General features: G+C 38.1%; 4 protein-coding genes across 7 annotated transcripts; 2 read left to right on the top strand and 2 right to left on the bottom strand.

Annotated features, from left to right (window-relative positions):
- Positions 1-3,898: 3,898 nt before the first annotated feature.
- On the top strand, positions 3,899-11,776 carry dnaja3a (DnaJ heat shock protein family (Hsp40) member A3a). The gene is made up of 11 exons (XM_046866786.1): positions 3,899-4,320; positions 5,165-5,301; positions 7,562-7,645; positions 7,736-7,942; positions 8,312-8,464; positions 8,558-8,705; positions 9,080-9,144; positions 9,824-9,952; positions 10,040-10,155; positions 10,343-10,440; positions 10,909-11,776. The coding sequence occupies exons 1-11, from the start codon at positions 4,104-4,106 to the stop codon at positions 10,929-10,931; spliced, it is 1,377 nt and encodes a 458-aa protein (XP_046722742.1). The 5' UTR covers positions 3,899-4,103; the 3' UTR covers positions 10,932-11,776.
- Positions 11,777-13,921: 2,145 nt separating this feature from the next.
- On the bottom strand, positions 13,922-25,251 carry hmox2b (heme oxygenase 2b). Of its 2 annotated transcripts, none has more exons than XM_046865914.1 (6): positions 25,095-25,251; positions 22,180-22,354; positions 19,853-19,970; positions 19,147-19,638; positions 16,032-16,152; positions 13,922-15,939 (listed from the first exon to the last, which is right to left on the bottom strand). In XM_046865914.1, the coding sequence occupies exons 2-6, from the start codon at positions 22,266-22,268 to the stop codon at positions 15,812-15,814; spliced, it is 948 nt and encodes a 315-aa protein (XP_046721870.1). In that variant the 5' UTR covers positions 22,269-22,354; positions 25,095-25,251; the 3' UTR covers positions 13,922-15,811. The 2 variants fall into 2 exon arrangements, with proteins under 2 accessions (XP_046721870.1, XP_046721871.1); XM_046865915.1 differs by having other exon boundaries at positions 22,180-22,375; positions 25,095-25,233.
- A 1,655-nt stretch (positions 25,252-26,906) lies between these two features.
- Positions 26,907-45,071, bottom strand: cfap70 (cilia and flagella associated protein 70). 3 transcript variants are annotated; one of them, XM_046865908.1, is made up of 26 exons: positions 44,856-45,071; positions 43,888-44,071; positions 42,938-43,036; positions 42,671-42,756; positions 41,962-42,144; positions 39,526-39,708; positions 39,330-39,424; positions 38,505-38,625; positions 38,291-38,428; positions 37,930-38,076; positions 36,098-36,163; positions 35,922-36,013; positions 35,737-35,797; positions 34,656-34,850; positions 33,801-33,932; positions 33,494-33,619; positions 33,266-33,399; positions 32,554-32,669; positions 31,108-31,248; positions 30,670-30,845; positions 28,583-28,735; positions 27,939-28,100; positions 27,727-27,816; positions 27,461-27,562; positions 27,225-27,272; positions 26,907-27,067 (listed from the first exon to the last, which is right to left on the bottom strand). In XM_046865908.1, exons 1-26 carry the CDS (start codon positions 44,922-44,924, stop codon positions 26,990-26,992), a joined length of 3,177 nt encoding a protein of 1,058 aa, XP_046721864.1. In that variant the 5' UTR covers positions 44,925-45,071; the 3' UTR covers positions 26,907-26,989. The 3 variants fall into 3 exon arrangements, with proteins under 3 accessions (XP_046721864.1, XP_046721865.1, XP_046721868.1); XM_046865909.1 differs by having other exon boundaries at positions 33,266-33,396; XM_046865912.1 differs by having other exon boundaries at positions 38,517-38,625.
- A 99-nt stretch (positions 45,072-45,170) lies between these two features.
- On the top strand, positions 45,171-54,128 carry LOC124396695. The gene is made up of 10 exons (XM_046865913.1): positions 45,171-45,315; positions 45,385-45,483; positions 45,586-45,644; positions 48,499-49,015; positions 49,109-49,162; positions 49,327-49,405; positions 50,672-50,804; positions 51,126-51,224; positions 51,551-51,738; positions 53,081-54,128. The coding sequence occupies exons 2-10, from the start codon at positions 45,386-45,388 to the stop codon at positions 53,228-53,230; spliced, it is 1,377 nt and encodes a 458-aa protein (XP_046721869.1). The 5' UTR covers positions 45,171-45,315; position 45,385; the 3' UTR covers positions 53,231-54,128.
- The last annotated feature ends 17,961 nt before the right edge of the window (positions 54,129-72,089 follow it).

Genomic DNA, 72,089 nt, shown 5'->3' with positions numbered 1-72,089 from the left:
TCTTCAGTACCAGGAGATATTGATGACAATGTGATGCAGTCCGTCACAAACCTGAGGCTTGGAAGACGTTGGACCTTTCAACAGGACAATGATCCCAAGCATACCTCCAAGTCCACTAGAGCATGGTTGCAGATTAAAGGCTGGAACATTTTGAAGTGGCCATCGCAGTCACCAGACTTAAATCCGATTGAGAACCTCTGGTGGGACTTAAAGAAAGCAGTTGCAGTGCGCAAGCCTAAGAATGTGACTGAACTGGAGGCTTTTGCCCATGATGAATGGGCGAAGATACCCGTAGATCGCTGCAAGACACTTGTGTCAAGCTATGCTTCACGTTTAAAAGCTGTTATAACTGTAAAAGGATGTTGTACTAAGTACTAAGATTGAATGTCACTTGGGGGTTGAATAAAACTGATAATGATGTGAGCTCAGAAAAGACATTTGTGGTTATTTCATTATAAATGTTATGTTATATTTGTCTGACCTACACGTGCCTCTTTGATTTAATTGTAAGCAGGATGACTGAATGATCATAATCAATGTCAAACCGACCAAAACAATCAATTTCAGTGGGGGTTGAATAATTTTGAACACAACTGTAGGTAATATTGCAATGTATAAAATTTTGTTATTACACAGTTGTTATTGCACAAAACTTTAAGTTATTGTCATTGCACAGTTAAAATCACAATAACAGTGTATATTATGGTGACTGCTTCCCTGGGAGCAACTCTGATTGTACAGTGTAATAGCAGCAGGGAGAAAAGACCTTTGGTACAGAGGCTTCACTGCCTCCTGTCAAGTAACATTGTCAGTGTTCTCTCCCATACGAAAATCTTTCACACCCATCTCATTAGCAGAGCCATCATAATAGCTGCTAATAGCTCACACCCATCAAACCTCCACTTCAGGCTCCTGCCTACAGGGAGAAGGTACTGGAGCATCCAGGCTCACTCCACAAGGCTTTCAAACAGCTTCATCCATCAGGCTGTAAAGATGTTGAACTCCACTACATTGTCTACAGACATATATAGTGTGACTTCCATAACATAAAACATAAAACAAACTTGATGTTCCACAACATTACACATTATTATAAACAAATAATAACGTGTCGAATAACAGAAATAAAGCACTTTTTGCGGTAGTAAGGGAAACTCCATTTTGCTACTTATCATTATTATTAAACAGCATTGTTTTTATTTTATTTAGATGCCTTATTGTCTTGATAGTAAATTGAAAAGAACTCTGAACCATATGACTTTCCTTTCTCAGAATCAAAGTCAGTGAACTAGGCCAAAGTTGGTCCCTTTGATTTGGATCGCTATGCTATATATGAGATAAGAAAAACAAAGGAGGGAAAATAGCATATAAAAAAGCTTCACATTTCTGTGTACAGTTTGCTGAATATCTATATTAGGCATTACACTCTATTGTACACTAAAATGAACTAGAGCTTTAAAAATAAGTAATGGAGAGTGTGTTAGAGAAGTGAAGAAAAGAGTGCAGGCAGGGTGGAGTGGGTGGAGAAGAGTGGCAGGAGTGATTTGTGATAGTAGGGTATCTGCAAGAGTGAAAGGGAAAGTTTATAGGACTGTGGTGTGACCTGCGATGTTGAATGGTTTAGAGACAGTGGCATTGAGTAAAAGACAGGAGGTGGAGCTGGAGGTAGCAGAGCTGAAGATGTTGAGGTTTTTGTTGGGAGTGACGACGATGGACAGGGTTAGAAACAAGTTTATTAGAGGGACAACAAATGTAGGACGTTTTGGAGACAAGGTGAGGGAGGTGAGATTAAGATGGTTTAGACATGTGCAGAGGAGGTACAGGGGGTATATCGGTAGGAAATTCCTGAGGATGGAGCCACCAGGAGGGAGGAAAAGAGGAGGTTGGGGTGAAAGAGGCAGAAGTAGAGGACAGGGGGTGGTATGGAGACGGGTGATCCACTGTGGTGACCCCTAATGGGAGCAGCCAAAAGAAGAAAAAGAAGAAAAAGAAGATCTGTTTCTTTAACCAATCAGATTTCAAATTCGTACCACAAGCAAAAAATGTAGTAATTTCACTGTACAGTTTTTGAGAAAAATAAAGGAAATTCACTCCAAACCTCAGTGCATTTTGTTGCAACCTCAGTGCAATTATGTTCTATATTCAAACACTCATAAAACATTTTATTTTATAGGTTTGCTCAATCTGTCAAATAATTCTTATTAAATTGAATGTGAAACATGATTGAAAAAGCACTCGAGATTGTAGTGAATTTGCCTTTACTTTTCTCAAAAACTGTACAGTAAAATGAAGAAGTTAAAATCAATAACAGACATTGATTAAAGATTGAGCAAACCTATAAAAGAAAATGTTTTATGAGTGTTTGATTATGGTGATTTAAATGCACTGATGTTTATGTTTCTTAAAAACTGTACAGTAAAAAGACCTGAAAATTAATTCAGTGATAGTCAGGGTCACTCTGAGTAAAGATCAATTGAAAGAATTAGCAAACATAAACATAAAGGAACGTAAAATAAAGGTGATTTTGCCTTTACATTTTACTTGTATAGTCTCAAACACTATACAGTAAAGATATATATTCGTTTTTTTGATGAATAATAGTAATACATTATTTTTTATGTCTTGTTATCATCTATTGAATAATATAATAATATAAAATAATATACACACATTATATATGTATATACACGAAATTGTATTATTTGTTCTTTGATTAAAAAATAATTATATATATATATATATATATATATATATATATATATATATATATATATATTTTTTATATATATATATATATATATATATATATATATATATATATTTTTTTTTTATGTCTTTTATTATCTTTTTATAACGGAAACGCCGTTCAGTCTGAAAGTGTGGTTAAGCCAGCAGCAGCTTGAAAATACTCGGTCAAGACCGCCGCGCTTATTTTGGGTTGCGCGTCTAATCGTGCACTTACGGTATGGGTGGTGGGTGCGGTGAAAATAGATGTGAAGACGCTTCAGAACTGCGTTTCCGTTATAAAAAAAAACAAAAAGACATGAAAATATTAATGTATTGCTTTTTTTTTTTTTTTTTTTTTAATGAAAGCTCAAATAATACAATTTCGTGTTTGTAGTTAAAATATATATATATATAATCAAGGCCCACATTCAAACACCCTTAAAACATATTTACTGTAAAACATCAACAATCTGTCAAATAATTCTTATTAAGAGCATCAATGTCTATTATGGTCTTAAATTTCAAGACATTTTACTGTAGAGTTTTTGAGAAAAGTAAAGAAAAATTCAATCCAAACATAAGTGCATTTTTTTTATCATGTCTCATATTCAAACACTCATTAAACATGTTCCTCTATAGATTTGTTCAAAAAATAAAATAAATACGTTTACAATTTGCCTTTGATTTTGCATTTAATTTTGACCAAAAGTGTAATACAGTAAAACGACTTTAATTAATCAAATGAAAGACAAGTGGATGTTTAAATATAGAACATGATAATACTACTACTACTACTACTAATAATAATAATAAAATGAAAGACAAGTGGCTGTTTAAATATAAAACATGATAAAAATTCACTAAAAAAGAATTATTTAAAAGATTGAGCAAACCTATAAAGATATTTTCAAAGTGTTTGAATATGGGCCATTACTATATATATATATATATATATATATATATATATATATATATATATATATATATATATATATATATATACACACACACACCACAATCACGAAATTTTATTTATTGATTTTTTTTTAATGAAAAATAGTAATACATTTTATGTCTTTTTATTATCTTTTTATAACGGAAACGCTGTTCTGAATCGTCTTTACATCTATTTTGACCACTTCCACCACCCATACCGTTAGAGCTTTACCTTGTATTTTCAAGCTGCGTCTGGTTTGACCGCAGTAAGAAGCGACAGTGTATGATAATGAAGTGTCACACAATACTCAAACGATTTGAACATGCTCTATAGTAACAGGTTTTTAAATTGATTTATTACATAGTATTAATAGTCGAGATCCGAAACCACGAGAGCTAACTCTTAGCTAATCGATCGTGCGCATGCGCGGCGTGTGCACATGATCGCGTCAGTAGCGATGGCGACGTCCGCGCGGTGTGCAGCACGCTGGGTGTCTGCCTCAGTGTCCTCTAATGTCCGGACTTATAGCACTTTTGCCTCCAGGCCTAATGGAGCTAATCGAGTTTTGGCTAATGTCTGGAGCGGCGTGTTTTGGTCAGCGGGCAGCAGAGTTGGAGAAGGAACTAATAAAGCGGTGACATTGACGCGTCAGATAGGTGAGCAAAAAGGCCTGGCTAGCAGCATGCTAACAGCTAGCTCCGGTGTAAGAGGTAGAGCAGACATACAGGAGGCAGCGTGTGGAGTTCCGGGTTTATATCACACACACAGTTCGTAGGTTGGTTGAAGTTATTAAAATACTGCTGTGTAATTCACGTAACCCGGTTCACCGGTTTGCTGGATGCCGCTAACCAGTGTCGAGCTGACGGCTTGTTTCAGTGGTGACCTGCAGGTTGATCCTCAGCATTGCATACAAACCTGCCTTTTTATCATCATTCCTTCTTTAACACTGAAACAGACACGATCATTTCATGTTGTTGGTTCAGTTCTGAATCTACAGATGATTGGCACATCCAGCTAATATCACGTTGGGAAGTGGAGATTTAAGGTTCTGCTTTACTGATCGGAAGGTCGGGGGTTCAAGCCCCATTTTCGCCAAACTTCCGTTCGAGCCCTTGAGGAAGGACCTTCTAACCTGACTTTCTAACATCTAACAACGCTGGGATATGTGACGTGGAAATTTCATTGTGCTTTGTGGTACACATGACAAGTAAAACCGTTATCTTTATGTATATTTACATTCTGTATTTTTCATAGCATTTCTAATCATGGGATTTGGCATACACTCTTATCCAGAATGACTTACAAATCTCTCGCTTATACAGCTGAGCAATTGTGTGTTAAGGGACTTGCTCAAGGGCCCAGCTGTGACATCATAGTAGTGCTGGGATATGAACCCATGACCTTCTGATCAAAAGTCCAACATCTCCACTTCCCAGGAGCTAGAAACATTATTCAAACATACTGTAACGTTTGCAATGGTTTAATGGTGTGTGTTTGCAGGAGGAAACCCTCATCATCTTCTCCCCAGGCTGCATTTCCATGTTAGTGCTAGTGCCAGTAAAAAACAGGACTTTTATGATGTTCTCGGGGTTCCACGCACAGCATCGCAGAAAGAGATAAAGAAAGCCTATTACCAAGTAAGACTTCAAATCTCTATCGTTTGTATCTGTAGCATGCAATGATTTCCAGAGACAAATCCATAAAGGCAACATCTTTAAATAGAACTTGTTGCATCTCTACATGGGGCTGTAATTTATTTCTTTTTTGCTGATCTTGTAGTTTTAACTTGAACAAAATCTCTTTACATGTTGTTTGGATTTACTGTGGAGTTCAGGCTTGTCAGTCTACACTGCCTGGACAGTAGATGTCACCATATTCCAGTGAACATAGATCTGTATTGTACATGAGGCCAATAATAATTCTGTAATCAATTTTTACACTGATGGAACACATGGATGTAGTAACTGCAGTAGAAGCAATTATTACCACACGCTTAACCTTACACACACATGAGGTGCGATCTCCACAACAGGGTTATGATTTATTACTAGGTGCTGTAATAAGCATGTACAGACTACAACTATTCATGTGCTATTCAGCTACACATGATTGTGAAAATACTGCAGAAAGAAATTGGTATAAAGACAACATATAACTCAACTACAGTCACAGCACAAATAGACACACGATGGGAAAATAAACACTTGATAAGCTTCATTTATTAATCAACTTTTTGTAAAAATGTGTGCTGCTTGATCAGGATTGAATAACTATAGTAAAACAGTTTTCCTGTCTACAAATAGCCATACAGTAGTTTGTTTCAGTGCAGTAATCAGTATTAATACACCTGATTGTCTCACCAGATTTTTTTTTACATTGTTAGCTACCACAGTTTAATCAGTGACACGTGACTTATGTGTCAAAATAATGAATGTGACCCGTATTCTAGTAGCAACACATTATTCCTAGTAATTAATTGAACACACTACTTTATTCTGTATTATTTAATAAATGACGTTTCAAAGGGAATTATTGAAAATGCATTACATAATAAAATGGGATTTTCTAAATCTAATGCTCTGTAGAGTAAAGAAGTAAAAGTTGGAGGTTTTGAAGTGTGGTGTAGCTGCAGAGTCTGAGAGATACTCCGCACATCTACAATCAGGGCTGGGCGATATGGCCAAAAAAAAAAATTCCTGATTTTTTTTCACAAAAAATCCAATATGCGATTTAAATCAATTTTAAAATCAATCTGCATATGAAAAATAAATGTTAAAAAAAAAGTTTTAACTTTATTAAATAAAGTTTATTTACCCTTCTGGGATTATAACCCACTTTGGGTTAAAGTGCATTCAGAAACAACAAGCCAAAAATACGAGATAGAAGACCCTGCCATTGTAAATTGTGAAAATAGAACGTAATAACATAAAATGAGCAAACCTATAAAGAAAAATGTGTCATGAGTGTTTGAATGTGGAACATGGTTAAAAATGCAGTGATGTTTGGAGGGATTTTGCCTTCACTTTTCTCCAAAACTCCGCAGTAAAATGAGTTGACATTTGAAATAAGAATATAATAGACAGGGAGATTCTAAATAAAAATTATTTGAAAGATTTAGCAAACTTTAAAAAATGTTTTATAAGTGTTTGAATATGGTGAGTTAAGTGCTCTGATTTTTCTGTTTCTTAATGGAGACGCCGTTCTGAAGCGTCTTTACATGTATTTTGGTCGCTCCCACCACCCATACCGCACGTGTACAATTAGAAACGCAACACTAAACAAAGTGCGGCTGCTTAACCGTGTATTTTCAAGATGCGGCTGCTTAACCGCAGTCTTGTGCTGCCGCTGTCTTGTTCATGTCGTAGGGCCCTTCATCTCTCCCACTCGACAGCATGCCTCTGTTTGAGGTGCTGCAGTAAATTGGTGGTACCGCTACCTTTGCTTGCAACAGCCTTCAAACACACTTTGCAGCGGGGTGTTTGTGCTGCATCTGACGCAGCAAAACCGAACCAATTACAGATGACACTGTGCCTTTCTTGTTCTTCTCTGCTCGCTGCCATGGTGTTTGTGTATGTCTATGTCAAATGCGCGGGGGGAGGGCTGAGTTCGTTCGAAACTATGGAAACCCAGAGGGGAGCGTCGGCAGACATTAAAGAGAAACCCGATTTTTATTAAAACAGATCGATGTGAACTACACATTCGAGTTAATCGATAAAATCGATTTATCGCCCAGCCCTATCTACAATATATCCCTCTTTTCAATTCCTGCCTTTAGAGTTTTATTATATGGGAGTTTTGTGTAAACATTCTTACGGAGTGTAAGAGGTAGAAATGATTGTCCTGTCGCAGTCCTGTTTGTTTTGTTTCAACACATTGACATTTTCTTTTTTCTTTCAGCTGGCAAAGAAATATCATCCAGACACAAATAAAGACGACCCACAGGCCAAAGAGAAATTTGCACAGTTGGCTGAAGCCTATGAGGTCTCATTATAAAACACATGTAACAAAGTGCATAAAAGTGTGTTGCTGTGATGAACATATTTACATCTCATGTGCCTGGTCTTATTGCAGGTGCTTGGTGATGAGATGAAGAGGAAGCAGTATGACACATACGGCACAGCAGGGTTCGGTGCAGCTGGCGCAGGAGCAGGTCAGCAGCAGTACTGGAGCAGCGGTGCCAGCATAGACCCTGAGGAACTTTTCCGCAAGATCTTTGGGGAGTTTTCTGGAGCTCGAGGCTTTGGCAATCTCAACGGCATCTACGATCAGCCTCAGGAGGTCAGTATGTTTAAACACAAACTTGAGGAGGAATCATTTATTTCTCCAAGTAATACCACAGCACTGTTGAATCTGATTGGTCAGATATGTACTTGTCTAAGATTCACCACCCTGTTGTTGTTGTTTTGACTAAATCAGTATGGCATCTAATATTTTATAAGCCACATTGGACAGTTTGAATGGTTTGGGAAATGTGAATTTGCTTCTGAAAGTATTGGCAGTGCAAAGATGGTTTCAGCAAGATGTTGGGTTCTAGATCAAAATGAAGATGGATGAGATGACAGATCAGTATTTCAGCTTTCATGTCCTAGTACTTCTATATTCAGAATGAGTTTTTTTGGTAACTGTGTTCATTATGTTTCTCCTCAGTATGTGATGGAGCTGACATTTACACAAGCTGCCAAAGGCGTGAATAAGGAACTCACAGTGAACATTGAGGCCGCCTGCCAGCGCTGTCATGGTAAAGGCCATGAGCCAGGCTCTGAAATCCAGCGCTGCAACCACTGCAACGGCACAGGAATGGTGAGTCGTGCGCATGACGTCGACAAACTGAGCTACAGATAGAAATCCAGAAGTTCAGCCATTAACCTATAGATGGCCTTTGTGTCCTTATAGGAGACTGTGAATAAAGGACCATTTGTGATGGGCTCTACCTGTCGGCGGTGCGGCGGCCGTGGCTCAGTGATCACCTCCCCCTGTGTAGCATGTAAAGGAACGGGTCGGAGCAAGCAGAGACGCACCGTCATGGTTCCGGTTCCTGCTGGTGAGTGGCTCAGCTAAAACCAACGTTCACATGCAGCGACCCCCAACGTTAAATTCAGTTACAAATAAGGGGTTGTTAGTGCCAACATAGATTCCCAGTTTCAATAACATGGCCTGTCCATACAAATAGTAGGTGAAATGTGTTTTCAGGTCCACATTAGTGTAGACAAGGCCGATATTACTTCCACATTCCCAAACTCTCAGTTACATTACAAAATATTTGTAATTGTTAGACTGTGTTCAGCACAGATATTCTACTGGACATGTTGCCAGATTGTGAGATGGAAAAGTTTAGCCAACTGGATTTTATATCTTCATATATTTGTTTGAGATCTGAACTGTGTTTTGAAGCTTGCTGTGTTGTTGGTTGCACAGGTATTGAAGATGGGCAGACAGTCAGAATGCCTGTGGGAAATAAAGAGATCTTTATCACATTTAGGGTGAGTTGTGATGTAGTGTATTTTTTAACTCTCTTCAAATAGCAATGTTTCTTTCTACCCAGAATGAAGAAAAGTTTTTGAAAATCTACTTATGAACCTGGAAAGGATTATTGCAACGATTCTTAAATCCACAGTAAATGAAGATTATGCAGGAATCAGAAAATGTACGAGAATTACTTAAACCTAATAAACTCCTGCTACACCTGAATATTTTCCTAAAAGCACATCCCGAAGTGTTATTTTCCCAGTATCGATTTATAAATGAATTGAAAAACTGCTTGTTACATTTGTATCTATTTATCTGTTATGTTAGCTGCTCTAAGTAATGTTAGAACCGCTTGCCACTTTGTGTCTTACAGCATCACAGATTATAATTTTGATCGGAAAGTCGGGGGTTCAAGCCCCATTTTAGCCAAACTTCCATTCGAGCCCTTGAGCAAGGACCTCTTATAATTACATTTTTTTAAATATTTAATATATAGTTTTTTTTACTAAATATTGTTTTAATATTTTTTTTTACGAATTATCAAATCTGTTCATAATGAATTAGACACATTTGTCACAATTCTTTACATTTTTTTTATTAGCATGATGCTACATGCAGTCATACAAATCTCTTGTTAATGAAATTTGCATCTGTATATGCATTTGTTTAATGTCCAGCTTTACTGGTCCTCAGGTCCAGAAGAGTCCTGTGTTTAGGCGAGATGGTGCTGATATTCACTCAGATGTTCAGATTTCAGTGGCTCAGGCCATCCTGGGAGGCACAGTGCGAGCACAGGGACTCAGTGAGACGGTCAACCTTTCTGTGAGTTAGATACAATATGCTCGCATTTTTGACAGATTTGTTGTTCAGGTGGATTGGAACGATGTCTAACTCTGATATATTTTGTAGATTCCTGCTGGTGTCCAGGCTGATCAGAAGATCAGGCTTTCTGGAAAGGGAATCCCACGAGTCAGTGGCTATGGTTACGGTGACCATTACATCCATATCAAGATTAAAGTTCCCAAGTACGTCCCTGTTGAACTTTGTTTAAATGATGTGTTAATTTGAGTACAGTGTTTAAGCCTATAATAGCTATAAAAAGGGGGTCTGACTAAATTGGGGAAAGGGACAGGGCTGTAGGGGGCAATCACTGTAGAATAGTTAATTGTGAGAAATATCTGATGGAGAATCTCTGATCATGCTGGTCTGTAGGATGCTAACTGATAGACAGCGAGCACTCATTATGAGCTACGCAGAAGACGAGGTGGGTGTGGAGGGAACTGTAAATGGAGTCTCCACCACCACTACAGGTAAATTATACACACACACAGTTTACAGTTTCTAATATATGAAATTTTATCATATACAATAAGTCTCTTTATGTAAAGTTTCTATAACAATGTGTAGTTAATAAAACAAATAAGAAAAGTATACGTTTAAAAAAGAGAATGTATTGGAAGGTAACTTACTATGAGGTGGCCACTTCTCACACATTACCACCCTGGCATTGATTATTTACCTCCAACAGTGTGTCCTCAAGTGTTTCTTTCCTTTTTACATTGTGGATGAATACATTTTTCTGTACTCTAGTCAGGTCTACCCCTACCCTCCACTCTACTCATAATATCTATACAGTTATCTAATTAGAAACACACCTCAAAATAAGATATATAATATATAAGATGTATATAAAATCTATATATTATTTATTTAATTCATATTCCTGTTGGCATTGAACTTTTTTTTTTTTTCTTTCATTTTGCGCTCTACTTCCTCAGGTAAAAGATCTACAGGAAACTGAGAGCACTGTGGAGGACGACGCAGGGCAGGTGCTCTGACAGACTGCTGGACACAGAAAAGAGAAACAAGACATTTGAGAATTTCCACTTCTCTTCTGAAGCAGCCCGTCATGTCACGAGACCATTCTTTCGATACAGGCCTAATAGAAGATGGTCTTCTCCACAAGGACTCTGCTCATCCACACTGAAGATGATCTCACTAGCTTTATGTGCAGTGGTGTCTAGTGTGTGGAAGGCATTCAGAGCTCGATAAACCCACCTTGTGGGATTTCTCTCTGTACAGATGAGTAAAGAGTGAGTTACAGGAACCTCTGCTCTGCTTCAATAGAGAGTAATGAAATGCTGAACGTCAGTGTTTAAACAAAAGCCATATATACTTTAATTACTACTTTACCATAAATTAAAGGTGACATTTAACAAACAGGAACATGAGTCAGGTGTTTTGCATAAAAATTTTATTAGTCTAAAAGATAGAACAAGTCAGAAATGTACAAGAGCACGTGTGGGCATAAAGACTGAGGTATCAGCAAAAACTGTTACTAATCCTAAACTGATTGTCAATTCAGCTGCTCCACTGTAGTACACAGTCCTTATTTAAAGGTGCAATATGTAAAATTCAATGAATAAATCAGTTTGTTTGTAAGCTTTTAATTAGGTACAGTAAACTGTGTGTATATTTAAATCTTCTCTTGATCACTGTTGGATCATCCTGTCAGTGGAATGTTATACACATCTACCTTTACATAATAGTTTTGTGCATTAATGCAACCTGCATTTGCAAAGTGTGTTTTGAAAATTCAAATATAACCTGCTGTAGTGAATTTGTTGAACATGACCATAAGTCCAATGTTTCAGTGTTTGTGTAATGTTTAACCTTTTATATAACCCACATGGTAATTCATAGCACTTAAATGAAAATGATTTAACATGACTCCAATTTTGGTGTCAAAATATGAGCAAAAATGTACACCATTACGATATTGTTCAAAATAATAGCAGTACAATGTGACTAACCAGAATAATCCAGGTTTTTAGTATATTTTTTATTGCTACATGGCAAACAGGTTAACCAGTAGGTGCAGTAGATTCTCAGAAAACAAATAAGACCCAGCATTCATGATATGCACGCTCTTAAGGCTGTGCAATTGGGCAATTAGTTGAAAGGGGTGTGTTCAAAAAAACAGCAGTGTATGCGGTTGACTGTACAAACTCAAAACTATTTTGTACAAACATTTTTGTTTTTAGGATTTAGCAATCCTGTGACCACAGTATGTATGACCACAGTTTTTTAAAACTGCTTCACATCTGTGTGGCATGGAGTCAACCAACTTGTGGTACCTCTCAGCTGTTATTCCACTCCATGATTCTTTAACAAATTCCACAATTCATTTACATTTCTTGGTTTTGCTTCAGAAACAGCATTTTTGATATCACACCACAAGTTCTCGATTGGATTAAGGTCCGGGGATTGGGCTGGCCACTCCATAACATTAATTCTGTTGGTTTGGAACCAAGACTTTGCTCGTTTACTAGTGTGTTTGGGGTCATTGTCTTGTTAAAACAACCATTTTAAGGGCATGTCCTCTTCAGCATAAGGCAACATGACCTCTTCAAGTATTTTGACATATGCAAACTGATCCATGATCCCTGGTATGCGATAAATAGGCCCAACACCATAGTAGGAGAAACATGCCCATATCATGATGCCTGCACCACCATGCTTCACTGTCTTCACTGTGTACTGTGGCTTGAATTCAGAGTTTGGGGGTCGTCTCACAAACTGTCTGTGGCCCTTGGACCCAAAAAGAACAATTTTACTCTCATCAGTCCACAAAATGTTCCTCCATTTCTCTTTAAGCCAGTTGATGTGTTCTTTGGCGAATTGTAACCTCTTCTGCACATGCCTTTTTTAACAGGGGACTTTATGGGGATTCTTGAAAATAGATTAGCTTCACACAGACGTCTTCTAACTGTCACAGTACTTACAGGTAACTCCAGACTGTCTTTGATCATCCTGGAGCTGATCACTGGCTGAGCCTTTGCCATTCTGGTTATTCTTCGATCCATTTTGATGGTTGTTTTCTGTTTTCTTCCACGTCTCTCTGGTTTTGCTCTCCATTTTAAGGCATTGGAGATCATTTTAGCTGAACAGCCTATAATATTTTCCACCTCTTTATAGGTTTTCCCCTCTCCAATCAACTTTTTAATCAAAGTACGCTGTTCTTCTGAACAATGTCTTGAACGACCCATTTTCCTCAGGCTTTCAAATGCATGTTCAACAAGTGCTGGCGTCATCCTTAAATAGGGGCCACCTGATTCACACCTGTTTTTTCACAAAATTGATGACCTCAGTGATTGAATGCCACACTGCTATTTTTTTTAACGCACCCCCTAATTGCCCAATTGCACAGCCTTAAGAGCGTGCATATCATGAATGCTGGGTCTTGTTTGTTTTCTGAGAATCTACCACACCAACTGGTAACCTGTTTGCCACGTAGCAATAAAAAATATACTAAAAACCTGGATTATTCTGGTTAGTCACATTGTACTGCTATTATTTTGAACAATACTGTATGTGTGTACAAGGGAAACTGTAAAATGCACTTTTAATCCAAGAAAGAAACCACTGTGCATATATAATCAACAGTGTGCAAAAAAAGTTGCACTTTCACTATAAGAGCATTAAGCTACTTAGAGAGATTATGGGGAGGCCTAAAATATTTCCATTGCTCAAATCAACTGCATTGTGCAAACATAGTATTCATCTACTATTGAATTAAATCCTGACTCAGATTATTATTACAGCTGCTAACATCAGCATCATACGACAAACTGTCTCTAAGATCCAGACTCACCCAGTGTCAAAAAAAAAAAAGTAATGAGAGCTTTAACTGTACCAGTACATTAGTACTAATTCAAGAACTTCTGAATTGATGTGTGTCACATCTGGATCATGTTGCATTAAATTAAAAAAACGTCAAGAAAAGCATAATTTCATGGCACAAAGATGTTTAACACTAGTACTGCACAAACAACCTGCTGAACTAAGTATGTGATATAATACATTTGGAAACATTATATACTCATTAACATGTCATTATCTGACCAAAGAAAACTTATAACCGTTTTTAAACAGGTTCTGAATGTCCAAAAAGTGGTAACATGTGCTGCCTTAACAAACACTTAAAACCCCAGGACTGATAATCAGTAACTAAAATCACAGCACAATGTGTTTAAACTAGTACTTTATCAGCATATATATTTAGCAAAAATGATCTATTATTTCAATACTTCTCAAAAGCTACAGTATTACAGTCATATAAAAACCATCATATCACAGCAGAGTGGTGAATCATGTGACATGTATTAAACTGTCTACTGCATCAAGAACTGATATGGTATAGCAGTGTTTGGTTTTGAATGCCCAGATTATTATTTTGGTCATTTAAAACACAGAGCAAAAGAACATACACTGCAACGCCAGTCCTGTCAAGTTGGAAAGAGCTAATAGCACGCGTGCGTACACACACACACACACACACACAGTCTGCCCTGCAGATATACTGCTCTCTGGTTCATGCATAACAGCATTTATCATTATTGAAAGCAGTTATGTGTGATATGGAGTACAGAAGTATCCATATGTGAAATATGTGAAGTATATATGTGAAGTGCCCTAATCCCTGTGGTCCTTTTGTGGTGAGGATACATAGGTGTGTTCCTATGATACAACAAAAACACATTCCTATGATACAACTGATCTAATTCAAATTATCTTTAGTTGCTGAATCACAGGCTGCTGGTTTCAAATCTTTAACTCCTTTATCTTACTCTCCATTCAGCATGTTTCAGCTCTGTTTTTCCTGAAATGGAAGCCTGCAGTCTTTTATAAATAACACTGAAGAGCCTTACTGCAAACATTTATTACTTGAAAATATATTAATTGTATCTATTTATTTTAGGGAATTAGTTTTGCTCTGTTATAACTTCAATTCTGCTAAATGCCATTTAATTATTTACTAAAAATTTGGAGTGTTTTCTCCATTTTATCTGCGAGCTGCTTCTGATCCACCCTGTCTGGAGCTTGAGCAGAACTGCATATTGGCTAAGAGATAGCGTTGGTAAGATTCAGAGTGCAGAGTGCTTTTTTTCCTGTTTTTTTTTTTTTTTTTTTTGTCTTGTTCTTTGAGCACCAGCACATCCTCTAGCTGCTACAGGTTTATGATTGATGGCTCTTATTTCCTAGAATTTGAGCCTCCAAAACTTGAAATCAATCTTTAGGTAAATGTTGCTAAGGGTGATATTTCATTTATAAAGCAAGCAAGGCAAGTTAGCTGGCTGATAACAGGTTACAATGCAGATGACATGGGGTTAACCAATGAAAGGATGTGTAAATTTGAAAATGTAGATGTACTAATGTACTCGTGAGCCATCTTCTCATGCCTTTTTTAAATAAGTAACACAGAGCATCACAGACACAAGGATCGCAAGCTGCAAGTGTGCCACTTGGGCCAGGGCATAAATGTGTTATTCCAAAACTTCTGAAATGAACTGAATAAACCACAGAGAAGTATTATTACAGCATTAATAGTTATCTATATGCAATACACTACGCAGCAAAAGTCTAAACACATTCACTCCGTAAGTGAAAGCTGAGTGGGACAACATTTCCCAGGTAAAAGAAGCATATAAAGAATGTATTCATCAGTCAGACCCAAAAGGTCATCCTTCTTTTAAGAGGTTAATGATGGAAGTTCCTCCTTCATGCTTGTCTGAGAAAAGGCTTAGCAATTCTCTTAAGATCAGGATACCGGTAAGGGGAAGGTGCTCAAACATCGGCATAAGAATTACACATTTACAATTCCATTGACACATGAATGGATCATATGAGGTACCAGGCAACCAATCCGGCAAGAGCAGCGATCCACGCTGCTAGCAGCACTTGGCCTGTGGGGTTTCTGAGAAGCGCTGCAGCCATTTGATAAACATATGCTGATCCTCCACTGGCAGCTACACCAAGAAAGAGACAGATGCTTTCAGCAAATCATTTGCAGCACTTATTTTTAAAATAGTTGTAAGACTAACTGATGGATCAGGTTTACCCATTTTGGCAGCATAGTAAGGACATTTGCTGATGTCTCCTGTCATGTGATCGTGGATAGGACCTCCATCCAGAACATCATCTTGAATAGTCTTCCCAATTTCCTCCAACTCCTGAAAAACCTACATTAAACACAGAATCAGTCAGTCATGAGGAATTAAATGTTAATGTATACTACTGTTAGTGCCCACAGAATATAGCATTTATATTTCAGTTCAACTCCACATACACAGCAATACTCTATCTTTCAATACTTAAATCATTAAAAGGCTGAAGGCCAAATACCAGAGGTCCTGCTTGCAACTGCATCGGTGCAAAGTATCACTTTATAATGTCAGGTCAATCTTTACAATTGCTGTATTTTATTTTTACCAAAACAGTGGCATGTGTATGTGAGATATGAGAAAAACAGCATTTTTAATTTCTGCTGTAGTCACCACAAACTTCACAATTAGCATAAAAGTAAACTCTTATTAACATTAATGTGCTGCTCACCTCACCCACATTACATCCCTCTTCTCAGTGTAATTGATCAACTCTCATTGTATCTTTTCATTACCCACTTCCAAACCAGCTCTTTCCCTTTCTACAGCAAACTTTACTCACAACTGTTCCACACAAAAACTATAAAAATAAACTTTAAAGATTTTGTCACTGTTTATATGTTTCACTGTTTATTGGATTTCCTGTTAGGAATGGATACCTTAGGATACCTACCTACAAGATCCTGACAGCCATGTCCACAACAGTGGATAAAAGATCACATTAGTGCAGGTGTGATTGCAAATTGTAAATGAGATGTTTGTTTTCAAGAAACGAGTAGAAAAAAATCAGAAAAACAATGGAGGATGAAAACAATGAACTTAAAATGTAAAAATAAATAAATAAATAAATAAATTAGTTTTCAACATGGTGAAACGTGGAAAGAAAGAATTAACATTTGTTGGCTGTTTAAGGAAATCAGTCTAAGAAACATCTGTCTGTAAGTATATTTTTATATATATATATATATATATATATATATATATATATATATATATATATATATATATATAAAAATCCAGAAATCACAATATATGATTTTTAAACTATTTACAGTGCCTTGCGAAAGTATTCGGCCCCCTTGAACTTTGCGACCTTTTGCCACATTTCAGGCTTCAAACAAAGATATGAAACTGTAAATTTTTGTGAAGAATCAACAACAAGTGGGACACAGTCATGAAGTGGAACGGAATTTATTGGATATTTCAAACTTTTTCAACAAATAAAAAACTGAAAAATTGGGCGTGCAAAATTATTCAGCCCCTTTACTTTCAGTGCAGCAAACTCTCTCCAGAAGTTCAGTGAGGATCTCTGAATGAGCCAATGTTGACCTAAATGACTAATGATGATAAATAGAATCCACCTGTGTGTAATCAAGTCTCCGTATAAATGCACCTGCACTGTGATAGTCTCAGAGGTCTGTTTAAAGCGCAGAGAGCATCATGAAGAACAAGGAACACACCAAGCAGGTCCAGGATACTGTTGTGGAGAAGTTTAAAGCCGGATTTGGATACAAAAAGATTTCCCAAGCTTTAAACATCCCAAGGAGCACTGTGCAAGCGATAATATTGAAATGGAAGGAGTATCAGACCACTGCAAATCTACCAAGACCTGGCCGTCCCTCTAAACTTTCAGCTCATACAAGGAGAAGACTGATCAGAGATGCAGCCAAGAGGCCCATGATCACTCTGGATGAACTGCAGAGATCTACAGCTAAGTTGGGAGACAATCAGTCGTATACTGCACAAATCTGGCCTTTATGGAAGAGTGGCAAGAAGAAAGCCATTTCTTAAATATATCCATAAAAAGTGTTGTTTAAAGTTTGCCACAAGCCACCTGGGAGACACACCAAACGTGGAAGAAGGTGCTCTGGTCAGATGAAACCAAAATAGAACTTTTTGGCAACAATGCAAAACGTTATGTTTGGCATAAAAGCAACACAGCTCATCACCCTGAACACACCATCCCCACTGTCAAACATAGTGGTGGCAGCATCATGGTTTGGGCCTGCTTTTCTTCAGCAGGGACAGGGAAGATGGTTAAAATTGATGGGAAGATGGATGGAGCCAAATACAGGACCATTCTGGAAGAAAACCTGATGGAGTCTGCAAAAGACCTGAGACTGGGACAGAGATTTGTCTTCCAACAAGACAATGATCCAAAACATAAAGCAAAATCTACAATGGAATGGTTCACAAATAAACATATCCAGGTGTTAGAATGGCCAAGTCAAAGTCCAGACCTGAATCCAATCGAGAATCTGTGGAAAGAACTGAAAACTGCTGTTCACAAATGCTCTCCATCCAACCTCACTGAGCTCGAGCTGTTTTGCAAGGAGGAATGGGCAAAAATTTCAGTCTCTCAATGTGCAAAACTGATAGAGACATACCCCAAGCGACTTACAGCTGTAATCGCAGCAAAAGGTGGCGCTACAAAGTATTAACTTAAGGGGGCTGAATAATTTTGCATGCCCAATTTTTCAGTTTTTTATTTGTTAAAAAAAGTTTGAAATATCCAATAAATTTCGTTCCACGTTTGCAAATCGCTATCCGTGGGTCTTTCTCAGATATACTGAAATCCGTCCACACATGTTGCTGCAGGCGCGGTTTCTGTTTGCGTCATCACAACAAACTGTTTCGGCCGCGTTGTTTCGGTGATCAAAGTCTTTCGGCCGAAAATGTGTATATATGTGTATATATATGCATATATATATATATATATATATATATATATATATATATATATATATATATATATATATATATATATATATATATATTACACACACACACACACACACAGACAGACAGACAGACAGACAGCTGTTTCTTAGACTGAGATAATGTGAAGCTAACTGTCATCAAATTTTGAAGCGTGATATACATTGACACAAAAAGGGTTCTGGAGGGTCAAAAAATGGAATATGATTTAAAAATGTGCAATTTCTGAGACGGAGTGGTGGAAAGTGCTTCTGTCACTGTTTGGTGTGGTAGATGCTAGAGAACATGACTGAGCACTAACCAGACATGGATTCTAACACTGGGACAGTAAATATCTTCAGTGCAGTATCCTACCTCCATGTTGAACTGGAACGCTCTCACAGCCTCCTGAACTATTTTTTCTTTTGTGCTGGTATCAAGCTCCAGCTCATTCATTCGACTCCGGTACAGCTGCTTGAATGCTTTGTTGCTGTGGATGCTGTCAAACTGGTAGAAAAACACTCCCTCTCCTGTAGGGGGCAGCTTGAGAGCACGCTGGGCCACTTTCTTTAACACCTGACCTCCTGAGAGGTCACCCATGTAGCGTGTGTATGCGTGAGCCACCAGTAAAACCGGGTCTTCGTGAGCGATTTCATGAATGCGCTCCACATAGCGCTGAGTGGCAGGAGAGCAGCTGATGTGATCTTTCCAGTCCTTGCCGTAGAAGTACTCAAGATCCCGAGCCAGTGCGTCACGCCGGTGAAGCTCGCTGGGGAAGTAAAGAGGTGCAAACTGTGGGTGATCCTTGTTTTTCTCAATTTCTTCCTCCATGGCTGAATAGGTGTAATAAAGTGCCACAGCTCCAAGCTGGAAGCAGAGAAATGCAGGTTAATTTGCTTTGTTTTTAAGGATTTCTGTAATGGAAAAGAGCGAGAGAGAGAGAGAGAGAGAGAGAGAGAGAGAGAGAGAGAGAGAGAGAGTAAGTGAATAAATGAGAGAGAGAATTAGCCAGTCTAAACAGTAGGAATGCCGTAATTCCCTGTACACGCTAACTTTTTTATTTTTTATTTTTATGTCTAACCTTAAAGAGCTCCTTGCGTATGCATCCACGAAGGAAATCTTTGACGAACTGTGTGTTTTCAGCTTGCTCATGAACTGCTTTGGTTCCTGCAGCCAGCAGCTCAGAGAGGTCTTCTGGTCTGAAAGGTAATGAGCTTCAGTAGCTTGACTAGAAATTCTAAAACTAAATAAATAAAGGTTTGTTGACAAATGCATACACATTATGTGTATACGCACTACGTAGAACTTAAACATTATAAAGGATTAATGAATTCCTTGTATTACAACAATACACTAACACCTGAAGCCAATATGTCCGGGATATTAGGTTTTCCTATTTGCTGTTCTGTCAAATGAGTCCAATGGGCTGTTCTAACGGTCACTGATATTTTTATTTCACCTCATCTCAAAATCCTGAGAAAGGCTTTTACACACAAAAAAAATAATTAAATTAAAAATAAATTAATAAAAAAGACTACATTTTATGATTGATTAAACATACAGCAGACCCTTTTTTCTTTTTCTTCTTGCGACTTCACCCATTAGGGGTTGCCACAGCAGATCATCCATCTCCATACCCCCCTGTCCTCTACATCTGCCTCTTTCAGACCAACTACCTGCATGTCTTCCTTCACCACATCCATAAACTTCCTCCTTGACCTTCTTCTTTCTCTCCTTCCTGGTGGCTCCATCCTCAGCATTCTCCTACCGATATACTCCATGTCCCTCCTCTGTACACGTCCTAACCATCTCAATCTCGCCTCCCTCAACTTATCTCCAAAACGTCCTACATGCGATGTCCTCTAATAAACTGTCCTCATTTCTAATCCTGTCCATCCTCGTCACTCCCAAGGAAAACCTCAACATCTTCAGCTCTGCTACCTCCAGCTCCACCTCCTGTCTTTTACTCAATGTCACTTTCTCTAAACCATACAACATCGCAGGTCTCACCACAGTCCTATAAACTTTCCCTTTCACTCTTCTCCACCCACTCCACCCTGCCTGCACTCTTTTCTTCACTTCTCTAACACACTCTCCATTACTTTGCACTGTTGACCCCAGGTACCTGCACTCCTCCACCTTCTCCACCTCTTCACCCTGTAACTGCACCACTCCACTGCCCTACATCTCATTTACACACATGTACTCTGTCTGACTTTCATTCCCCTTCTCTCCAGCGCGTACCTCCACCTCTCCAGGCTCTACTCCACCTGCTCCCTACTCTCACCACAAATAACAATGTCATCCGCAAACATCATAATCAATGGAGACTCCTGTCTGACCCCATCCGTCAACCTGTCCCATCACCACTGCAAACAGGAAAGGGCTCAGAGACCAGTCTGTCGTTCCTACTGCACACTTCACTGCTGTCACACTTTCCTCATACATGTCCAGCACCACCTAATATACTTCTCTGACACACCTGAATTCCTCAAACAATACAATTCCTCTCTCTGCACCCTGTCGTACGCTTTCTCTAAATCCACACACACACACACACACACACACACACACACACACACACACAGCAACTTCTTCTGACCTTCTCTATACTTCTCCATCAACATTCTCAAAGCAATACAGCACACTTTACCATGTTAAAATATTTCTTTATTGTTTGCACTACTCCTTTCCAAATCCCACCACACCTATTAGCACTAAGCACACAGTCAAATTAATACATTTCTAGAAGCAGGAATATGAAGGAATGTGGAACTGGTGACCAAACAGTCAAGCACAGAACACTCTAGCATGAAAACCGTTACGTACAACACCTTCACTTGAAATCTAATAAAATGTCAATAAATCACTATCATGCAAAAACAAAAATGATAATCACACTCAAATAACATTTTCATGTGAGACGCGAAAATCACACAACTCACAGCCAATGCTTCATCATCAGAGACATTGGAGCAAGATAATGACTATAGAGACATAAAGCCTCTCTGTATTAATGCACATAATTAGCTTATAGGTTAATTATTAAAAAAAATTAAAAACTGGGTAATTGGGCCTTGTGTAACATGGGACTGGGTTGATTAATGAATTAAACATTTGTGGACCCCTGATTAAAGGAAACTTCCTAAAAATGTCATAAAATGAATGAAAAGCTGAAGAGTTTTAACTTTCTCAGCATGCTCACATAGATTTTACTTAATGTGTATCACTACAAACGGCATATAATAAAGATGCTTTTAACAAACATCACTTCTACTGGTGCAATAGAACATTATCAATGTCAGGTTCCTTTACTGCTCTACTCCATAATGGTTTTTCCACTATTTCCATTCCTTTATCTTTCTATAATGTTTAGTCATGTGTTTATATTTTAAACCGTCACAATACCTGACATTGTAGTTTTCCTCTTTATCTTCGTACACAGGACCTTCACCATTCCCCTCACTTGCTGAATCTTCTGTCTTTACTGCAGACATGTTGCACCCTCAGTATCTGCTGACTGGTGTGGAAGTGGTTACGACACGTGCTTTTTGAATACTCGGTCACGTTTAAACTGAGAATACTGTAGGAACACAAGTGGAGCCTCCATGTAAAAGATGAAAAAGACACTTCAGTATTGCTTCTTATTCAAACTCAAACTCCTGATCTATTCATGTGTTTAGGTATTAGGTCACAAATCCACACACGACAAACCATAATATTAAAAGTGTGGGGAAAACTGATCTAGTTTGCAAATGTATTTTTAAATTAAAAAAAGGTAAATGTTATGAGTGTGTTAGTGTTAGTGGACATGACCATTAAAGTGTCACATGATCTCAATATAAGTACACCTGTTTCTGGAAAGTCCCAGAGTCTGTAATAAAACATTCCCAAACTCAAAGCATAATTACATTTAATAAGATTCATCAGTAAAAAAAAAAAAAACACAATGCAATATGAATAACTGTGACTCTGTGTAGAAGAGGCCCTCCACTAAAAACCAGATTAAGAGAGCATTAATAACATTTCATTCCACTGACTCCTGTTCAGCACATGTGAACAGCGGACATTGGAAACACAAGCTAACGGTGAAGTTTCACATTTCGCTGCACTCAAAAGTTCGATTTAGGTACATTGAACTACGCTGTGAATTCCTTTCATGAAAAATCAAGACATCACAGTGCATTTTCTTCAGAATGCAGTGCATTCAGAAAGTATTCATAGCACTTCAACTTTTTTCACATTTTGTTGTTACAGTTTTATACCAAAATGTATTAAATTTATTAATCCAGTAATTAAAAGAAAAACATCCCATGTACATAAGTCTTTTTGAGTTTGATGCCACAAGCTTGGCACCTATTTGTAGGCAGTTTCTCCCATTCTTCTTTGCAGAACCTCTCAAGCGCCAACAGGTTGGATGGGGAGCGTTGGAGTACAGCTATTTTCAGATCTCTCCAAAAATGTTAATTCGAGATCAAGTCTGGGCTCTGACTTCAAGGACATTCACAGAGTCGTCCTTTAGCCACTCTTACCTTGGCTGTGCGCTTAGGGCTGTTGTCCTGTTGGAAAATAACCGTCGCCCCACTTGGAGGTCCAGAGCGCTCTGGAGCAGGATTTCATCAAGGATGTCTCTGTACATTGCTGCATTCATCTTCCCTTGATCCTGACTTGTCTCAGAGTTCCTGCTGCTGAAAAACATCCCCACAGCATGATGCTGCCATTACCATGCTTTACTGTAGAGATGGTATTGTCCAGGTGATGAGCGGTGCCTGGTGTCCTCCAGACACTTGGCATTCAGGCCAAAGATTTCAATCTTTATTTCTCATGGTCTTAAAGTCCTTCAGGTGCCTTTTGTGAAAAACCAAAAACTAACCCTGGCAGGATTTCTGTGCCTTTTACTGAGGATTGGCTTCTGTCTGGCTACTCTTCCATACATGCCTGATAGGTGGAGTTCTGCAGAGACGGTTGTTCTTCTGGAAAGTTCTCCTCTCTCTACAGAAAGGAGCTCTTTCAGAGGGAATATCAGGTTCTTAGTCAGATAGGTCTACAGACAATTCCTTGGACTTCATGGCTTGGTTTCTGCTCTGATATGCACTGTTAACTGTGGGACCTTTATATAGACAGGTGTGTGCCTTTCCAAATCATGTCCAATCAACTGAATTTACCACAGGTAGACACCAATCAAGTTTTAGAGACGTCTCAAGAATGATCAATGGAAACAGGATAACTGTGATGGCAAAGGCTGTGAATATTTATGTACATTTGATTTTTTTTGCTTGTTATTTTTAATACATTTGCAAAGATTCTTTCACATTGTCAACATAGCAGTTTGCAGTGTTGCTGCGTACACAAACAGACTGCATATTTAATCATGGTCATGTCCGGGGGCACATAACCTAATCCATTTTGCATGCCGAGCATCTAGTGTGACTGCAGACTTAGTCAGAGAAGTAACCATGACACCGAGGGTCAGGCTCAACATGATGCTCCCACCACCGTGCTTCAAGGTTGTAAGATGTAAAAAATAGAAACATTTGGAAAGGTAAGAATGGGACCAAAACACACAGCACCAAGTTTTACTTCAGCAAGTGTCTGTGTATAATTTCAGCTATTGCCATTTACTGAAGCAAAACTCAGCAGCAATAGAGCACAGCCTCGGGTCCTGGTTCTGAATCAAGGCCCGAGAACAATTTATGGCAAAGAAATGGTGAGACTGCTGAACCAACAAAATTCTGCCGAAGCAACAAAGATTTGTCACACGCAGGGCAAAAACTTGTTTATTCAACTGAGTCAGCTGATAGTGAGGAAGGGGACAAGAGCCCAATAGACAAGGCCATGACTTTGTCAGTAAACTCTGTGTTGTCCGCGACTGACCTCACTGTGAATTTACAACTACATATGTGTGTTTTTACTAATGTCCATACTGCAGTGTCTCACACAAGCTAATGCTCATGGCTTCAGTCAATTAGCTGCTATTGATAAACCCTGATACTCACTACACCTAGTATTTATACACCCTATAAAGCATTTGGAACACAGCCGGATAGTTTATGCTATGCCTGCATCCCAGTGAGTCTCACCACAAATACAGCCGTCTGCAAATCAAGGTCATTTGAAATCAAGAGGTTATCAACAGTAAGCAGAAATAAGCGACTAGCTCTGTGTAATCTATCAGCGTGGGTCCTGACAGCTCGCTAGCATCCTCCAGCTAACGTCTCTCAGCAACATTTGTTAAATTATTTTCGGGCTCTCAGCGATCAGCCCCAAACCCTTCACATGCTCCCTAAAAGCTTATTAAACAAAGGCTAACTGATAATACTCACCAGTGTAACAAATTCAGGAACACACTCTCCTCTCCTGTTTACTTCGTACTTCCGGTCAGAAGGGGGACGTGCGTATTTGCCACGTGCTAACAGGAACCCAGGGGTTCGCAGGCGTCGTAGCGGTCGCCATATTGCAACGGTCTCCAAAGGAGCAGCTGCAAATCTCAGATATGAGGATCTGTAGATGAGCAAGATTGCTCCTGAAGATGTGAGATCGTTAAATGAACGTCACGTTCAGCTTTGTGTTTTATGTACCAGAAAATGCAATAAATTCTCACTTTAATATATGAATGGGATGTTCAGTGAACTTTGACTGCAAGATATATGAAAAAACATCCACATGCGGTAAATTACTTATACTGGGAATACTAGAACCATGCCTATACTGACACACCCAGAGGGGCAATTAAACCAGTTCACCTAGTTTTTTTATTTAATTGTATTTTTTAGGAAACCCACCTGGATATGGACAGAACATTCTGAAGAAACTCTATACAGTCTCTATTTGTACATTTATATAATTTTGCAGATGACCTTATCCAGAGGATGTACAATAATCTTATTTACATAATTGAGTATAGTTCAGGGCCTTTAAGAGTAAAACCTGAGCCAACTAATGTTAATAATACAACCACATTTCCAAAAATTTGGGACAAGCTGTGTGAAATTAAGAAATGCAGTGCCAAATGTTTTAAATTGGTGAATAGACTGCTGGCATGTGAGTTCAGCACCATGCTATTGTAATAGATGCAGGAATGTGGTTGCTCTAAGACTTTGCTTTTGCTGTATCCCAGATAAGGCAGCATCCGTGGATTTCAAAAATAATCAAAAACTTTGATTTTTCCGACCACAATAAAATTTTTTACTTTGCTCAGTCCATTTAAAATGAGATCTGGCACAGAAACAATGGCAGCATTTCTGGAACATGTTCACATATGGCTTCTTCTGTGCATGATAGAGCCTGAACCTGATTTTGTGGTTGGCATAGCAAAGATTTCTGGAGGTGTTTCTGAGCCCATGCAGTCATTTCCATTACAGGATCATGCCAGTTTTATGCAGTTCCACCCGAGGGAAAGATAACATGCAACCGATATTGAATTTTTAACCCTTGCATACAGAGATTTCTCAAATCAGAATCTTTTGATGATATTATGTACAGTAGATTATGAGATATCCACAGTTTGATGTTGAGGAACATTATTTTAAAAACTATTCACAATTTGTAGACAAAGTTTTTTTTAGATTGGTGAACTTCTGCCCATCTTTATTTCTGAGAGTCTTTGCATCTCTGAGATACTCTTTTTATTTTTATTTTTTTTTATACCCAATCAGGTTCCTGATCTGTTGCCAATTAACCTATTTTTTTTTAGAATTTGAATTGTAATAATAATAATAATAATAATAATAATAATAATAATAATAATATTATCAATTGCTTTTTCATAGTCAAGACTTAGTAAAAATTGTTTCAGTGTGTAAAGTAGTGCTGAGAGAAACAGCCTTACATTAAGTTTGACGGATTCGCTGGCGTATTACAGGCAAACAATTCAGAAGAGTCAAAATTAATTTGGTACATTTTGTTAGACTAACTCTGACCTAACAATTTAGAAGGAGTAATAAAAAATATTTTGAGATTGTTGCTAGAATGTTGTTTCTTAGACCCTCTACAATCTTACTGGCAAATCTCAAAACATTTTATGAAAATTTTACCTTCAGCTGTTATGAATAGCCAATCCATAAGAAGAAAATAAATGAAATGTCAATAGCGTATCAATGCACCTTCTGTAAAAAACAAAAACAAAACACTCAACATTGACTATTTAAAGATGTTTAATTTAATGTTCTTTTTTAAACTGTTTTAAAAGTTTATAGAGTTGAACATTGTACAGGTGCTATCAAAAACATGGATTTCCAAATCCAACACTTGTCTGTGCATCTGTAATCTCCTGCAGCAGTGCCTCTGATGCATTGAACTGTGTAGTCAAAGCGTAAAATAATTAGATGACTCATATACAGTACATTCATACAAATGAACTTCTCTGTGTAGATTTTAAGTTTCGGAATATTACACTGTTACTCAAATGATCATGCAAAAAAAAAAACATCACTAGGTATTAAAAAGGAACCAACCTTCACAGCGTACTTGTATGACTGCTCTGCTTCAAGTTTCCTTCCAGTCTGAAAAAGCATTAATGCTCATTAATGTCAATCAAGTAAAGAGTAAAGCATGGCTCAGCATGCTGTTGTAGTGCAATAAATGGAAGATACAGTAATCAAATCCAAAGCAGAGTTACTTTTCACAACCTGAAAGTGATTCTTTTTAACAGTGTTGACTTTAGCCATAAAGCAAAGGTGATATTACTCACCTGTAAACAAATCAGTGACAGGTAACCCCAGACTTCAGGGTTCCTGTTATTAATGGCGTTAGCTTCAGTCAGAGCATCCTCAGCCTCAGTTAACTCGCTCAACTGATCCCACAGAGAAACAAAATGCAAAATGGGTGCAGTAAGACAAAGCAATGAGAAGTCATTAGACACTAGAATTTACTGCCATGATTACCTTTTACTGCAGAACTCCATTATAGGAAGAATAAAACACATGAGCATGTGATGTTCTGTAATCATGAACTCACCCTGTAGCAGGCAATCCCCAGCCCAAGCCAGGTGAGATAGGAGGGAGAAGTTTTGCACGCATGCATGTATGTAGATTTTGCTTTATCATACTGCAGAGTGTTAAAAATGAAAATAAAAAATGTCATCAATATCACTGATCTAATTACACTAAGTCCTTGTATAATGTGCAATGGAGAATACACTAATTTTGTGAAGCAAACTGTTATTTTACCTGCCCTTTCTGTAAGTAGATAAAGCCCAGACGCAGATAAACAAGATGTATGTCTGAAGGCTCTGTCACAAAGTCCAGTGTTCTCTCATAAGACTTTTGAGCTTGATTGAAATCCTTTATCATGTAGTACATGTGACCAAAAAGAGCCCATACATCGGGGTTCTGAAAAACAATTACAAGAAAAAGCATGACATTTAGCATCTTACAGGGTGATGATCATAATTGAGATTACTAGCACAGTATGCTAGACTTAATGCTCCGTGGATAACTGGACAGATGATACGAGAAACCTTAAGAGAAATACATTTTTACATAAATTATGGATAAACTATATTTGAACTGATATGCATGAGCAGATCTTTTCTTTCTCCACACTTTAGCTGTTCCAGATCATTTGTTACTCTGTTCTGTAAAACTAATTCGTAAAACTGTGAACAGCTTTAAAGGATGTCTTGAACATAATCATGGTTATTTTTCACCATGTTTTAAAGTATATGTTTTAAAGATTATTTTAAAAATAATTACAGACCAAAGTCTGGTAATGCATAGTGAAGGCAATGTTTAGGAAAATTTTGCATTATAGATCACTTTCTACATATTGTGCAGCTTCAAGGCTGGAAAGATCCAGAATACACAACACATACCTGAAAATTATAATGAAGGGCCTGCTGCAGACTCGCCTCAGCACTGCTGTACTCTCCTCTCAACAGCTGGACTTGAGCCACAGCCAAATGATATGAGCTACTGGGTCCTCCATCTGGACACAACAACTCCTGAGCCAAAGCCCTCTGAGCCATCTTGCGCACACACACACACACACACACACACACACACACACACACACACACACACAGAGACAGAGAGAAATGCCCCTTAATATACAAATGTAACTATACACTCAGCATATAACTACATAAGGAATTAATCAATGTCACAATTGGCAGTTTGCCAATACCCTGGACACACTATATCTAAACTACACTAAAAAAACACATGACAGAAAGCATACTGACTGTTGCAAAGTGCTGCCACTGAAGACTCTTTTTATAAGTATTGAATAAACATTTCCTTACAGAAAGCTCTATAATATAATAGAGTATTGTGCTCTGCTATATATAATTGTAAATCCAGTTATTAATAGCCCTAGATTATGCAGAGCAACTGCTACTTGAGTCCCTGTGAATAAGCTGTTGCTATAGAAATGTTCATGTGTTAGAACATGCATATTAATATAGACATGTTATTTATATATATATATATATATATATATATATATATATATATATATATATATATATATATACAGTGGAACCCGGTTATGTCGATGTCCAAAAATCCAAAAAGCATCGAGATAACCGATGATCAAGATAAACGAAAATCAAAATGGCGGCAATATATTAACGTGCTTGAAATTTCTTTATGTACATGATGTGCGTTAATAAATGAGAATGTGCATGCATGTGTTTTTGAATGTTTTTTTTACACAACAGCGTTGCCACGATTTGTTTGATGGCATGCTATAAAAATACATACAGTACATGTTTATCTGTCAGGAATCCACCTGCCACGCCCCCTTCGGCCCCCTTCAGCGTGTCAGGTGCTTTCTCGGCCGCTTTCTCTGAAGCTCCCGGGTTCAATCACGCACATATGGTGCTCGTTTATCATCATCACCAGCTCCTATTTAAACTTCCACACTCTCACTGTCCGTTATTGTTGGTATATGTTGGTTCACGGCGGTTGTTGTTATCGCTCATGTGTATCCCGGTACGTGCCTGCCCACCGGCACTCTCTCAACGGCTGCTCTTTTTTTCCCAAAGCGCACCGCGGATTCCCCCCGATCCTGCCGGTGTTCATTCTATGCTTTTGCTGCTCATCCCACGTTCCGCGCCGTCAAGCGCGGCTTTCGCCTCCCGTTCATCGCATAACATTTAACAACAAAAGGCATATGTGCACTAACTAACAGCAGAGATTCACCAGTATACAATACAACACCTGTAGCAGCTGTAAGGCTTGATTTTTCCGCCACTTCCGCGAGTTCTTCTGCGGCTGCACCGAGATAACCGACGTTAAATGGCAAATTTTATATTAGGGTTCGGCGACATAAAAGAATCGACATAACCGATAAAAAATACTTAGACAAAGCGAGAATTTGGCGGTTCCACTTCAAAAACGTCGACTTAATAGGGTTGTCGAGATAACCGAGGGCGAGATAACCGGGTTCCACTGTATATTTACGTTCCAAAACCGCCTCTGATAAATGAAAAACCCGCGATAAACGGATGCCATCCCAAAAATGCTATTTTATGTATACAGTACTGTACTGTATTAACATTTTATTTCATGTTATAATTAATAATTATATTTCTATTAATAAATGTAACCATTTCAACCTAAAAGTCCATAAAAAAGATTTCCCTATACGTTTTGGTTTATCGTGTTATCCGTGAGAGAAAACCAGGAAAATCAGCTAAACAAACTATTTATGTGGTAGTTATGTACGAGATTTGAACCGCGGTAAAGCGGGGGATTACTATACTGAACAAAATTATAAACCCAACCCTTTTTTGTTTTTGCCCCCATTTTTCATGAACTGAACTCAAAGATCTAAGACTTTTTCTATGTACACAAAAGGCCTATTTTTTGTTATAAATATATATAAACTGATGACAAAATATTTTAATTGGTTCTGGTAAGAGTGTTTTATATATTTTGTTGTGCAGCTCTGGATTACCTGTAATGCATGACACTGTAGTAAAAACTTCACTGTCTCCATGTAAATAGTGTTGCCAACTTTAGAAGGAGACTGATGGTCTTGTGGAAGGCTTTGTACAGGATCAGCTCCTGTTTCGTCACCTTCTTCCGCTCTAATTTCCCGTCCTTCTGTCTCATCCTCAGTTTCTTCCATGGCTGTGGAATAAAGACTTTATCCAGATATTGCTACAGTAGTAGTATCATACATGCATAATCCTGCATAGGATTGAAATCAGATTAAATGGTCAGAATTAACTGCTAATAAATAAATAGTAATAAGTAAATATTACCAATAAATATCCGATAATTTGATTAAATGCAGAAGTGAGATCTAGAAATCTAGAACAATGTTAATGATGCCAAAACTATAAAGCCAAAGAATTGTATAATGTAGATAAAAGAAAAAGAGATCATTCACCTGGTTTGTTTGCAGTGTCACACACACTCTCTGACCTCTGTTCCTGGTTGTTACAGACCAGTGCTGCTCTCAGCTGCTTAGTCGCTTCTATGAACGCCATTTCTGCTTGGAAAAAGTTCTCCTGGGACAAGTGAAACAAGCCTGTGCACATAAAGCAGGGGTAGTTTGAGATGATGAACTTCAGATTGGAAGGCAGTGAGTTCAAATTGCAATCATTCATATTGCTCCCAGTCCTGGGCCCTTGAGCAAATGGCTCATTTGTATAAATGAGATAATTGTAAGTCCCTCTAAATAAGAGCATCTACCAAATGCCTAATGCGTGAATGTCTAAGAGAGGCTTTCGAGAGTTTTTACACTTACATAAATTCAAACATGGTACAAATAAATATTATTTTTGACATATATTAATATACCATACCAAAAGTTATTACAGTAATTTAAGCACAGCATGTAGACTTTATCAATAATACTAGATAATATATGTATCAAATATATTTATAGTAAGCCTGCCCTTAAAACCCTTAAAGTCCATCTGTTTTATTCTTTTAGTGGCACAAGTGCAGATATAGAATAATACTGTTTATATTTCAGACCCTTTTTTGATCAAAATAAGAAACAGAGATCTCATAAGTAAGAGATATTATCCTTTACTTTTATATTCAGGCTGAAAGCAGTAGACAAACATAATAATGTTTCACATATCAGCCTTATATGCTGTTTCAAACAAACATATATGGCATATCATGGATTAGTAAAATAATTGTATTTGCGAAGAAACAGCAGGCCATGCACATGAACATCTAGTTAAAGGTAGAATGATAGCTAGTACTAACACATACATCATAAAAACAGCCATTAAAAAGCAGGTATCTTAGTGTTCATGTGGACTGTTCGATTATTTGGGCTACGACTATTATGGTATTTTTTACATGGTCTTTTAATACATTTTTGCCTCCAGTCTCACATTTATGAGCTTCTCACCAATCATATAGACTGAAGCCATGGATTGAATAAAGATCCAACAAAGTGGCAGATTTGATAAAAACTTTGCTGTTATACCTACCTGGGTCAGTCATTTTTTAATGTTTTCTAAAACACTTTAAAAAATGTATCTCATAGTGTTTGCTATTGTCAGAATTCGTCAGTTCAAAGCCTGATCCTTCATCCTTCAATGTCATAGACAGGAGTCAAGAGAGCAAAACTGGTCATGGAAGGTTTAGCATTCTCTCTCTTCCCTGTCATTCACAGTGACACTATCCATTTGTGATGGTCATGCATGTAAAAGAGGATATGAATGCACTACTTTGTGCAGCTCATGAGCAGTTTGAAAAGTGATTCACTTTCATTTGGAAGCATGTGTTTTCAACATCTTTGGGTAGTACTTTAACTGCCATATCATCTTTGCAGGTGATCAGAACAACTACTCATTTTAGCCTTAATTCTTACCAAATAAAGTCCAGGTGACCACGGAGTTGGATTTTAAACAAGTGGCCCTCTCAAAAAAGGTCTCTGCTTCTTCATAACGATTGTTCATTTCTGACAGAATCCCACACATAAGTAAGCTGGTGAAAAGAAATGAACATTTTAACAATTTATTTTAATTAATGCATACACTTTTTTTGTACTTAACACTCATGTACTCAATGAACACATTTTGCAGTTATAATAACCTTAAATATTTACACTTGATTTTGTTATGTGGCTGCAGGGATTTGTGCTCATTTAGATATAAGAGCATTGCTGAGGTCAGGCGCTGATTTGGGGTGAGGAGGTCTGATGTACAGTCAGTACTCCTGTTTATTCTAAAGTTGATCAGTGAAGTTGAGGTCAGGGTTACGTGCAGGACACTGGAAATCTTTAATACCCTTTATGTAAAGTATGTCTTTATGGCAGGGGTCACCAACGTGGTGCCCGCAAGGACCACATGAGTAGCCCACGTGCCTTTTCTACAATTAGCTGTTTCCTACTTTGTTAAATCATTGTTGATAATTATTATGAGAAATCATTAACATGATCAGTGTCTTCACACAGATGAATATCATTAATTATTAATAATAACATATAATAGATAGATAGATAGATAGATAGATAGATAGATAGATAGATAGATAGATAGATAGATAGATAGATAGATAGACAGACAGACAGACAGACAGACCTAGATATGTGCTCTTGGTCAACAGACACTGCCAGACGGAAACACTCCTCAGCCTTCATATAATCGGCAGTAACCATGTAAAGCACTCCATAATCAAACCAGTGGGTCGGATTGGTGCGATCTTGAGCTAGCTGCTACATAAGTAGTTTTGGAGAAAAAAAAAAAAGGTTTGATATTTGGTCTATAAAAAAACTTTTTGTAAGAAATTTTGTAAGAAATTAGATGAACCTCTTGGTAATAGCGGGCAGCTAGTTGATAATCCTCATTTAACTGGGCTTCTTTGGCAAAGTGCCTGAGCTGACTGCAGTCCAGCAGGGGCTGAGCCTGGAATTCTCGTTCTTCTGCTGATAAGGTCTGAAAATTAGGGAGTAAAGCTGTTTAAAAGTCTGATTTTAAAACAATTTATGGTTCTTGGGTTTAATTACCACTTTGGCTCCAAACTTCCAGTGCAAGCACTGATATTTATCAACAAAATTCCTATTCAGCAGGTTGGATAACTGGAGTGATTAACTTCTTTAAAAAGACAGAGCCCCACCTTATTAAGTGCAATATGCATCTCATCCACCAGGAAGACATAGAGTTGGCTCAGGAAAGCCTGCAGCTGTTCAGGGTTGGTGAAGGCTTCAGTCCTCAGCATCTTCTCACGCACAATCCGCACCACTGAGTACTTATCAAAGACAAAATTAATAAACTGATTATTTTACAAATAAAGCATATAGCTTTCTGAAACAGATCAGAACTCTCTCTCTCTCTCTCTCTCTCTCTCTCTCTCTCTCTCTCTCTCTCTCTCTCTCTATATATATATATATATATATATATATATATATATATATATATATATATATATATATATATAAAACATACAAAACTTTACCGATATAAACTATATACTATATTTATACAACAATGTTGCTGGTTACTCAAATCTGATTCTTTAGAAGTGTTCATTTATTTTCTATAACAGCAGCTCTGAAAATAGAACCAGCTGTAAATCAAGTCCCAGGTTCATATTATTGTGGTAAAATTTCGATAGTAACAACTGAAAAGCTGCATTTTGTTTTCATTTCAGAAAAGAAAAAAAGAGCTAGACTGGTGAGAGAGGTGTTATCATGTTAGATGTAAAAGAGTAGCTACTTGTTTCATAGATGCTCCGCAACATTAAATGTAACTATGAATGGTTTTACATAAATAATAATAAATATTATGCAAATAGAACTGCTTTAAAGGGAATAAAACAACTGCTGTTATAGTAACAGTAATAACATTGATTCTGTTTCCCATCTGACTGCATTATGCCACCCTATTATTAATTATCTTCTGCCACTGCACACCATGTTGTGTTTTAAACCATGCATTAATATCTTCAGACCACACCGGCTCAATAACTCACTTTAATTTGTTCCTTAAAGGCGAAGTATTTCCCAGAGCAGTTCAGCTCTCCAAACAACTGAGTTTTGCGCTGCTTTTGGGTGGCAAGGTCCAGAGGTTTAGCCCCAGGAACAAATGCATCTCCAAACATCTGTTCATACTGCTGCAACACCTGCGCTGTTACATTCATTATCTGTGCCTGGTATTCCTGCAATGCCTGCAGAAAAACCTCATATTATTTAATAATTTTAGGTTAGTAGGTAATACAACAATACAGACAAACATGCTAAAGAGAGATCTAACCCTGTGTATTAGAAAAAACAAGACTTTAAGATATCTAAACAGGTGTGGGTTAAAGGTGTGTATGTGTATCTGAACTTTACACATGCTAGTTTTATTGGGAATGATTGGTATACTAGCATACAGGCCAAGCCTCATTCATTAGCACTGATAAGAAGCTGCATCTCCTTGATTGGGACTGAAGTAATGCCACACATGGAAAATAGGGTATTTGTAACTAAATAAATGTAGGATATACCTTACTATTACAAATATATTGGTATTTGATTCAAATACTGAACACAAATTGCTGAATCATCGTGTGTAAAATTGTTTTGAGACCAACAAGTGAAATATTATTGAGCTGCTCAGGTCTGCCCCATTTCCCTAAAAGGCAAAGCAGGTCTATGTAACAACAGAAGAGATGGATTCAGGATTTGGGAGGGGTTTGATTGTTGTAGAAGAAAGTTTGTCAAGTGAATACTCTTTTGCTTTGCAGGGAACAGAAACTGTTGCTTTATAAAAAAGTCAGTATCATACTGGGTAGAACTGACCTTTATTCTGTTCACCTCCCACAGGAGGGCGACACAGACAAATGGATGGAACATGGATTGAAATAGTGTTATGGGGAAACATATGCATGCGCAGGTTCAGTATGAGACCAAAGAAATAATGTTTATAAAGTATAGAGTAGATTTTTGCTATTGTAATGAGAAGGAAATGATACTCTGTGTGTGTGTGTGTGTGTGTGTGTGTGTGTGTGTGTGTGTGTGTGTGTGTGTGTGTGTGTGTGTGTGTGTGTGTGTGTGCTATTTCTCTCTCACTCTCTCTGCTCCTGCTGAATGTCTGGGTCGTGAAGGCCTTGGAGAAATCATCTCCCTCACTCTATAGTACAAACAGGTTCACAAAAACATTTAGAAATGTATAACATCTCTCATTGCCCTCATAGCACACTATTTAACAAAAACAAATATCCATCACTATAGAAATGTATTAGAGATCTTTTTACCTTTTTGCTAGCTCTTCTCGCTGCCGTTTTGCAACCAGTGGTTTTTCCAAAGCAATTTCAATAATAATGTATGATCTTGAATCTGCATACATCTATAAATACATTTTTCAATAGTTACTCTAAAGACATGTTTGAAAGACTCAAACTGAAAGGAATTTAGAATCAAATAGACTAACCTGAGAATCTGCATTCACCTGCTGTCCATCAAAGTCCATCCCACTCTCTGCCTGGGCTGGTTTTCCCTTTAAAAACACACTTTCAGTTACAAAATAATATCCTTTCTATTCATAGATCTATCTATCTATCTATCTATCTATCTATCTATCTATCTATCTATCTATCTATCTATCTATCTATCTATCTATCTATCTATCTATCTATCTATCTATCTATCTATCTATCTATCTATCTATACTGTAGTATCAGATGCTCTGTTGGTGACATCAAGATTCAACCATCTGCAGTGAAGCCGCCAATCTGCTGCTTTTATAACTAATTGCTTTTGGAAGCCTGTTTTTGCTACAGCTCCGGATCCAATCACAGAGGATATGAGCCACCATGCTGTGTTGCACTGGGGAGTGGGCATCCGCAGCTCCACACAATTATTGAAGCTCTCAGTTTTTATTTTATTTTTTCAATTTTTATATTTTTTTTAGCAGACGTCACAATTGTATTCATATTGTGCTTTTCAGAGACACTATTTTTTCTTTTTGTAAAAAATAAACAGATTTTTGTAAGAAATGAAAATCTATAAAATATATAGAATTAAATATTTGCCAAAAATATTGAACATAACTTTTCAAAAAACAAAACAAGAAACCTATAAAGGGGCAGGTTTAATAGCACTTTACTCCCATTAGCTAATGAGATTAGATTGACAGCTCATGGAAGTTGAATCTGTATTGCATTTTAGAGCGTTTTGGATGTGGTTTTTTGTTTGCAATTTTGATTCTTCCCAGTGACTTAATTCATTCAGATTTATTTGCTGACATAGTTACAAATGCAGTTACTCTTTCTGTAACTTACATGTTTTCAGGCTTGTTTTAAGAGAGTGATTTTGAATGGGAAAACTTTGTATGACAGTTTTCAATGCTGCAGTAATAATAAAAAGTCATAATATATTTGCAGGATAACCTTCAGTCGATGTCAAGTTTATTGCATTAGGTCATCAATTATTACATGTTCATAAATTGAGATTATGCTTTATAAAATAAACTTCATAGTTTCACATTTACTTTATATCATGGCTCTATGCCACCTTCTCCTCAAGTTGAACCAGTAAGATTTACATTCATACTGAATATTTGTTTATTTTGTTAATAACTGACAAATAACCAGTTCATTCAAATCGTTTATGAAGTTTCTTTCAGGAAGAGGCATGTTCCTGCAATAAGTCCATCAAATCTGTATGTTTTCTGGTTTGTTTTATTAAACTTTAATGCAAAACCTTTTACAAATGTAATTCCATAGAAATAACACTATGCTAAAAAAAATGTACACCAAGAAACCCCCAATTCACTGAAATTGAAGTTGGAGTTAGTACTTAATTAAAGTTGTATTAAAGGTCAGTTATTTTACATGTCATACATAATTTGGCCAGCTACATTTTTAAACGTCACATTCAGATCACCAATGCACTCCTAATGGTAAACAGCCACACTGTTGAATATTCAGCTGGGCTGCTTGCAGATATTTTTTATTCTGTTCCTGAGTTATTCATGCTCTGCGCATTTTACACTTAAATGATCAGATAATTAACAAAACCTTTATGACCTGATTCAGCAGTGATAGAGTGAACCTATAGCGTGCATAGCATCCCAAGACTGTTGTTAATAATTTAGTTTTTTAAAACACGTTTCTAACATATGATAAAATATGTAAGAATAATCTTACATTAGGCTTCATATATGATATAAAAATATACTGTGCAGAAAATTGTGGTTGCAGAAAATTTCTATTTAACCAGAAAGATCTGGAATCCCCCAGTCATGAATTAAATAAAGAGTACCTTTTTCATTTCATCTTTGCTATCTTTGCCTCCTGACGCTTTGCTGGGTGCTGCCTTCCCGGAGGATAAAGAAGAAGTTGGACGAAGAAGAGCCTCTGCTAACTGAGTCTTCATGTTCTCGCTCACCACACTCGCCTGCCTATTAGTCTTCAACAGCACAACAGTTGAACCCCAAATTAAGTACAATGAGAGGATGGCAGAGAATAATGTAAATAAAAAAGATAATCATGCAGAGCTTTTTGCTTTTGATATAATTTACATAATTTTTAATTAGTGTCTAATAATCGTGTCTAATTTTTCTTCTAATTTAATTGAATGTATAAAGAATAGCCTTGCATGTGATAATAAAGGTTAATCCTACCTTCATGAGGAGGTCAGAGTCAGAAAATGGGTGTATTCTGTATGCTCCACGTATACGCCTGACACCAGGGTACAGCAAAGGTGAAAAGTCAACATAAGCCACTCCATGGAAAGAAAGTTGAATCTCATCCTCCAGTTGCTGTACAAAATGAAATAGAGTATTATTCATGTGGTATTAAAAAAGATAAAATGACAATATCATACTAGTTTCTTACATCATTCCGTACAGGTTTTTCTTTGCCTGCTTTTCCACGTCCTGCTTTGCAAGCTTCAAACTGTGTACATCTAATCACTTCCACTGGCCATAGCCTGCATTCAGCAATCCTGTGGGACAGACTGAGACATGACAGTGAGTACTGTCATTAGTCAAGAGTCAATTAGCCAGGACAATCAGGGGGAAAAAGTACAGCAAGTACATCCATCCAAGTTCTTGAAGAGCTATGCCTTGATCCTGTGTACTCAAATGCTATGACCTGAAATTAGAATATCTGCAGTGGACTGATCATCCAAAATACAATTTCCATTCAGATGGCTTAACCAAGAAGAGCTGCCATTTTTTCAAGCACTTAAAAAAAGCCTCAGGTGGGCAAATATACATATTGAAACATTAGCCCACGTTAGTCTTTTAAAGATGCTTTTTTTAAATGCCAATATTTGTATACCGGTTTGCTGTGGCCATCAATGAGTTGGAAATTCTGACAACACTGGAACACAGCATTATTATGAAACCTGATTCTGCAAATCAAGAACTATAAAGTTTTAGCAAGAGCTATAAGAACTATAATATAATAATAACCTAAATTAGCACTTTCCAAGTTTGTAGAATTCGAGTTATATTTATATTAAGTTTGAAATCTTGCGTACCAGTGTAGATTTATTCATTACTAGAGATTTAAAGCACTTTTGTACGTCGCTCTGGATAAAGGCGTCTGCTAAATGCCGCAAATGTAAATGTAAATGTATAATTTAGGAGCTCTCCAAGTTTTGGAGTGGAAACCTATAATAAAATTCAAATGCAGTGCAGATGTGGTTTTCCTGACCATGTAACTCCACCCGCATCTATTAAACAGCGGCGTGTTGTATCCCAGCTCACTCTTTTTCTTTTACTCTCAGCTTCAGCTCGGAATACCTCATCCTGTTACACAAACGTTTAATTAACTGTCAATGCATGCACAGCCAATTTGTACTTTATCATGTCTGATGTGAGCTCATTGCCAGTGAAACACCCAGACATACCTCAGAAGAATTCAGGTCACTATGCTCTGAATTAACAGCCTCGTCATTGATGAAGATACCTGGGATGAACTGGGCATCAGGGGCGAGGAAAGAACAAAGGGGCCATTTTTTTCTCCTAGGCACTGGCTCTCTTTCACCACCCATTTTTAATATGCCATTTGAGAATAACAACATCTGCTCTTCCTGAATATAAAAAAAGAGATTGAGAATGTAATTCAAGCACAAGGCTGTAAACTGTTTAGAGAAATATAACTGCCGCAAAAGTTCATCTCGACAAACTGAATGAAAAGATTTGTTGTATAACAATAATGAAACAATGAAACACATTTAAACATGAGGGTAAGAATAAATGCACGTAAGTGCAATGAATGCTAGATATAAAGCAATCTGTTGCATTGTTGAGAAGACATTTACAGTCTGAAATGTGCCAAGAAGCGATTACAGGACCAATTGTTGTTGCTGAGAAAATTAGAAATCCACTCATTTTAATTATAAAAGTAAAAAAAAATCAGAAATGCAAGTGCGTTCTGTATAAAGAACAAGTTGCCAATCCTTGTCTTGTAGTATTATTTGTACTACATGTATAATTGTTTTTTTTCCACTTCCAACACAACTGATTAAACTAATAAACTTTCTAAATTGTATGTGTTAGAAAAGAGATAATTGCTCAACTGTGCAGCTCAAGGTATATGCTAGTTGCAGGGTTTTGAATCAAGATCAATAAAATGATGTATGTAAAAACAGTCCCTGACAAAAGACTTGTCGCTTATGTATAAATTTACCTGAAGTACTGCTGAAATATATTTCTAATCAAGATTTTTTTACAAGAAATGGCTCATTTGAATCCCAACAGCTTTTGTAATAATGTTTCAATGCAAAACGAAACTGTCAAAAAGTATTCTAATATTCACAGCTTGGTAAAGCCTATTCAGTCAATTTTTTCAAAGACATAAGTGTTGTCGCCTTGTCATATGAGCTTCACCTGTGACTAATAATGGATCAATTAGGTCTCAAGTGTGTATAAAAAGAACCCCAGTACACTAGACCTTCACATCAACTGCAACTAGACCTCTGCAAACATGCCTAAGATTCACCCTGAGACTAAAGTTTTGATTATCAAGAGGCTGAAGACCAGATCCACTGCTGATGTGGCAGACACCTTCAATGTGTCTCAGCGTCAAGTACAGAGGATAAAAAAAAGATTTGAAGAGACTGGAAACGTTTTTGACAAGCCCAGGTCAGGCAGACCCCGCAAGCAAAAAACTGCTCGAGAGGACCATTTGTTGGATTAAAAATCCAAGGCCAGCCCATTTTCCACTGCAGCAGAGCTCCACAAGACCTGGTCTCCTGAAGTCCCTGTGTCAACCAGAACAGTTTGTCGGATTCTGTCTCAAAATCGCCTCCATGGTCGAATCACTGCCCAGAAGCCAGCACTAAAAAAAAGACAATTGAAAGAACGTGTGGCATTTGCCAAGGCCCACAGCCTGCTAAAAGGATGGATGCTGAAAAAGTGTATAAATCTTCTGTTGAATTACACCACAGTCGCCGCAAATATTGCAGGAGACCTACTGGAGCCCGCATGGATCCGAGATTCACCCAGAAAACAGTAAAAATTGGTGGCGGAAAAATCATGGTCTGGGGTTACATCCAGTATGGGGGTGTGCGAGAGATCTCCAGGGTGGAAGGCAACATCAATAGTCTAAAATACCAAGAATTCTTAGCTACCTCTTATATTCCCAACCATAAAAGAGGCCAAATTCTGCAGCAGGATGGTGCTCCATCGCATACTTCCATCTCCACATCAAAGTTCCTCAAGATCAAGAAGATCAAGATGCTCCAGGATTGGCCAGCCCAGTCACCAGACATGAACATCATTGAGCATATGTGGGGTAGGATGAAAGAGGAAGCATGGAAGACGAAACCAAAGAATATTGATGAACTCTGGGAGGCATGCAAGACTGCTTTCTTTGCTATTCCTGATGACTTCATCAATAAATTGTATGAATCCTTGCCAAACCACATGAATGCAGCTCATGGAAGTCATACAAGATATTAAATTTGGATCTCACAGCACCACTACTTAATTTGCTGACATATTTTTGTATTTGCAGTAAATTTGTTCAATTTCTGTATAAGCGACAAAACTTTTGTCTTGCCAAAATTTGACCTTTCTGTCTTGATTAAATTATAAATCTTTTTTCAGTGAAACATTCAGTGTATTAAACATTATTTGGGAGGGTTTTATCTTTTCATATAAGCTATTTCTAACACCAATTGATTAATTAAAATTCAGGTTAATAGCAGGTGTTTCTACAAATAGATTGTAAATAGATAGACAAGACTTTTGTCATGAACTGTATGTATGTATGTGTGTGTGTGTATTTATTTAATTAAATCCAGTCCTTATACACTTAATATAGTGGCGTTTTCTCATACCTTGTTTGATGTTAGGGGGACTTGCAGTGCTGCTACATAACTGTGGTGAGGCCCAGCAGAAGCATTCCAAACCTCAGGCACAGAGTAGGCCGTCTCCACTGTGACGCTGAGCAGATTAGTCTCAGCCACCTTGGTGTCTGAGAGCAACGGCTCTGGTACACTGACTGTCACTTCCAGTGTTGACTGTGAAAAAAAGATTCCACAGTCCAGTCCTTTTACTTTTTAAATACGGGGTCATGGTGTCAACAGACTGAGTCATTCTGTGCAGACTTCTCAATTTAAGGTCCTTCTAGGGGATTTTTTTAACATTCCGAAGCCAATTGTTAGATATAACTTATCCAACAGCTCTGACTCTGCCTCAGGATCTCCATCCATTTAATTTTTTATTTATTTATTTATTTATTTTTGCGGCACAGTCTGAGTTTGTGATAACTCTTTGGCTTATGTTCAAGGTGCAATATTTTTCAGAGCAATATTTATTTGAGCAACTTCCTTCCTTTTAACTAATTGTGCTATCATTGTATATCACAACAATAAACTAATGTTAATATTTTACACTGTGTAGTATTATTATGTGCCAGTGAAGAAAACACAATATATAAATTGTACTCTATGTTGTATGTATATTTTTTATAATGGTCATATATGTTGCTGTGCAATTCTTTTTCTAATTTGAAATAAAAAAAACTTCATTCAACAGTACTCTTACCTTAATTCCGCTGTCCTGTGAGACAGTCTCATTCAGAGATCCATGTGTAGGGTGAAGCACCACAGTGGAGGTGAAACTACACTGCCCTAAAATTCAGATATGTCAGAAACATTCCTGTTTTACCCCAACCAAGATCTCATCTTGTTATCTGCATTATTTGGCTACTAGTTTTCATTTTCTCAGTAACATCTCAGGTGAAGTATTGTTAAAAAAGCAGATTTCTTTCTTCACATGTATGAATAGAATGAGCAAATGCTGAGGTCTCACCTTGCAACAGAGGGAGCAGGTCCACAACAGCCTGGCCTAAAACAGAAGTCTTCTCCTCTTTTTGTTTATCTTCTTTCGGGAGGATCTCAATCAGTGTTACTAAAGAGTCATAAAAGACACAAATGTTTCAAGTGGTGTTAAATCAGGCCTCCATTTATAAACAAAAAACATAATACTTTGAGCTATTGTAAAGTGCAAAAACAGGCAGGACCCAAGGTTTCTTGCTAAAAAAATTTAGATGTAAATTATTTGTGTTTGTTTTGGCAATCAGATTGTGTATTTTGTGTGATTTTGATTGTAAGCACGTTCTACAAATTCATTTTGCAAAATTTTCAAAAGATCCAGCTATGATCTAGCTTGTTTGTTACAAAACTTTATATTGTAAGATCAAGCTGACTGTGTGTATATGGATTTTGGGGATTTTGCCTGAAAGTTTAAATTAGAGTGACCAACATCCAGCGTAAAACATGTGCCAAATAGTACATGCGGATCGCGAATACGGATGATCCGCTGTGGCGACCCCTAATGGGAGAAGCTGAAAGAAAGTTTAATCACACAGGTTAATGTCTATAAGAAATCAATAATAGAATAGCTGGTGGTGCAGTGGTGGGTTGACACCTAACAGTCAAAGGGTCTCTGCTTCCATCCTGTGATGAGGGTAATTCTCCATGTGGAGTTTCACATAATTTAGATAAAATCTATGATGGGCTATTGGCTAAACTAAATTGTTACTAGGTGTGAATGTGTGTGCATGGTGTCGTGTGATGGACCGGCATTCCATCAAGTTCATGTCTCAGGGAAGCCTCTTATGGCATCAGTTGTAAATTACTGATTGTATGTTACTTTCTGATTAAGAAAAAGATGCAGGGGAATGTGAAAGATTTGAAATATTAAACATCAGTTAAAGAGTCTTTTCTCCACTCATACACAGCTACAGTATATCCACTCACATATGACAGGTTTATGTGCTAGATCATCCATGGTGTGGCTCGTTCCTGAGCATTCAAATCCACAGGTGAAGTTGTAGTTCAGAGTCTCCTCCGCAGACCCATGGAGCCTCTGTGAGTCTCCCAACAGTGCGCCGTTAAATTCAACACGCACAAAGCTGACAAACGGCCGGCCTTTATGACCTCTCTGTAATCATAGCACAGCACAAGAGTAATATTTGCTCATATATTTATCATGGCTATCAATCGATTGAAATAATAAATTATTTCATTAATCACTCGCGATTATTCGCAGTTTAATCGCACATTTGTATCTGTTCCTTATGTACCTTAAATGAATACTTTTCAAGTTTTTAATACTATAATTAACATGGGCATTGACAAATATGGATGCTTCATGTACATGTGTGTTTATTATTAGTGAAACCAAACTAAACATAGAGCATGTAGACAAAATATTTTTGCAAATGTTTTAAAGTAATTATGGTGTTTTAAATTAGGTAAATCATCAGGACACCAAACAGGACTTTTGTTATGTTTCCGCACGGACGGTTTTAATAGCCGGATGTGTGCATCACAGCGGATTTTGCCGCTTTATTTGAGATTTGGTGCATCAGTAAAACAAATGTTTAGTAATGAGAAATAATTTTTCAGTGTTTTTTAATTTTTAAATAAAATAAAGGACGTTGTGAATAAATGTGTGTTGCATTGACGGTTATTTTCGCCTCTACTGTATAGATTTTTTGTGCATTTTTAATAAAAAATGGTCACAGACATGCATGCTGTATTAATCGCGCATTAATACAATTAATGTTGACAGCCCTAATATTTATATCTATTTATATATTAAGAAATATGCAGGACGATCCGCTGTGGCAACCCCTAATAGGAGCAGCCGAAAGAAGAAGAAGAAGAAGAAGAAGAAGAAAAAAAGAAAAAGAAGAAAAAGAAGAAGAAGAAGAAGATTTTACCAGATTTTCTCCTTGCAGCACAATTATCTGCACTGATACACCGGACGCTTCTTCATCCATGTTGAACATCAGCTGAAACTGAACACACACGGCAGCCGTCTGTCAATGCGTCTTGGCGTTGCCATAGTAACGTGGTGTACTCTCGCAAAATGTCCGACTCTCGTCTGCGTTAGAAGAGCGGGCGGTGTTGCACCTTATTCTGTCCGGACTACTCTTTTGGGCGCTAGTGTGCATTGAGTGCAATCAGCATACTCAGTTTCAGCACACTTTGTAGAACAGCAGTATGAGCACGAAAACACACGTGTTAAACATGTTTTTGATTGAAACAATGCATACTTTATCATAAATAAGGTGAACTAGTTAAAATGTGACTAAAATTAACATGTGACTTCATGTGGTGTATACCGGATATGAGTGAAATCTCGCTTCCGGGCGGGTGATTGGAACCTGACACTGCGAGGTGAGCCTTATATCAACTATTCAGCCATGTTGTCAATCCTGTTAGTTTAAATGAATTGCTCTCTTTCAGCATGTCTGCACTCGTGGAGGAAGCGATCAGACTGTACAGGGCAGAGGAGCGCAAACTCACGGAAACTATCTGGCTATATAAAGAGCTCTTACGCTCCATGTGAGTTGTGTTTAGTAATAGTGATGTGTTTGTCAGTAATTTGGCTGTTCATGGCAACATGGCTTTTTTAAAGTTTTAATAACAAGATGAGACATTTTGCAGGAAAACACGTGTGAAAGTCAGCAGTGAAGCAGAAACACCGGACAGCATCAAAGATCAGGGTAAGAGAATCCCCTTGTATGGAAAAGTCCAATAAAAATGACCTAACATAATATAGAATTTAATGTAAGGTTTCACTCAGGGATGTGCAGGCACCATTGCTTACTTTCCTTTGTGTATAACATGCAGTATATTTGCTTGAGATTCATTCGTATCGCTCACGTATTTAAAGACACACTTTCAGTACAGTACGTAGTAGTAGTTGGGCGGTGCTTATCTACTGGATGTGACGTCATGAAGCGCCAGTCAGAATTAACCTTGGGCCCCTCATTCTCACAGGGCCCTCAAGAGCTAGTCATTTAAATAATCTGAAATTTACATCCTAAAACAATGACCACTATGTTCTGATCAATGTGTTTTGATAATATTTACAGGTACATTGTATAATTATAGCTTTGGGTACCTTTTAAGACTTAACATCAGAAATGTGTCTGAAGGTCCCCATGTGTTATCTAGGTTCACCTTTGCTCTTTTGTTATGCAATATTGTGCCGACCTTTAATAACTTTGATTATAAACCACAGAATAAACTGAGACATGCATGACTGCATAAACTGTCCCTTTTTGGTTTAGTGTCTTTATTGTTGTGTGGGGTCTCTGGTCTGATGAGCTTCCTTCAGCTAAATAACTTGTATAAATGTATGTGTATTTGGTCAGCAGAATTAGAATCTGTAAAGAAGCCACAAAGCACCATGCATGTTTTGTAATATGGGGTCACTCCTGTCCAGCACTACAGTTGCATTATTTGCTTTGTGTGAGGAAGTCAGGTGTGTCAGAGAAGTATGTGAGGGTGGTGCAGGACATGTATGAGGGCAGTGTGACAGCAGTAAAGTGTGAATTAGGAACGACTGACTGGTTCAAAGTGGAGGTTGGACTGCATCAAGGATCGGCTCTGAAGCCTTTCCTGTTTGCAGTGGCGATGGACAGGTTGGCGGACGAGGTCAGACAGGAGTCTCAATGGACTATGATGTTTGCAGATGATATTGTGATTTGTGGTGAGAGTAGGGAGCAGGTTGAGAAGACCCTAAAAAGGTGGAGGTACATGCTGGAGAGAAGGAGAATGAAAGTCAGTAGGCGTAAGACAGAGTACATGTGTGTGAATGAGTGGGATGACAGTGAAGTGGTGCAGTTTCAGAGAGAAGAGGTGAAGAAGGTGGAGGAGTTTAGGTGCCGGGGTCAACAGTGCAATGTATTGGAGAGTTTGTTAGAGAAGTGAAGAAAAGAGTGCAGGCAGGGTGGAGTGGGTGAAGAAGAGTGACAGGAGTGATATGTGATAGAAGGGTATCTGCAAGAGTGAAAGGGAAAGTTTATAGGACTGTGGTGAGACTGTGGTATCATATGGTTTAGCTTGATGACTGTATATGTTAGTGTTAAGATGGTTTTCACACTGGTTCTCTAAACACATTCCTGTTATCTGTTCAGTATCTATAGGATCTTTACAATGTGAGTATGTACAGTATACAGGAAGTCTTTATCTGGACTCACACATCTCCAGTTATTATGTCTTCTTACCCAATCAGGAACAGTTTCAGCTCAGGATTTTTCCAGTGTGTATATATACTTGTCTGTGATCTGCATTGAGCTAAAGAACATTTGCGCCATGGTGTGTGCTGTGTAATTCTTCCCTGATCAGAAAAGGCACCATGGGCATCGTAGATCACATGAATGAAGGTTTTTTTAGGCATAATAAAAATCTAACAGTATATTAGTTTAATTAGCTACTGGACATTTCCTCACTGACCTGCCCCTCCTGCTAATTCATTTAGTTACGATAAGTCTTGCTTCAGTTACAGATACGGGGCATTAATAATAATAATAATGATAATGATAATAATAGTAATGCCCCGTATCTGTTAACAGAAGCAAGACTTACTTATATGATATCTGCTACATCTCCATGGTTGCGCAATGAGGCGCTTCCAAATAATGCAGTAACGTCAGATCCAGTGTTATGCGCTAAAATGCTCCGCTGCCACAGACTGCCCCAACTTATTTCATAATTATGAGATACTAAGTCATAATTGTAAGATCCTTTCTGTAATTTTTTTTCCTCTTTGTGAATGCAATGTGCTTCTGTAAATTACAAGAATTTTTAAATGCAAATGTAATTTTGGAGAAATTTCAATCTGGTTTCAGAACAGATCATAGCACTGAGTCTGCCCTATTAAAGATTCACAACTATATAATTCTTGCAAGAGAATAGCAGCTGCCCAGTTGTGTTGATCTTTTTAGAACTCACAGCAGCCTTTGACACCATAGATCATATTATTTGTTTTTAAATCTCTGTCTGGTTCGGCCACAACTTATTTAAATTGACTTATCCATCCGCACACCCATGGCTGAACTCTGAGGTCCTCTAATCGTGTCTTGCTCGAAGTGCCTAGAACAAGATATAAATCGTGGGGTTGCCGCACCTTCTCAGTGGCTCCTAAGCTTTGGAATTCCCTCCCTCCTGATCGCACATCTCAAAGGGAATTCTCTACCTTTAAATCCAAACTAAAGACCCACTTATTCACCAAAGCCTTTGTTTTGTATTAGAGCGTGGGCTTAGTCTCCTGCTTCTTAATGTTGATTTTATTTTTCATTTATTTTTACTATTTACTTTTTTTTCTTTTATGATCGTGCTATATTATCACTTTTATGTTAACTCAAATGTTATTACTATTTTGCACATTTCCTTTTGCACTTTGTTCAGCACCTAGGTTCTACCTCATAGTTGTTAGGTGCTACTGTATATGAATAAAGTTTGAATTGAATTAATAGGCACTGAGTAGATCTTTAAGTTCATGTGATCTGGGTAGCCATGTTAGCGTTTTTGTCCAAACTCTCCATGATAGATGCTGTCTTTGTTTTGTAGGCATTCCTCTGAAAGACAGACAAGAGCTTGAGCTCCTAGAACAAGTTCTGAAAAAGGCTTTGAAAATCCGCAGCAGCTCTGCAGTTATCTTGAATTACCAAGAAAACCCATGTTCTAGTGGGAGCGTAGACAAAGCTCCTGCTGTTAAAGGCCGTGATAAAAGAAACTGCCAGAAATCTTCATTGCTGTCTTCTGAGTTGAAAGGAAGCCATCAGCATGAAGGACAATTAAAAAGCACTGCTGGCTGTGGAAATGATGCTACATGTCAGGTTCCGGTAAAGACAGGGCCATCTTCTCGGCTCACCGTCAGAGGGAAGCATTCAGGTAAGAAACCGGTTTCCACACAAAAAACTACAACAGGCAGTGTCCAAACAAGGTCCTGTCAGGTGACCAGTTGTTCCAGAGGATCAGACAGAGGAATGCTTAGTGTCGGCTCATCATCTTTAGAAGAGAGGACATCTCAAACCAATCAGGAGTCAGAAATGCAAAGTAAAGCTTTGGCTCCCAAAGAACAATGGTGAGATTCATTTTTTGTTCTTTAGCACTAGCTGTAGCTCCTTATATGCATTTTCATTTTTATGCATATGAAAAAACATATTTTGTGTTGTAGGCTACCCTCTCCATCCTTACCATTATGGCAGACACAACAGGCCAAAAAGAACAAGTTAGTGCGTGCGTGCGTGCGTGTGTGTGCGTGCGTGCGTGCGTGTGTGTGTGTGTGTGTGTGAGAGAACCTCTTTTTATACATAGTATTTTGTGTTTGTATGATCATTGATCTTCAATTGGATATCTCAGTCTAATTTGCCTGTTGTTTGTCTCTCTCACTAGACTGTGGAATAAATCTTTGAGCAGACATTCTAAACCTGCACCAGAGAGAGATCAATTTAGGAAGAGACTTATTAGTACTGTATCCTTTCAGAAATGGAAGATTAACTATGTTTGTTTTTATGTTTTATTCTTTTTTACAATTTTATGTCAGTTCATTGAGGTTTATGGATATTTGTTTATTCACAGCTCTCTTAAGGTCATGTCACAGCATTTCAATCTGGTTGAGGTCTGGACACTGACTGGGCCATTGCAACGCCTTGGTTCAGTTGTTTTTCTGCTATTCTGTTGTAGATTTGCTGGTGTGTTGGGATAGTTGTCCTGCTGCATGATAGACAGATGGCCTACATCTGACTTTAGAATACTTTGGCTTTTAGCCAACTCAATGGCTTTAAGGTCCTCAGATCCTGTGGATTTAACAAGCCCAAATCATCACCCCCTACCATCACCCCACTACTATGTGCTTGGCGGTTGTAATGAGGCATTTGTGCTGACATGCAGTATTTGTTTTTTCACCAGAGTGCATTATGATCAAACCTCTCCAATTTGGTCTCATCTGTCCAAGGGACATTTGCAAAATTCCTCTAATTTGTCAAAACTAAGCCATACTGCCATTTTCTTTTTAGAGAGAGGAGGTTTTCTCTTTGTAACCTAAACAAATCATTCTTTTATGTAGGGCACTTAGCCTCTTAAATCCTATGGAAGTAGTAAAGGTGTACTTAGTTTTTCTATTTTGGCTTTATTAAAAAAACAAAAAGAAAAAAGTAATGACTGTGTAATATATATATAATGAGTTGTTTATCTGCAGTTGTATTTACCTGATAAAGACACACATTCTGTGACCTCGGTTTTAAGGCATTTTTTCACCCAGCAAAGTTTTTTGCTGTGTTCTTTTCTGCTCTTGTGTGCTGAGAGGGGCTGCTGTGCCTTGATGTAGCTTTGTTTGTGAACATGTGTTTATTTACAGACTGTTGCGTGCAATCCTGAAATACAGCTTTTTTGCAAAAGTATTTGTCGTGAGAAACTGGTTTCTCGTTATGGGCATGATTCAGGCTTCAGCTTAAAGGCTGTCCAAACCTTTAGTTCCTAAGATTGGCATTAAAAACAGGGGATTTGCAACAGTTGCAGTTGCAAATCTTTACACTAATGATTCAGTGTCTAGTTTGAGCAGTTACAATTATATTGTAATATTATGGTGCTAGATTCTTTTGAATGTGTTTGTTTGTTTTTTTTTCTCCTCCCCCACAGCTTTTTATTTGCCTTATTTTCTTGAAAATATATATATTTTTTACTAATTTAACTACAGGTCACACACTTGTCATGGCTCCTTGACCTCTGAATGTGCCAGTTTCCCAATGAGTGGTCTTCTGTTCAAATAGCTGCCATGGAAGAAGAGCTTGATGTCCTTACACAGTTAGGGCTCGACCTGACTCACTGCTATAATGCTGATCTTCAAATCCACCAACTGGGATGGAGTCCAGGTAGTGGATTATTAAAAGAACAGACTTGAAGAGAGAAAACACACTTCAGGGAGTCTGCAAGAGATTGTAGCAGAAGGGTGTAGGAGGAGAGACTGAGAGATGAGCCACAGGACCAGAGGGAGTAATGTGGAGCTTTTAAGGCTTTCAGTCATCTCACTCAGTAGAGAATTGATCTAATGCTCTTATTTGCTTTAACACCACAGTCATAATGTGGTTTTATTCTGGCAGCTTTTAAAATCCAAGCTAGTGTTGCCTTAGTGGAAACAGCACAGCTCTGGTGTATGTGCAAATATCCGTGTGTGTGTGTGTGTGTGTGTGCAGAACTATCAACAGAGAGGGAATATGAATCTCTGCTAATGCTGACAGGACTGGAAAAAATGATGGTGCAGATCATTAAGGAAGCTGATCGTCTCAAAAAAGGTACTTAATTGAGCCTGTCTTATGAGGGACACAGAGCTTTACCATTGGCATAGTCGTAGCCAATCTGCACATTTCATTCATTCTGGATCAGATTAACATGTATATAGAGAATATACATAAAAAAATAAGGTAAATGAGCTGAACTAATTAACTAATTGAACTGGGCAATAGAAGTAAAAACTAAAACTGTAAATAAATGTATAAAAACTGTAATAAATGCACTATGAATGCAATAGAGGCACAGTTGCTAGAATGGCATCTGGATACAGCTTTAATTGTAATATTCTTGCTATTTCTTTTTTATTTTTCTAAATGCTTTCTCTCAGATTGGGAGAGGAAGATGGCATGGTGGTACGGGGCTTTGTGTCCATTGCACAGCAGGGTTGAGTGGCACAGCTCAGAGCGACCCTGCATTCCCCCTTTACTGGCTTATAGCAGTAAAGGCGAGTTAGAAGAGCTGCAGAGTCTGAGGCTGTATGTATCTCAGCTGAAGCTGGAGATCCATGCCCACCAGGTCAGAGCAAAATTGTTTTTTCATTTAAACATTTAGAATGTATTTTGAATACACAAATTCTTTAGGTAAAATTAAAGCAGATATTCTAAGTAAATACAACAGGAATATTATATGTATAACACTCCTTAATTTTCTTCTACTTCTTTCGGTTGCTTCCATTAGGGGACAGCAGAACTTCCGTCTCCATTTCACTCTGCACTTTACATCTGCCTCTATCAAACCAACTCACTTGCATGTCTTCCATCACCACATACCTAAACTTCTTCCTTGGCCTTCCTCTTTTCCTTCTGCCTGGCAGCTTCATCAGCATTCTTTTACCGATATAGCTCATATCCCTGCTTCGCACATGTCCAAACCGTCTCAATCTTGCATCTCGCGCCTTGTCGCCCAAAACATCCTAGGGTCCCTCTAATAAACAAATTTCTACTCCTATCCATTCTCCTGTCTTTTTGACAATGCCACACCCTTAATTTTCTATCCATTCTGTATTTTCATTCATTTTTGTTTATCCATTATGTACTGATCTGTTTATCTTCATAATAGTTATCAGTCTATCAACTTTAAAATTTCAGAGAAACTTGGGTATTGGACAAACATGAAATGGTCTACTTTTGTAAAACAAACGAGCTGAAACAGTGGCTTATGGATGCAATGAATACCACTGGTTTTAATGATAATAATTAAGCACATTTACTATGATACAGAAAAGGCAAACAGAAATATCAAATTTCTCTTGTCATTTTCCTTCAAATATTACTAAAGATGAAGGTTTTGAGGGGAATGAGGAAAATAATGATGCAGGGCCTCATACATTCACTCTATTTGATATTACATTATGACCAGAGATGTAAACAATCCAGCCACTCCAGCCAAGACTGCAGTTGGTGTTAGTTTATAAGCACCTGTAATAGCAGGTAGGCATGCATTAGAGGGTTTTGCACCATTGGTGTTTGATTAGGCTATGCGTTTTACCCCCAAGTCATACTATATTATTACTATCTAACTGTATGATAAAACAGGAAATAATTCCTCACTTGTTTACCCTGATTATGTAACTGTGCATGCCATAGGACCGTTCTGTTTATCTACAACATGAAACTCTTTACATTCAGTTGCCAGCTTCCTTATTTGAAATATCTTTCCTTATACCTGGAGCAAGTGTTCATTTGAGCCCCTTTTCTGATGACAGCTCACTTTTGTTATCTCAGAGAAAGCCTTTAATCAAAACTGTTTATGCTTTTTTTAAAGTTTGGATCAATTTGCTACCTAAAAAAAAAGTTCCTATTGTGTTTAATTCCATTACATGAATGACAGACCCTGTTTGCATTTTTTCTTACTACAGGCCATGTGTGATACACTCATCAATCAAATCTCCTGCGAGTCCCCATCATCTAATCGACCCAGTGCTACTGCTCTACGTGGTGTTTATTCGCTCCTGGGAGAGGGAGGTGCTCAGTTTCCAAGTTTGGTCTTGGACAATGATTCCGCTTAAATGTAAAGAAAAATAATGCAAACTTTTTTATAATAAGTGAACCAATTAATTAGATCTGATTGATTTCTCACCCACGGAAACAATTTGAATAGCGTCCTCCAGATTTTTTGGTGTGTGTGTGAAACAGATGTTGTCTTTATCTATTGGGTTAAATGCTGGCAGCCAAGATCCTGCAGCTGCTCGGATGTAGGAGGAATTAAGCTGCCAGCTGCCATTAGCGGCTGTTTTTCTTCTACTTGACACCATTTCAAATCACCGCTCTGTAGTAGTTTGCAGTACGCTCTGTAGTACGCTTATCAGCAGCTTTTTTTTACATATCAAGAATTTATATTACAAAGATAGTTAATATAAATGTTGATTTATGTCTTATGAGTCATGTTTTGCTGAGGTTTTACCAGCAGAGAGCACCATTTTGCACAATCGTAGTCACGTCTGTCCTCCGGATTTGCATCTTCTGCTGTGATGTAGATTTTAAAACTTCAGGGCTTGTTAATGAGCTGATTAGTTAAGATGCATGTGTTGTGGAAAAGGAAAGCAGCAAAACATGCAGCAAAGGAAACCCAGGCACGTGGAGTGCGAGATAATGCCTGAATTGAGTATTGTAAGAAGTTCTTACAAAATTGTAAATGATTTAGGAACAAATTAGATTTTTATTTAATTTAAAATCTTTTAAATCTCCTGAGGACATTTGCTGTTCTTTATACTCCTATATTCCCTTTTCAGATTGTTATTTTAAAATATGCATGTTCATAAACACAAAAACAGAAAAAAAAAAAAAGACGTGTGTGCTTTTATGAGAAAAATTAAGGTTTTCTTTTTTGGCAATCATGAAACAACGCAATACAGAAAACTATATGCTGTTTTCATTTCACAGAAATAAATTCTTTGTTTTAGATCATTGAAGAATTTTTTGCTGTTTATTAAAGCATGCGTCATATACAACAATGTACAAGGATTTTGATGATCTGTTGTTTTGAATAGGGAGGATATACCCTTACTATATGTTACATAATCACAGAGTTGTAAAGTTTTAAGAATAAAATAATAATGTTGTTGGTTATATAATGACATTGTGAGTTATCTAGAAAATATGTGATATGAGAGGGCAACATTTGTAAATGACTTTGTGGACATATAAACAGCAGCTGCATTAAAAAAAAAAACGTGAAACTGAAATGAATACATGTGATGATGTTTATGGTGTAACTTAATTGAGTTGTAATAATTATGTTTGGAGTCCTGGCTGATTTTTCTCACTGAACTAATGTTGCATTTTGAGCACTTTAGTTCTGTGTTTAATCTAATTATGTATATGTACAGCACACTGAACAAATCTTTAAATGTTTCCTTGGTTACAAAGAAGACGTAAATGATACGTTAGGTTTATTCACGGTTGTAAGTCTACTACATAGCTTTTATGCAGAATGCAGTTTTAATGTTCTCCCAGCTCAACAGTGTGACTCATCCTGCTCTTTTGCAATACAATGAAAGACTGATTCGTCATCGTTGTGGCGTGTATGCGGTGTGATCAATACTGTCCATGGCTTGTAAAAGGACTTAAGAAATAACTCCAGACGCCTGTAGGTGAAAGTGAGATCCTGTCCATGTAGGCTGATCCAGACGGGGGGGACAGGTTGCGCTGGTGGGAGCCTACTCCAACCCCCACACACTCCTCTTTCAGTGACTCAACACAAAAAGGGGGAAACCAAAAGAATAGCATAACAAAGAACACAAACAACAGATGAGACACCATGCTCATATCATCTATCCATTGATCTGGTTTGAATAATCAGGGAGAGATCAATCTGTTGTATGGCATGTAATTGTATGCATTCATGAAATAAGATGGTGATACTGTTTAAAGCCACCAGCCAAGATCAATAATGTGTCAAAGGGCATAAATGTGTGTTTGACACATGGCTTTGTCGCTGAAGGTGATCATTGTTACTTGGCTAATATACTCAAGGCTGACAGATTTCTCTAATCCCTCCATTCTGTCACAATTATAAATTGAACTATACGGCTTAACGTCTGAAAAACGTTTAGAAGAAAAAAAGTAATTTGTACATTTTAAATGAGTAGCCTTTAGGTCTTTTCAAATTCCCTATAGTTCTACAGTGTTCCAAGATTAATATGTATATTTGTGTATTACTTATCATGCTAACTTATTATAAGGAATGTAAAATATATTGTCATTGATAAAACCAGTCAGTGCATGGCTTGGTTATTTTTAGATATTTAAATGTCAAATCTCAACTCCCATTAGGTTAGAGTTTCTGTTGAAGTAATCCATACTGAAGTGACATAAACATAGAACTTCTGTGGTAGGGGACTTTGTTTACCTGCTCTGCTAAAAAAAGAATTTTTTTTATTATCATTTTGTTATGATGTATCTTTAGTAGAGAATCAGTGTGATAAATCACGATGAAAGATGTGTCACAGACAGGGTGGGAAAGGCACAAAGTGGAAGTTCTTTCTTTGGAAGGAAGCAGGAAAGACTCTGTTGTAAATAAACCTTGAAAGACTTGGAGGCTGAATTGCATGGTGAAAAACGTTGTGAAACCTCAGCATTGTACAGAAAATATTCTTTATACTGCAGCATCTGGGAGGCATGAAAGATACTACTAGATATAATGCCATGGTGAGGATGGGAAGAATGTTCTCCAAACCGCTGATATCTACCTTCTTGTCACTGCCACCAGTGCTGGCCCCCCTGAACTATTTGTTGATGTATATAGAAAAGGACCTATAATCAAAGGCTAGAAAGACCAAAAAAGACTCTGAAAGCCCTGAAGCACTAAGAAAGTGGACTATGTTTTTGTCTGGCTGTTCCTTTATTGAGCCCTTTTGGTGTCAGTCCAGTTCAGTCTATTCACCCCCTGGAACTTGTAGCACTGCAATATGACAACTGGATAGTGACCGGTTTAAAACAGTTTCCCAATAAAACTAAAACCTTCACTAGTTTCACTGCACCATATTACAATCATTTACCAAAATCTTATTTTTGGCTCTATATGCATTGTACATTCACACCACAGTGACAGAATCATAAGAAACTTTCTCCATTAGAGAGTAAAGACCAAGAGAAACAGGATTGTTTCGCGGGAACTGCTCGCCTCTGACACAGACACAGAATCCTGGTTGTCTGTAAATATTGTGGCTCAAAGCTTCCCACATCTATAATGCAACTGTATCGGCCAACTGTACTGGATTCTAAAGTCCAAGACTGAAGCTATTTGAGTACCAGACTCTCGAAAGTTGTCATGATGCAAGATATTCTCTTCATCTTTTATACTGTTAAATTTGGGGGAAATTTTACAATTCTTGAAATGTAAAATGACACATTCAGACTTTTCAAAAGCAGTTCTGATGTACATAGAAGGTCATTAAAGATTAGTTAACGCAACTCAGGATTGGGCATAAAAACCTGTTTAGCATGTAATTACCATAAAATACATCTGTAAAAAATAGTTGTCAGTCATTAACACACACACATGCATATAAATTTTGTCAAACCCTATCTCTGTGATTCCACTGCATGCTCAGGATATGCTGGCATGTGAAGTTAAAGCTGCCAGTTCTTAGTAATCGCAGTCATCAATTATGGTGCTCATCATTCGGTTTACCCCTATTTGGTTAGCCCTGAGACTCTGTATGGAGCCACTTATCAAAAAGAGAGGGTGAATTGCAGTCTCCTCTTCCTCTAGTAGTTTAGCTTCTAAGTGTAAGTGTCTTGAGGGGTAAACAGTATATTCCAATTATGTGCAGGATAACCCACAGTGACACAATGGACAGTCTTCAGTCTCTTTTATTTATGTAGGATACTTTAACCTTTTCACTCATTGAAGTGTGTTGAACTTTATTAAAGCAGCTCCAGCTATGAAGTCTTGTTTTCTCAAATGTAAATAACCCTTTCTTTTCAGAACAAGACAATCTCATCAATCCCTAAAGCATAGAATAAAGACCACTATTTAGGAAGTATTGTGAAATAAAATGCATTTTGTTTCTTTGCATCTATGTTTAAAAACAATTTTTTTACTTCAAAATTTTCATTCATGTTTCGTCTCTTGTTTTTTTTTTCTAACCATATGGTTACACTTATGAAACTGCTAGTTCAGTTGTGACCTTTGTATGAAACATCAAATATAGAGTTATAATTGCCTGACATTTCAGGATTCGCTAACAGGACTTCTCTGTCTAATCTCATGCTCCCTTATAAGTCCCTTAGCTGTGATTTGTGTCTCTGAATTGATTTTCTTCTCTCTGGGGGTCAGAAACTCGCTCATTATCCAGATCAGGTAGATATTCTACATGGATTGGTCCAAATGAAGCCGTTTTTCTGAGAATTTGGCAACCTGCCTTTGTGTGCTGCTGCGTGGGTGGGTGAGGGTGTGTGGGCACGCGTGCGCGTGCGTGCGCGTCCGTGTGTGTGTGTGTGTGTGTGTGTGTCAGTATGGTAAGTTTAATCAGCCACAGAGGGAACATGCAGAGCTCTGCTGTGCTCTCATGTGGAATTCCCTCTGTTTAATCAAAAAGATTATTTAATTTTTTTGCCATTGTAGGATTTGACACAATATTCTTGTGCCTTTGAAGCCATCACATGCTCATATTATCTGTTCCTTTTGGATATATTTGTTAATCCGTTTCTGTTAATTGGAATGGTTGCAGGGAGTCCTGAAAAAATAGTGAGACACGGCTTTTGAATGGTTAACTTCCACCCTCCCTTCCTCTCTCCAGCTTTCCTTTTCATCCCCATTCCTCTGCTCTTGTATTCAGCATCATACTATGGCTTCAGCCAATCGTTTTCTCTGTCCAGCCTCTTCACTGCTTCTTTTCTCCACCCCCTGCCTTTGGCACATTATATACCCACACGCAGTCCAGCTGGGAGAGTGTTCAACATGCCGCTGCTGATTCACAGTGCAGACTATAAGACTGCACAGAATAGAAAGAGAAAAGGACTGTGCAGAGACTTTGGACCTATTTTTGCTAGTCACATTCATCTTGCAACGAGTTTTTCATTTGTAGCTGTTCATCTCTTCATCTCTTTTCAAACCAGGACTGGATTTGGAGTACTGTAGAGGAAGTTTCTCCGTGGACTCCAACAGCCTCATTGGCTCCTAATTTTTAAGATGGGCTGTACCACAGGACACCTGGCATGCCAGCCCCAGCCTTCTTCAAGCACCAGCCAGGATGGACAGACTCAGGAGGGAAGAGCAAAAGTCCCAGATGTACTGTCTTCTTTAGAGAGGCTTTCTCAGGCCACAGGAGGCATGGAAAAATCCTGGTACCGGTGCATCTTCCCCTTCGGAATCATCTCACTGGTGATTGGTATAGCAGGCACAGGCGTGACATACACGTACAACGACCTCCCTCAAACCAAGGTGGTATCAGTGGTCTTGCTGATTGTTGGACTAGTCCTGGTAGGAATGGCTACTGCATGTTGGTCCGCACATAAGAAGAAACGCAGAAAAAAGAAAGAGGGAGACCCCTTTACCACTGAACAGTGTCCCCTGTAAGAAAAGACTAGAAAGACGAGGACACCTTTGATTGACAACACGGGGAGTTGTGACACCACCTTGCCTTTAGTTTAACATTTTGTTTTGCCAAACTTTGGTCCATGTGTTCACTCAGGTAGCAGCAGTGTGAACATGCAAGGAAAACAGATGGATAGTGTGTTCAGGACATCCCCAGGGAGCAATGGAACCCACTGGACAAGCATGAGGGTTCTCAAACACATGGTTTACTGCCATTCAGCAAGTGTCTAATGTCAAAACAACTCCGGAGCCACATGCACATTTAAGACACTTAACGCTTGGGCCGTAACACCAAGCCATTGCTGAAGTCAGTGCTGCCGTCAACACAGCCGTCAGTTTCCTGCATTCCTGCCCTCGGGGCCAAATGGCTCCCCAAGGCAAGCAAAGAAGTGATCCAGAGAGGGCAACCAGACACCGCGATGAAAAGCAGAAGTGCAACCCCGTAATCGTCAGACGTCATTCTCCTGTTCTGTGACACTACAGCAATGTGTGAGCTTTTTTACGCAGTGGGAGAGTGGAACCTGAGCTCAACCTCAGCTAGCCCATACTGGCAAGAGGGCATGAGCAAGAAACATTGCCTGTGTGTGTATTTGTGTGTATTTGTGTGTGTGTGTGTGTGTGTGTGTGTGTGTGTGTGTGTGTGTGTGTGTGTGTGTGTGTGTGTGTGTACAGCCAACAAGATGGAGAAGCATGCTGCATGCTATTGTACTTCATTCTCTGTCTGGGTTTTCGGATGTCAGGCCAGGTGCTGTGATGCAGAGCAGTGACCATGTTCCGGGAAACCTACCTTCTTACCGAATTCAGTTCCATGTGTGAACAATAGAACTGATGACTGTAGTAAAGTAGATTGATTACCTGTAGCATGTGTGTTCGGTTAGATTTTAAACTGAATTCTATGGGAAGGGGTGCTCCTAGGTACACCACAAGCAGATTATTTAAGTGTGTGCGTCTAATCATTTTCAGGCTCCTGCTAAGCAGCATTTAAGGGAAATATACAAAGAAATGTTTCAAATATCAAACCAAAGCCCTTTTATTTTGGGTTGGTTGGTGAAAAGTAAATCTTGCCAGAAATAAGGCTTTTTTCCCTGTCTCACTGAGAATGATATTAGTGAAAGACGAAGAAAAAACAGAGGAGGACACCAGATGTCAATAGTCACTTTCAGATTTTATTTCATTCCTGTGCCTTGAGCGAAATGGGACCCATGTGGTGTACAGTACTTTCTCAAAACAATTCTCTTTGGCCTCATCTAAAACCAACAGCCAACATCAGCTTTTCCATTCAAGCTAATCCTGATTTTTGTGTCACGCCTGCCATGAGAAAATTGCCTTCCATCAGCAACCCCTTCTCTGCTACCCTTCTCTTTCACTCCCAGATCATAAACCCCATTGCTCCAATTGCATAAACTGCTATAGTTCTAACATTTCACATCCATCTCTATGGTGGAAATACCAATCTTTACACCGTATCTGGAACACTCTCCATTTGAACAAAAAACTTTGTGAAGGTTGGTAGACAAATACCACATTAATGGACTTGACAGGTTTGTCATTATGCTGGCTTTTCATAGCCACCAATATATCATATTGTCCAAGATTATGGATTATATTATATTAAAGAAACAGACGCAGGCAGGATATACTTGAGGAGACAGTTATTGAACTATATCCGTTCATCAGGCTACAGTCAGATGATTCAACTTTTGTAGAATTGAAATTCCCATGAGTGTTTCCATGAAATGAACAGGGGATTGTATTTGCAGTCATAAACTTTTCTTTTAAACTAGCATTGATTTGAAAATAAAACTTTTCATTATGGTAAATAATGTATTTGAAGAACGTCTCAAAATCCTTATGCTTGGTGAAAAGTCTTTGTATGGACTTAGAGGTTAACTGGCAAAATAATTCCTCCCTTTGTTTTTGAAAAGGAAAGGTGTGCCTTGTAAACGGCACTGAGGAAACAATATGCTACGATGGTGTTTTTAACAACACAGAATACTGGTGCTGGATGCTGCAGTGCATCTCAGTTCATTCAGACACTACTTTAGTGGAAAGGATTGTAGGGACCAGATGTGGAAGAATGTCACACGTAACTGATATAACCATGAGATAATTATGTAAACAATTTAATTAGGAAGATGTGTTTACAAAAGTAAACAGCTGCAGTTTGAAATGAAAGACTGTGTCATAGATATTAAACAGTCATAATTCATTTGATGATCATCTGATTGATTAATATCTTATGAGTGAAAATTGGGTTTTTAAATAGTTGTTATTAGTGTAACAATATCTTCTCTCTGTGTGTAGAGCCGCTGCCAGACAGTAAACATGACATGGTGATCTTTTCCTGTGTGTTAAGGGCTCCATTAAGTGTGGAATTATCAGCTGTGGCAAAAGGCTATTCCACTCCGGTCATGACTTGGCCTGCATTCTCTACAGGCATACAAGGTGAGATAAAAAAAGATAGAGGGGGAATACACAGCAGCAGATAGCTGAACAATTTCATTGAGGAAAAAAACAGCATGGAAGGAATCTGTTGCGTGCTTGGAATGCAGAAAGAGTAGTGAAGCAGCTCTATGTATCTCTCTATCTCTCTGGTTCTATCTCTTTCTGCCTACTCGTGCCCTCCACACACCCCAGCCATGTATTCCTTACTTCAACTATGGCTTTGCAAATGTACTCTTGGGCTGTACATTCATTCAAAAGGCCAGGGCACCAATTTGTTAATGACCGTTTTGTTTTAAAACCCTGATTTTGTATAATGAGGAACATGAGTCATGTATATCATTTGTTTATTCTGCTGCTTGAAAAGAAAAAATGGGAAATCTACCTCTTTTCCTCTGGGGGTATACTTTATTGGATTGGCCTTTAGTGTGCCTATGCACTGCAGAATATTGACGATTACTAGCTAAAGGTGAATATATGCCAATCTGTGATCTGTAATGTATTTAGCTATGTAAATACCAACCTATATATATATCTATATATATATATATCTATATTTATATATTTATACTCATATTTAAAGACATTTTAAAAATTGTATTAAAGAAATGTCAAATGGGCTTTTTGTGTTATTATTTTACAAATAAAAAATAACTTTTTTTTCTTTAATTGTTAGTTAAACTGCTTAGCCTTCAATCGATTATTCTCAGGCATATCAACACAAACTGTTAAATTGTCACTGGATGTCATTAATGAATTCATTCATTCATTCAATCTTTCAGTCATTCATTCTTCTACAGTAACCAATTCATCCTGGGCAAGGTCATGCAAGGCATATCCTGGATAGGACAGCAGACCAATCCAAGGCAGTATACACACACACACATGCACACACATGCACACTCATTCACATCGAAGGGCAATTTAGTATAGCCAATCCACCCCCAGCATGTTTTTTAGGAAGTGGGAGGAAACCGGATAAGCGCAGAGGAAACCCACACAGACAAAGCAAGAACATGTGAAACTCCACAAAGACAGTAACCTGAGCTCAGGCCAATGATGTAGACAATAAGAGAATAATTTATTGTTTGCTGTGTTATTATAATTGCAATCTACTGTATGTAATGCAGACAGTAGTAAATATGTGGGTTACAGATTTGGTTTATGGCTGCAGACCTTTATTTGGGTGCAAATATAGTTAATACACACTGTAAACACACACATCTATACAAACATTATGTGCATAAATGCTGATTTTTTTTTTTTTGCAGTAAAACCAAAATCCAAATGTAAGAAATGAATTGCATTAATATAAAATACTCAACACAAGCATTGTTCATTTTCATTATTAATGCAATTCATTTCTGACCATTTGGATTTTGGTATTACTGGGAAGAAAATCAGCTAATTGAGGTCTTAACTAAAAAAGGAGTGGTTTACAGGTGATATGGCATGTAGTATGCATTTAAAAAGGTTGACATAAACAATCCTTATGTTTAACAGAATAATAAAGGGACATGTGTAACACACTCATCTTTTTGCTGTTTGGATCTCTGGTGAAATGCCTGAGCTAAAAATAGCTACAGAAAAGAAGTAAATGTAATTCGTCACTGTACTTAACATCTTTTTCATGTATCTGTGCTTTGTTTAAGTATTTCCAATTGGGAAGACTTATACTTTAACTTTATGACATTTCAAAGTGAAATATTTTATATTTTTTACTTTTTACTTAACTAAGTTTCCCGAAATCAGTCGTTCTTTTTATTTATGAGCGGATAAAAACTTAACTGGTCAAAAACACAGCAAGCCACCAATCAGTGTAGAGCGCGCGCTCTGTTTGAAACTGGCAGTGGCCGATTCTGACATGGGCGCGCAAAAAAATAATGGTTTTTGTTTTGTTTTTAACCCACTCATTTGCACCAATTATTAAATCATGTCACGGTCAATGAACCTGGTCAGGACCCGGAGTGCGCACCCACTGCCCGGAGAAGTTCCCTCACTCTTACACTCAGAAAGGAGGGGCGGGGGTTGGGTGACGTCACAACAGCCTTCAACGTTTCCATGGGGAGAATCAACGAGACCTGTAGTGACGTCATAGGGGGCGTGCAAAAGATAAAAGTGTGTATGCAGCTCTATCAATAATCTCGTTAAAAGGGTAGTAAATATTAATGCCTTAAATGAAATAAGCTAATAACTGTATATCACTTGCTGTGTTGCCTGCTGTGCTTTTAGAGCAAGAATATTTATTTTAACTTGCATAACATTATAATTTATAGTATGTAGTTTATCATAATGTGTGTAGCATCAAAACAATTACAACCTAATTAGTCTAGTTGGATTGTAGGTCCTGAACTGAGTTCTGTAAGGGGAATCTCCAGTGCAGCTTAAAGGCTAATTTGAAATACATATATTATAAGGATATAGATGTTGTATGTATCTTAAGGCTACAATTAGCCAAGGAGTTTTATGGTTATTGGTTCTGAAATATTAATACATTGTGCACATTGATGTGTATTTAATTGTGCAATAAATGCATTTAGGGTAATATTTATACAAAATAATGGAAATGGAGCTTTCAGAAATGTAGCACAATTTGTGGACTGCTCTGAGAATATGTTCTTACTCTTCCAGTGATGGTAGTTACAGCAGAGAGGAGCGTTTAAAAACTGAAACTAATCAATGGGCATCATTTACTTATTTGAGATATGTTTTTGAAGTTGTTAAAAATGAGGTTTTGGGCTCATGACTAATTAATATCATTTTATTAATAGATTGTTACATTAGACCTTTTCACATAAACTGAATTGATTAAGCAACAGTTTTGTATAAAAAAAAGTTATTTTACTCAAGTGAAAGTTTAACAGGAGCACTTTTACTTTTACTGGAGTAATATTTTACCTACATCTCTACTTTTACTCAAGTACATGCTTTGGTTAGTACTTTGTCCACCACTGCTGCTGAGGAACCAAGTGAGGAACTGAGTGAGACACCAAACTGGAAAACCTGTGTTTGGCTGATGATTGTTTTTATTGTTGTTCCTGTTATATTGTATATCACTGTGTTGCAAAAGTGACACACAATACGTTCTGATGAATTCCTGAACATTTTGGCAATAGAAAATATAAAAAGCTCAGTAAATAATTACTGAAATAATAATGATAATACATTTTTTGGTAATAAATAAATAAATAATAATACAATTAAACAAATAAGAAACAATATCTAAAAGGAACTGACATGAGACCTGACCATTACTGATTTTAAAGGATTTTTTAAAAAATGTAATCGTAATTTAGTTTTAATGTAGTTGTAATCTTTTTTGTAACACTATTAAATGTTTTTCACAATAGTTACAAATACTTGATTTCTTTTTTGTTACATTGTTTGAGACTTATATATAATTTTTTAATTGTGCACTGAATACATTATGTTTACTTCATGACTGTCTGCTTTCACTTCCTCACTCTCAAGCTCATTCAGTGACAGCAATCTGTCAACTTCTCATCCAAAATGATTCACCAGGATCATGTGAGGTGCTGGATAAGTGAGGTCACATTATCTGCTGACAATTTTCTCAATCTCCAGCTCCTTTTTACCTTCTCTAATGTCTAATGTATTTGTGTCTCCACACACTTCCTTACACAGAAATGTGAAATGACAAATGAAGCCCAATGGCTGTGGTAGCGTGTGAGCGTTTGGACAGGAAGCAGGTTGATTCAGGGAAAAGGGGAAAGGGCAAGCGCAGGGCAGAGGAGGAAGCTCCGGGTTTGGGAGGGTTAGTGCAGATTACAGGAATTCTGGCCTGCCGACCTTTTCCTCCCTCTCCACCTAGTCTTGACTTGGCAAGCATGACATCTTTTTCCTGACTCCACACTCACGTGTTCAGTGGTCATTAAAGAACACAGCAGCAAACACATGATCATGGCAGATTGACATAAAAAAAATAGTAATCTGCTTCACCAAATGGCTACTGCACAATGAATTACAGCTTGGCTAATATCTTTTCAGATACATATTGTCATACAGGTGTGCATATACACATTATGACTTAAAGGCGCATGCAGGATGGCTCATAACATTACTAATGAGAAAACCCATTAAGTATTTGAATGATTTATATGAATAATGTATTTATTTCAGGATTTCTCACACAAACCCTGTAGGGTACCCTTGTAGGGTACCTGCAGCTTAATCATTTCAAACATATTACATTACAGCCAAAAGAAATTGTGTGTGCAGCCTACTTAAATATCCAAATTTAGTTTTGAAGGGGGGCTGGTGGTGGAAAGAAAAGTTTAGAGATAATTGACCTGCCTGAGAGCAGTCAGTATATAAATGGGGAAACAAGAACTGACAGTGCTAAACTGACTGTTAAGAGTGCAGGGTGAACTCTGTCAGATGTGCTTGGGCACTTATCCGGCAATTGAGCAGTGCAAGTTTCCTGGAAAACTGCACCCTTTGATTTTTCCCTCCCATCATCAAAATCAAACCACAAAGGGAGATGGTACAGAATTAAAGCTGCACTTCACAACAACAGTGGAAAAAAAAAAAATTGACATTTCTTAAAAAAAAAATTTGTGTTTTCATGCCACATGCAGGTGTTTTTTTTTTTATTTTTTTTTTATCAAGCTATTTTCATGCTTTGAAGATAATTGATGGAAAGTAAATGGAATAATTTAATATTAATAATAATAATAATAATAACAATAATAATAATAATAATAATAATAATACATAAATAAATAATTATTTATCAATAACTAATAATAAAATAATAATTTATTTTGGTTTAGAAGAGAAATTATTGCTAGGATTCATTCTAAAAAGTATCTGAAATTTATTATGGTTTGCGAAATATTTTTATTTATTTTTTGTAAATGCAATGATCAGTGGACCCTGTTAGCAGATCAGCATCAAATTATTTGTAGCTTATGATGTTATCAGTTTTAAATGTTACTGCATTGCAAATCTACTTAGGAATAAAAAAATGTAACTGTATCAGTCACAATTTAGGCCTCATCATAGCACAGAGACGGCGCTATTTAAAGTGGTAAATTACCTGTTATTGGCCTCTGATCAGGGTTTTGTTTCTTTACTTGTTTTGCTTGACATTTAGAGCAGCTTTTGACTCCACTTGCTAGACTGCTTGCTAGACTAGAGAACGTTGTTGGAATAAAGGTTGGAATAAATCTCTCCTGGATTAGGTCCTATTTGACTGATTGCTATCAGTTTGTTAATGCAAATAGTGAGTTCTCCACACTCTCTTAGGTAAAGTTTTGTGTTCTGCAAGGATCTGTCTTAGGCCCACTGCTTTTCTCTTTATATATGCTGCCTCTGGGTGAAATTATACCTGTTGATACACAGCTGTATATTGATTATTGACCTTAGTTTTTCCTTTGAGGCACGTGTGAATAATATTACCAGGATTGCCTTCTTTCACCTTAGAAATATTGCTAAAATTAGAAATATGATGTTGTTACAGGATGCAGAAAAACTAGTCCATGTTTTTGTTACATCTAGATTAGACTACTGTAATGTTTTACTGTCTGTGTGTTCGAGTAAGTGCATAAATAAGCTTCAATTTGTCTAGAATGCAGCAGGATGAATCCTTACTAGATCTAGAAAATATGATATCATCAACCCTGTTTTAATCAGTCTACACTGCTCCCAATTAAATCTCCCATTGATTATAAAATACTACTACTGACGTATAAAGCGCTCAACGTCTCGAGCCGCAGTGTCTGAGTAAACTTCTGTAGTAATATGATCCCCCAAGCCTCCTTAGATCAAAAGGTGCAGGCTATTTGTTGGTACCTTAAATAATAAAGACTACAGCAGGGGGCAGATCTTTCTTTTATAAAGCCCCACAGTTATGGAACAGCCTTCCAATCAGTGTTCGGGACTCAGACACAGTATCAGTGTTCAAGTTGAGGTTGAAAACATATTTATTTAGTCAAGACTTTTATCGGGAGATTTTTCTTAGGTAAAGGAGCAGATCTGGAGGGATCATGGATATAGAGTGTTTGGTGAACTGGGTTATTTGTATGCTGTCGTCCCCACTTTCACACGTTCACTCTGGTTTGTTAACGGTGGTGTGGTAGGTCGTCTCTTATCACAGAGATCCCTCTTGTCTTTGTTACTTTCTGGTTCTCCCTTTTAGTTATGCTGCCATAGCGAGTCTTGCCGGAGTCCAAACTGCACAGTGATATTAACTTTCATACAAAGGACACATAATAATCCATATCCTTCTCTCCCTGTCACCCTGCTTCTCTTTCTCTCTCTCTCTTTCTCTCTCTCTCTCTCTCTCTCTCTCTCTCTCTCTTGGACGAGTTAAACATGCTCCTGAGGTTCAAGTGATCACGCTTCCTGCCCCTTACCCCTCCCCGCATCTGCCCACTTTATCCTGGCCTGCCTCTGGAGAGTTTTCTCTTCGATTGGAGGCCACTTTGTGCAGCTGGAGCTTTGAGGATGGATTTGGACTGTAGTCAATCTCAACAGTCTGCTTTACTGACTCAGGACTACAGTGTGTTTCTGATCACCATCACTGCACCCCGCAACATCGTTTATCTGTAATAAATGGACATTCGGTGCAATCCAGATGAGGATGGGTTTCCTCTTGAGTCTGGTTCCTCTCAAGGTTTTTTCCTTATGCCATCTCGAGCAGTTTTTCCTTTCCACATTCACCACCAGCTCGCTCATCAGGGACAAACTACTTATAAAGAACATATTCTTTTTTAATCACAACATTATCTGTGTAAAGCTGCTTTGAGACAATGTTCACTGTTAAAAGCACTATACAAATAATATACAGTGGAACCCGGTTATGTCGATGTCCTAGGGGGTCGCCAAAAAGCATCGAGGTAACCGATGATCGAGATAAACGAAAATCAAAATGGCGGCAATACATTAACGTGCTTGAAATTTCTTTATGTACATGATGTGCGTTAATAAATGAGAATGTGCATGCACGTGTTTTTGAAGGGGTTTTTTACACAACAGCGTTGCCGCGATTTGTTTGATGAAGGCATGCTATAAAAATACATACAGTACATGTTTATCTGTCAGGAATCCACCTGCCACGCCCCCTTCGGCGCCCTTCAGCATGTCAGGTGCTTTCTCGGCCGCTTTCTCTGAAGTGCCCGGCTTCAATCGCGCACATATGGTGCTCGTTTATCATCATCACCAGCTCCTATTGAAACTTCCACACTCTCACCGTCCGTTATTGTTGGTATATGTTGGTTCACGGCGCTCGTTGTTATCGCTCATGTGTATCCCGGTAAGTGCCTTCCCACCGGCACTCTCTCAACGGCTGCTCTTTTCTTCCCAAAGCGCATCGCGGATTCCCCCCGATCCTGCCGGTGTTCATTCTATGATTTTGGATGGTCATCACACGTTCCGCGCCCCCAAGACGGCTTTCGCCTCCCGTTCATCGCATAACATTTAACAACAAAATGCATATGTGCACTAACTAACAGCAGAGATTCACCAGTATACAATACAACACCTGTAGCAGCTGTAAGGCTTGATTTTTCCGCCACTTCCGCGAGTTCTTCTGCGGCTGCACCGAGATAACCGACGTTAAATGGCAAATTCCCCCCCCTTGTGCTCGAGATATTAGGGTTCGGCGACATAAAAAAAGTCTACATAACCGATAAAAAATGCTTAGAAAATAGAAAAAGAATTTGGCGGTTCCACTTCAAAAACGTCGACTTAATAGGGTTGTCGGAAGGTAACCGAGGGCGAGGTAACCGGGTTCCACTGTATATATAAAAATAATAACATCTTTTATAGTTGTAAACAGATTACAAACAAAAATATATTTTCCAATATATTAGCTGGCTTCTGTGATTGTAATGCAAATATTCTCACCAGTCATACAGAAATTAGTATTATTTGTAGCCATGGTATAAACTATTTTATATACTGTGTGTTAGATCAGCTATCATAAAGTATGTATAATAACATTTCACATAAATGTTAAATATTGACTATAGTAGGCCAGTTGGTGTACCAGTGGCCAGTGTTCCTGTCTTTCTTCTCAGTTCAATTAAATTCATTTTTATTTGTGCTTTTAACCATGGACATTATGTCAAAGCAGCTTTACACAGATAATGTGGTATTAAAGAATGAATAAGATTGTTATTTATAATGTAAGTGTAAATTTGTACCTAATGAGCAAGCCGGTGGTTACTGTTTCAAGGAAAAACTACTTGAGATGGCATAAGAATAGCCTTTATTTGTCACATATACATTACAGCACAGTAAATTTATTTTCTTTGTATATCCAAGCTTGTTTGGAAGTTGGGGGTCAGAGCACAGGGCCAGCCATGATACAGCATCCCTGGAGCACTTAGGGTTAAGGGCCTTGCTTAAGGGCCCAAGAGTGGCAGCTTGGCAATACAGGGGCTTGAACCCCCAACCTTTGATCAGTAACCCACCTTAACCACCCAGCTACCAGAAACCAGATTCAAGAGGGAACTCATCCTCATCTGGGTGGCACCAAATGTCTATTCATTATGGCTCAAACGATGTGCAGTGATGGTGATCAAATGGAAACTGTAGTCCTCAGTCAGTGTAGCAGAATTTTGACATTAAGTCCAAATCCCTCCTCAAAGTGCCTGTGTTACTTTGTAATCAGGCCATAGAGGTGAAACAACCCCAGCTGCACAGAAAAAAGAACATCATCCAAGGGCAGGCCGGGATGAAGGAGAGGAGAGGGGTGGGAACACTGGTTACTGGAACTGGTAGGGAGCATGTTTATCTTGACTGGGGAGAGAGAGAGAGAGAGAGAGAGAGAGAGAGAGAGAGAGAGAGAGAGAAATAAGGGGTGACAGGGCGAGAAAGATGTGAACGCATTTGGGAACTCTGGCAAGACTGGCTTTGGCAGCATAACTTAAAGGGAGAGCCAGAAGGTAACACAGACATGAGGGATCTCTGAGATGAGACGACCCACCACACCACCATCAACAAACCTCACTGAACTCGTGAAAGTGAGGGGATGACAGCATACAAATATGACAGTTCACCAAAAACTCTATATTCATTATTCCTTTCAGATCTTTCCGTTACCTAAGAAAAGCCTATAGAAAAGCCTCTTTGTATCTGCCCGATTTATTCTGATGCCCTAACTCTGGATGGAGTTCTCTTTAACTGGAGACCACTGTGTGCAGCTGGGGGTGGTTCTACCTCAACAGCCTAAAGTTCCACGACTTCACTGAGCAACTCAAGAATTTTGAGTTGGATTAGCCTGAAGTTAGTACCAACAGTCTACTACAATGTCTCATGACCACAGGTCGCATGAGGAGTTTTGCATTTAAGCGCCTATCACTGCACACAACTTAACAATGATGAACTGTAATGAAAGGGCATTTGGTGCCACCGAGAAGAGGTTGGGTTTCCTTTTGAATCTGGTTCCTCTTAAGGTTTCTTCCTCATGCCATCTCAGGGAATTAATCCTTGCCATAGTTGGGACTGGCTTGCTCATTAGAGATACATGTAATATTACAGGGAACAAACTTACAGGCACAAAACTTAGACACTCTGTTATACAACTTTATAATCACTTTACCTATGTTAAGCTGCTTTTAGACAATGTCATCTGTTAAAAGTGCTATACAAATAAAAATGAATTAAAAGGAATAAGCCAATAAAATATTTTATAAATGCCAAAAACAGTTAGTAGTCCTGTTAATAGTCTGTATCTTCTTTTTCTTCTGCTTCTTCTTCTTCTTCTTTTGGCTTCTCCCATTAGGGGTCACCACAGCGGATCATCCGTCTCCATACCCCTCTGTCCTCTACATCTGCCTCTTTCAACCCAACTACCTGCATGTCTTCCCTTACCACATCCATAAACTGCCTCCTTGGCCTTCCTCTTTTCCTCCTTCCTGGTGGCTCCATCCTCAGCATTCTCCTACCGATATACCCCATGTCCCTCCTCTGCACATGTCCAAACCATCTCAATCTCTCCTCCCTTACTTTGTCTTCAAAATGACCTACATGCGCTGTCCTCTAATAAACTCATTTCTAATCCTGTCCATCCTCGTCCACCTTCTGTCTTTTACTCAATGCCACTGTCTCTAAACTATACATTATCGCAGGTCTCACCACAGTCCAATAAACTTTCACTTTCGGTGTCGCAGATACCCTTTTATCACAAATCACTCCTGCCACTCTTCTCCACCCACTCCACCCTGCCTGCACTCTTTTCTTCACTTCTCTAACACACTTTTCATTACTTTGCACTGTTGACCCCAGGTACCTGAACTCCTCCGCCTTCTCCACTTCTTTTCCCTGCAACAGCACCACTCCACTGCCCTCCCTCTTATTCACACACATGTACTCTGTCTTACTCCTACTGACTTTCATTCCCCTTCTCTCCAGCACGTACCTTTCCCAGCACCACATTTCCATCTCCTGCCTTTATATTATTGCTCCAACTTGCAGCACATCCTTCCCAGCTCGGTCCCTCTGCCTGGCTAAATCCTTTTCTCCTTCCTTAGTGTTCAATTTCTCATATGCCTTTTTCTTGGCTTTCGCAACATCCCTCTTTACCTGCTGCTGCATCTCCTTGTACTCCTGCCTACTTTTCTCATAACTCTGTCGATCCCAATTCTGTTTTGCCAACCTCTTTCTCCAGCATAAATTCTTGTAGGTGCCGTTTTAGAAGGAAATCTACAGGTAGGTGGTTCCAAACATCTCGAAGAAGTAACCACAGATTTTCTGTGGATGTCGGTTGCCTCAAATCCTTTTGTCTCTTTTGGCAGTGGTTTACAGGCCTGTACTTTTTAAATATATCACTGAAGCAGTTTGAAGCGTCAAGCATAAAGTGTCAGTAGCATTCTAGAGTGCTAACTGAGTCTGTAGATGCAGTTTAAACTATGCCA

The sequence above is a fragment of the Silurus meridionalis genome, chromosome 14 (genome assembly GCF_014805685.1).
Source record: "Silurus meridionalis isolate SWU-2019-XX chromosome 14, ASM1480568v1, whole genome shotgun sequence".
Taxonomy (NCBI): Eukaryota; Metazoa; Chordata; class Actinopteri; order Siluriformes; family Siluridae; genus Silurus; species Silurus meridionalis.
This window is presented reverse-complemented; position numbering and strand designations above follow the sequence as displayed.

Bases quoted from the DNA above. Each gene is read 5' to 3' on its own strand.
- dnaja3a (XM_046866786.1), top strand. From the start codon at position 4,104: ATGATCGCGTCAGTAGCGATGGCGACGTCCGCGCGGTGTGCAGCACGC. The intron at 4,321-5,164 runs GTGAGCAAAAAG...GTGTGTTTGCAG, and splicing joins GACATTGACGCGTCAGATAG to GAGGAAACCCTCATCATCTT. The intron at 8,465-8,557 runs GTGAGTCGTGCG...GTGTCCTTATAG, and splicing joins ACTGCAACGGCACAGGAATG to GAGACTGTGAATAAAGGACC.
- hmox2b (XM_046865914.1), bottom strand. From the start codon at position 22,268: ATGTCTGCAGTAAAGACAGAAGATTCAGCAAGTGAGGGGAATGGTGAA. The intron at 19,971-22,179 runs GTATTGTGACGG...ATTACCTTTCAG, and splicing joins GAGGAAAACTACAATGTCAG to ACCAGAAGACCTCTCTGAGC. The intron at 16,153-19,146 runs GTAGGATACTGC...TGTTTAATGTAG, and splicing joins CGTTCCAGTTCAACATGGAG to GTTTTTCAGGAGTTGGAGGA.
- cfap70 (XM_046865908.1), bottom strand. From the start codon at position 44,924: ATGTTCAACATGGATGAAGAAGCGTCCGGTGTATCAGTGCAGATAATT. The intron at 42,145-42,670 runs GTAAGAGTACTG...TTTTTTTCACAG, and splicing joins CACAGGACAGCGGAATTAAG to TCAACACTGGAAGTGACAGT. The intron at 27,068-27,224 runs GTTGGTTCCTTT...TTGACTACACAG, and splicing joins CATACAAGTACGCTGTGAAG to TTCAATGCATCAGAGGCACT.
- LOC124396695 (XM_046865913.1), top strand. From the start codon at position 45,386: ATGTCTGCACTCGTGGAGGAAGCGATCAGACTGTACAGGGCAGAGGAG. The intron at 49,016-49,108 runs GTGAGATTCATT...TTTGTGTTGTAG, and splicing joins TTGGCTCCCAAAGAACAATG to GCTACCCTCTCCATCCTTAC. The intron at 49,163-49,326 runs GTTAGTGCGTGC...CTCTCTCACTAG, and splicing joins CAACAGGCCAAAAAGAACAA to ACTGTGGAATAAATCTTTGA.